This window comes from Clarias gariepinus, chromosome 4 (assembly GCF_024256425.1).
Source record: "Clarias gariepinus isolate MV-2021 ecotype Netherlands chromosome 4, CGAR_prim_01v2, whole genome shotgun sequence".
NCBI lineage: Eukaryota > Metazoa > Chordata > Actinopteri > Siluriformes > Clariidae > Clarias > Clarias gariepinus.
Genome location: NC_071103.1, coordinates 15,784,193 through 15,848,449, shown reverse-complemented (window position 1 = coordinate 15,848,449; position 64,257 = coordinate 15,784,193). Strand labels below are relative to the sequence as shown.

The 64,257-nt window shown below is 35.6% G+C and overlaps 5 protein-coding genes across 7 annotated transcripts; 2 read left to right on the top strand and 3 right to left on the bottom strand.

Moving 5' to 3' along the window:
- Positions 1 to 11,881: 11,881 nt before the first annotated feature.
- Positions 11,882 to 13,739, bottom strand: LOC128520064 (polyadenylate-binding protein 1-like 2). The gene is made up of 4 exons (XM_053494081.1): positions 13,709 to 13,739; positions 13,237 to 13,443; positions 12,102 to 12,295; positions 11,882 to 11,998 (listed from the first exon to the last, which is right to left on the bottom strand). The coding sequence occupies exons 2-4, from the start codon at positions 13,424 to 13,426 to the stop codon at positions 11,882 to 11,884; spliced, it is 501 nt and encodes a 166-aa protein (XP_053350056.1). The 5' UTR covers positions 13,427 to 13,443; positions 13,709 to 13,739.
- Positions 13,740 to 14,840: 1,101 nt separating this feature from the next.
- LOC128520266 (hemoglobin embryonic subunit alpha-like) lies at positions 14,841 to 15,612 on the bottom strand. Its single transcript, XM_053494431.1, has 3 exons — positions 15,480 to 15,612; positions 15,172 to 15,379; positions 14,841 to 15,085 (listed from the first exon to the last, which is right to left on the bottom strand). Exons 1-3 carry the CDS (start codon positions 15,572 to 15,574, stop codon positions 14,957 to 14,959), a joined length of 432 nt encoding a protein of 143 aa, XP_053350406.1. The 5' UTR covers positions 15,575 to 15,612; the 3' UTR covers positions 14,841 to 14,956.
- Positions 15,613 to 20,736: 5,124 nt separating this feature from the next.
- On the top strand, positions 20,737 to 21,526 carry LOC128520208 (hemoglobin subunit beta-like). The gene is made up of 3 exons (XM_053494328.1): positions 20,737 to 20,889; positions 20,994 to 21,216; positions 21,321 to 21,526. The coding sequence occupies exons 1-3, from the start codon at positions 20,798 to 20,800 to the stop codon at positions 21,447 to 21,449; spliced, it is 444 nt and encodes a 147-aa protein (XP_053350303.1). The 5' UTR covers positions 20,737 to 20,797; the 3' UTR covers positions 21,450 to 21,526.
- Positions 21,527 to 27,710: 6,184 nt separating this feature from the next.
- Positions 27,711 to 36,972, bottom strand: macc1 (MET transcriptional regulator MACC1). Its single transcript, XM_053494968.1, has 5 exons — positions 36,911 to 36,972; positions 32,467 to 32,597; positions 29,492 to 31,527; positions 29,191 to 29,379; positions 27,711 to 28,418 (listed from the first exon to the last, which is right to left on the bottom strand). Exons 2-5 carry the CDS (start codon positions 32,582 to 32,584, stop codon positions 28,215 to 28,217), a joined length of 2,547 nt encoding a protein of 848 aa, XP_053350943.1. The 5' UTR covers positions 32,585 to 32,597; positions 36,911 to 36,972; the 3' UTR covers positions 27,711 to 28,214.
- Positions 36,973 to 49,003: 12,031 nt separating this feature from the next.
- On the top strand, positions 49,004 to 64,063 carry abcb5 (ATP-binding cassette, sub-family B (MDR/TAP), member 5). 3 transcript variants are annotated; one of them, XM_053494132.1, is made up of 29 exons: positions 49,004 to 49,090; positions 51,881 to 51,948; positions 52,086 to 52,200; positions 52,290 to 52,350; positions 52,485 to 52,635; positions 53,113 to 53,188; positions 53,309 to 53,500; positions 53,634 to 53,805; positions 54,015 to 54,139; positions 54,244 to 54,421; positions 55,013 to 55,126; positions 55,257 to 55,367; positions 55,455 to 55,580; positions 55,681 to 55,884; positions 56,131 to 56,301; positions 56,432 to 56,593; positions 56,712 to 56,930; positions 57,137 to 57,286; positions 57,454 to 57,558; positions 57,681 to 57,758; positions 57,895 to 57,978; positions 58,967 to 59,170; positions 59,372 to 59,472; positions 60,099 to 60,239; positions 60,327 to 60,483; positions 60,638 to 60,835; positions 61,008 to 61,214; positions 62,308 to 62,454; positions 63,163 to 64,063. In XM_053494132.1, the coding sequence occupies exons 2-29, from the start codon at positions 51,906 to 51,908 to the stop codon at positions 63,358 to 63,360; spliced, it is 3,990 nt and encodes a 1,329-aa protein (XP_053350107.1). In that variant the 5' UTR covers positions 49,004 to 49,090; positions 51,881 to 51,905; the 3' UTR covers positions 63,361 to 64,063. The 3 variants fall into 3 exon arrangements, with proteins under 3 accessions (XP_053350107.1, XP_053350108.1, XP_053350109.1); XM_053494133.1 differs by having other exon boundaries at positions 49,049 to 49,090; positions 51,885 to 51,948; XM_053494134.1 differs by lacking the exons at positions 49,004 to 49,090; positions 51,881 to 51,948; positions 52,086 to 52,200; ... (5 more) ...; positions 54,015 to 54,139; positions 54,244 to 54,421 and adding an exon at positions 54,422 to 54,477.
- Positions 64,064 to 64,257: the final 194 nt, after the last annotated feature.

Genomic DNA, 64,257 nt, shown 5'->3' with positions numbered 1-64,257 from the left:
TGTGTGTGTGTTGGAGGGGGGAGCATAATGTGCAGGGGAGGAACTTCTAAGCCCAGGCCAAAAACAACAGAGAATAAGGACGGATGCTCCTGCTGTCTACTCAGCCGGCATTTGAGAAAACCTCAGTCGTGGCGTCCAACCCACTGACACTACCCAACACTTTTCTGCAGCTGGGAAAGAAAACAGAAGTATAGTATACCTCTGAATATTCCAACGCGCTTAGAGTAGTGAGTAGTGTGAAAAAAAGTTCCTTAAAGGTTTTTATGAGCAGATGATCTTGAGACTGTGTGGGAGTGACAACAGTATATTTCCTCTTGTCTGTAGCTGTGTGATTTTCCCCCCCACTCATACTGCTAAATTCCCTTTCAGAGTTCGTCCCTCCTCAGGAGCAACTCCTGTCTGTCAGTGTACGATCACGGGCTCCCCTCACCGTGTTCCTCCTGGAATGAAATGCAGACAGGCAGAGTTCCTTTATTTATGCATTAACAGACCTGCAAGGTAAAGAATACCAATTTGGGTTTACACTTTTGGGCTGGATAACTAACTGCACTAAGAATGGCCTATTTGTAAAATTTAACGAAGTGACTAAAGGTAAGACAGAGTATGTGTGTGTGGGAGGACACAGAGATACACAAAGTCTGGGGCAGTATGAGACAGGCTGAGTGTGCTATGTGCTGAGTAAGGATCTGCGAAGAGAAAAGTAAGAGCTCCACCATCCTCTAGCCCTTCCCTGCAGGACGCTGAAAGCTAAACCCTGACTGGACTAATCTCACAGCAACCGTTTTCCACAGTTCCTGGAAACGCCACTTTGAACTTATATAGGCCCGCAGCGTCTCTCTCATGTTGAAAGGAGATATTTAGGAGCCATCAATGTGGAGACGCGATAATGGTAGAGGCTGCTACTGTGAAGCGACATTGTGCTGCACAATAATAAATTTTAATTAGGAAATTATACTTTTTAAGCATGTTTAAAGCTTTTGCAAATGATTCTACCTGATTTGCTCATATCTCTATTTTTTCTTATTTTATCCATCTAAACCTCTCTTCAAAAGCATCATAACTCAAAATACTTGTATGTTTGTAGTGTGTCCATGTACAGTAGATACACAACTGATTTCAAAAACTTTCTGACTGCTACACTCATTCCATTTGTTCAGAGCGGATTTGGGTTTTTGGAGTATGAGCTTTCTCTGCCATCACTTCCAAAACATTTCTCAGTCCATTATGGTCCATTATAATCCTTAGAACCTTTCCAAGTCCATCAACCGGATGCATGTTAAGTCATAAAAAAAACAGCTTTATTTTTTTTTTTATTTACTAAATCATTCCAGAGAAAAGTCTGCTGTATTCATCATGGCTTTTCCAGACAGAAAGGTTTGTTTTGTGCAAGTGTGTGCACCTGCAGGCTATGCTTATCAGCACTCATCTGCTGGGCATTAAATGAGGTGACACCAGGTCAGAGTGTCTACTGAACATCAACACAGAAGCTGACATTCTTAAGACAGGCCATGAAAACTGTCTGTGCTCCACAGCAGCACAGTGTGAGGACAGTTCTGACGAGTTCATCATTGATCGTGTATATTTAATAATGTGTAAAACATTTAATATACACACATACACACGCAGTTTATCGGAACTGCCTGTGAGTAAAACCGGCCCTCTTAGCTATTCTGTGAATCATTAAAAAAAAAAAACACTCACCACACTACTCAGTGTGTTTCTCACCATTCTGCCCATGTGTTTTGTCCATTACAGTATGAACTGGCAGGGTGGGGGAGCTGCAGTGTTAGCAAGACATGCCGACATGGCTTTTTCTTCAGCCAGTTTCCATCACACACAGCACCACAACCTGATCACTTGCTCTGCCTGGAAATCAAAGCTGAAGTAAGACACTGACTCTGCAGCTAGCTTGATAAACATGATAAAAAGCTGCTTTATACAATAAAACAATACGGCAGTTAACAGTATGTTAATGAGCAAGCAACAGATTATTAATCACAGAGTATCAAGGTTTGCTGCAAGAAAATCGCTATAAATAAATTGTCTCAGTTCTTAACTCTGATTGGCTGAGCCACGTTTAAAGTTGTTGCAAAAATGTGAATATATGTGCCACATTACAGTTACTAAATATTGCAGTAATGTCTCAGGTTTTAAATAAACAAACAAACAAACAACAACTGTTATGCTTAGGTCACTGGTTTGTCCACTGGTCTGTCCACTGTTTTTTTTCCATGTTGTTGCTTAGGTTATTTTTTACAAACTTGCATGGCGAAAGATTTTTAATACCTTTTAAAGATGATTAAACACTGAATTGTATCACATCATTTTTGTGGTTGATTTATAAACAGTGAACTTATTGGGGATATCTATCATGATTTTATCACAGGTACAGGGGTTTTAGTCAAGCTGCCTGACAATGTGCCTAGGAATGCTTAAGCAAGAATAAATCAATGTAAATACCAAATACATTTAAGTGGTTTATTACTTTTACACCACAGAGCTGGTGACTCCTGGATTCTGATTAGACAGAAGGCATTGATCAGTTTTCTTTACCAGCATGACAGAAGTGCAGACTGCATTTCACATTTCACAAAGTTATATCAATGCACTCACTGTAGTAGTTAATAATAATTTCTATCATAACAGCTCATGACTTGCTAACATGCCACATAATCTAAAGTTAATAAAAAGACTCATTACAATGGCAGTTTATTTGCTTATTAATAAAATATAAATTGTGGTATAAGATGAATAAAACTCTTTGGGGAAAGTCAAATAGCTAGCAAATAATTAAATAAAAATGCTATTCATAAATTGCCAGTGTAAACACTTCCCATCCATTAAAAAAAAAATAATAATTAACAATAAAATTAAAGGATTATGGTACATATTGCCAATCAGTGAAAGAAACGTCTTTAAACCTTTCTTTGATTTGTTGTCTTTCTTTAAGTCTATAAGATATTAGATATTAGCCATTTCAAAAAGGAACGAGCAATGATGATGAGTTTGATGTTTGATTTGTAGTATAGGCCCTAGTTGTGGATTTGTGCATTTGCTGCTTGTATGCAAAACTGTCCAAGAGAAAGCTTTCCCCTTTAACATAGGTTTCCAGAAGTCCATGTATCTGGGAAGAAAAATGGCAAGACGATTTACACACATTATCCCACAGACACTGCCAAGAGTGAGTCACAAAGGTTTCTTTTAAATGATTCAGTAGAAAGGGGATTCTGCAATAACCCAGAAAAAACACGGGGAAAAAAATAGCTGGAAAGAGCAATATGTCATAAGTCATCAATATGGCTGGCTCCTTAAACATGTGTAAACATTTTGAAATAAAGTTCAAAATATAGTTTTACTGATATAACATGTATAACATCAATGCTAAGAAGTGTTTAGTATCAGTGACACGTTATAATTCATGCAGATATAATTGACTTTTCTAATGTGAAAGTGAAATCCTCAAAGTCACACCTCATTAACTGACTAAAATAAGGCTTGTTGTAAAGGGTCATAGTCTATAAAATGATTCTTAGGCAAGGGTAAAATAAAAGGAATCGTGCGTATTACCTCAGGAGAAAACTAAGTTACTTGATAGATGGGATCTAGCTAAGGAAATTGCAGTCCTCAGTTTGTTTTGATTTCTCTAATTGTTATACTTTCTCCTGGGTCACATCATCAGTCACACATTTATTAGAGTGTGTTGATAAAAAAGGTGAGATGTCCAAACACCAAAGAGCTTTTACAACGAATAAACTTGCTAGGTAAATGACTCCTTGCTCCAGGCATACATCATGCGAAGAAAATAAAGGACTTTCTATTCAGGAGGACGCAGGAATGCTTCTGTTCATGATTGTGATTTGTGGATGGCTCGCTGAGTGTCAGAGCTACCGAGTCCACATGAAGCACTGTAGTACACACAGTTGATAGGCATAAGCTGGAATTCAAACTTCCATGAAGGATGAAATGATTGCATTTTTGGCAGAGAATAAACATGTTAATGCATGGTATATAGATATGATAAGAGAACATTAAAATACATTAAAAAATACTGAAATATTACTAATACAAACTAAAACAAAAAAAAGCAAAAGTAAGAAACTTCAGCATCATAAAACCTAGTTCCAGCTGACCATGACGGAGATTCATTTGATAGAAAAGAATGATTTCTACCAGCATGTCACAAATAAAGTTTGTCCTAATATCTTCCTGCAGTATTTTTACGAAATAAATTTTCACAAGGCTAAGAGTACGAAAAGTTACTTGGATATTTTTTAGCACTTGTAGCCTTCACAGGACCATCTGTGTCTGTTGTGGGGATATTCTGCAAATACAGCAACTCATAGGGAAAGGGGTGGCACAGTGGCAGTTCGCACTGTTGCCATGCACCTTCAGAGTCCGGGTTGGATTCCCACCTTTGTGTGCATGGAGATGCATGTTCTTCAAATTTTTACATTCAAATTTTATTTGTCACGTACACAATCATACACGGTACGATATGCAGTAAAATGCTTTTTCGACTACCAGTGACCTTAAAATAAAAGCTTAAACATAAGAAATAAATATGAATAAAGGAAATACGGTACCTGTGCTTGATGGGTTTCCTCCTGGTACTCTGGTTTCCTCCCACAATCCAAAGGCATGCACATTAGATTGATAGATGCTTTATTGTAAATTTCAGACAGGGGCGTTAGACATAGACTAAATGGCGTTCCAAAATAGTCTGAAGTGTGTGTACTGAATGTGTAGTTTGTAGTCTACTCCGTGCACTGTAGCGACATCATGTGGCCGTTTGGTCACATAACCACAAATGTGTGGCAAACAACTAACACAAACCCAAATCATTAAACAGGTAAAAACAACGATGAAGAAAAATATTCTTCCTCATAAAAATATAAATAAACAACGTCAACATAAATAATCAACTTTTAAAATGAATGCAACTGGCGCGGTGGCCATGAACAGCAAGACATACAGGTTACTCACATACCGAAGGGTCTTTCGTTTCAGCGATGTCAGCGATGATGTGGTGTTATTATAATATTAATAATAATAATAAAGCTCACACTTACTGTCAGTCCAATTTATCCACATTGAGACATGCTGCTTTCCACTGCTTAAATAGTTATAGTTTTGAAAATCAGCTGTTTGATGTTAATTGCTTTAATGCTACAAAACAAACAACTTCAAAGCAAAGCAGAGCAGAGCGATGTAACTGAGCTGAACATGTGCCGGCTAAATCACCTTATTACATTAGAGACACTTTATTGTATATAGTGTGCGTTTCCTACAGAAATCTACATCGTAAAACTACAGTTACCTCCAAACTACGCAACACACACAAAATATGTTTTATGAGAAGAAAGTTATAATAATAAGCATCAGTATAATAAATAATTGTATAAACCATTGTTGCCCATTTCTACTGCATGTTTATTTGCAGCAGTTATTTGTTAGTCGTAAATCAACCACCACTTTCATAGCCAGCGAATTTTTGGACACAACCGAAGTATCGAGGGTAAATCAATCAATTAATCAATCAATCAATCAATCAATCTATCTATCTATCTATCTATCTATCTATCTATCTATCTATCTATCTATCTATCTATCTATCTAATAATGATCAATAAATGCATGTCCTTGGACTGTGGGAGAAAATCAAAGTACTCAAAGGAAACCCACTAACCAGTGGTAAATTGCTCACCCTATCATCCGGAGATCGCGAGTTTGATTCCCGGGTGCTCCCACATTAATCACGGCTCTACAGCCAATCAGGGGCGTCTGTGAGCTCATGCAAGCGGAAGGAGCGGATAGCACTGTCCTCCGAGTGTCTTACGCCGCCCCCAATGGTGCATGAGCGAGCAGTTTAAAAATATTTGGTCAGAGGAAACACGTGATAGTCTTCGGCCCTCCCGACTGAGTGGTAGTAGAAGCTTAATGTGGGAGCCTCCTAGTGACTGGGAGGAATTGGACAAAACTAAATTAAGGAGAAAATCGAGGGGAAAAAATTAATAATTGTTAATTTAGTATACCCTACATTTATGGCTGTGTATAGACATTTTAATGCACTAGTGCCTGAATTTACTGTGTTATTAGGCACATTCAGAGCATATGGCTGCATCCAGCATTTCAGAGAATTAGATTACTTAAAAACCACTGGGTGTAGAAATACAGTATAAAATATTATTATTCTCCATTTGAATGGCTGAAACATCCGTTGTGCACAAAAAAAATGTTTGGATAAATTCAGGAAAAACAGCCAGCTTCCTCATTTACAGTGCTTTGCAAAATAATTCATACCTCTTGAACTTTTCCACATTTTGTCATGTTACAACTCCAAACATAAATGTATTTTATTGGAATTTTATATGATAGACCAACATAAAGTGGCACATAATTGTAAAGTAAATGAAAGAAAATGATAAATAGTTTAAAAAATATATTACCAAAAATAAAAATGTGGCATGCATTTAAGCGATCACAGCTCAGGTGGGAGAATTTGTCCACAGGACAACTATTATTCATGCACTCCACAAATCTTATGGAAGAAGGGCAAGAAGAAAGCCATTGCTAAAATAAATCCATAAGTCGTCCAGTTTGCAGTTTGCGACAAGCCATGTGGAACTGCAAATTAGACTTCTTATGGCTTCCTTGAAGAGTAGCTGAAATGCATTTTGTCATGCTAAAATACAGTAATTCTGCATAATCAAAAGTTTAACAGGTTTGACTTGAATGCTCCATACAAAAACACACATAGGTAGATAAATATATACTGTATATATACACATGATTTATACATTCACTATGTATACATTCACTATATTTCCAAAATATTATTTGGCCTGCCTTCACATGCATATGAACTTGAATAACATCTCAAATCTAATGTCTGACCTCACAAATGTGTATATGGAAGAATGGTCAAAAATTCCCATCAATACACTGCTAAACCTTGTGGAAAGCCTTCACAGAAGAGTTAATGCTGCTATAGCAGCAAAGTGTAGGCCAACATCATATTAAAGTCTATGAATAAAGAATTGGATGATACTCAAGTTCATTTGCATGTGAAGGCAGGCAAGTGAATACTTTTGGCAATATAGTGAACATACATACATACATACATACATACATACATACATACATACATACATACATACAAACATACATATATACATACATACATACATACATACATACATACATACAGAAAAAATATTAGACAGGTATGCAAAAATTCTGTAAACTAAGAATACTTTTAAAAATAGAAGTGTTCATGATTTTTTTTATAATTAACTAAACTGAAGTAAATAAACAAAATAAATACAAATCAAAACAGTATTTGGTGTAACCACACATCTCCTGCAAGACCAAAATTACCACCAATTACACATTTGCTTACAGATTTTGAGGGATCTTGGCAGGAAGATTGTTCCAAACATCTTGGAGAACTAGCCACAGATCTTCTGGCTGCCTCAAATCCTCCTGTCTCTTCATGTAATCCCAGACAGTCTCTTTCATGTTAAAATAGGGGCACTGTAGGGGCCAAACCATCACTCCCACTCTTCTTCATGCTGATGATAGTTCTTAATGACCTTGGCTGTATGTTTGGGTTATTGTCCTGCTGCAAAATAAATTTGGGGACAATCAGATGCCTCCTGATGGTAACTATCAGCATGTATTTCTCGGATCAAATAGAGTCAAATGCAGGGAGCATTCTACATTATACACCTTTTTAAAGGGAACACTTAGCAGGCCATAAGAACTGTGCACTGCACACATGTATATAAGCACTATTTGTGTGTGCTTGCATAGGAATGTGACTCATATAGCATCCTGATTTGTGCATCAACATCAGCGGATCCCAACATGTGTCTCCTGATTATTATTATTAATATTATTAAGATTATTATTATTATTATAATACATTGAAATTAATTAAGCAATAACATTAACATTACAGTGTAACTTCATGTAATAATATCTTACAGTATTAAGCAAGAAATATGTGTCAGTGTGTCTGCATACATTCTGGTTTCACTAGTACTGGTGTATCAGACAGCTTGGTCACTTGTCCTTCCATTGTGTCCTTGGTCAGCTGTTCATCTCTCACAGGCAGTTAAGTTGTAGCTGGAACTTCACATGAACCTGCACCGAGAGCTGCATTTGAAACTGCAGTTGGTACTGCTTCTTTAACTATAGTGGGAACTTCATGGCTCCAGCCTTTTTAAATGCAATGGGAAGTGAAACAGGAACTGCTGCGTGTACAGCTTTGACTTCAGTGGAAATTTCAGTGGAAACTGCTTTTTCAACCTTATGTGGTATTGCATCTGGTGCCACTTTTTTATAAGTTATCTGGCACTTCAGGTGGTACAGCTTTTTTTTTTTTTTACTTTAGCAAAAACTTGAATTAGTCTTATAAGTATATTTGGAACTGCAAGTGCTAAATTCTTTCTACCAGCAGCTGGGAGTTAGAACTGGGAAGTAGAACTGCTTTTTTGGGCATAGTTGAGACTGCAGGTTATACCGTAATTTTAATGGCAGGAGCTGCAATTTGGACTGCAAAGGATACAGCTTTTTATCTGCAGCAGTGGGAACTGTTTTCTTAGGTAAACTGACAACTGCAGTTGTTAAAGCTTTTTGCTTTCCAGACAGACCTGCTCTTTTGGGTATAGTGGGAACTAAAGGTTGGACAACATTTTTAAGGGCCGGAGCTGCAGCAAAAACTGCTTTTTTAGGTATAATGGGAGCTGCAGGTGGTAGAACTTTTTGCTTTGCAGCTGGAGCTACTCTTTTGGGAATAGTTGGAACTGCAGATTGTACCACCTTTTTAATGGCAGGAATTTCAACAGGACGCACAAATGGTGAAGCCTTTTTGACTGCAGCAGGAGAAGCAGTGGGAACTGCTTTCTTAAGTCTACTGGGAACTGCAGGTGGTAGAGCTTCTTGCTCAACAGCTAGAACTGCTTTTTTAAGTATAGGGGGAACTGCAGGGATTAAAGTGTTCTTATTAGCAGCTGGGACACCAGTTGAAACTGTTTTTTTGAGAGTGGATGGAACTGCAGGTTGTACCATCTTTTTAATGGCAACAACTGGAACGGGACGTGCAAACAGTGCAGTTTTTTTAATTGAAACAGGAGAAGCAGTGGGAACTGCTTTCTTATGTATACTATGAACTACAGGTAATAGAGCGTCTTGCGTAGCAGCTGAAACTGCTCTTTTATGTGTAGTGGGAACTGCAGGTTGTACTACCTTTTTAATGTCAGGAGCTGCAATGGGACCCGCAAATGGCACAGGTTTTTTAAATGAAGCAGGAACTGCTTTAACTATACAGGGAGATGTGGGTGAAACTGCTTTATTAAGTATACTGAGAACTTCAGGTGACGGGGCTTCTTGCTCAGCATCTGGAACTGTTCTTTTAAGTATAGTGGGAACTGCAGGTGCTAAACTATTCTCATCAGCAGCTGGGACATCAGCTGGAACTGCATTTTTGGGAATAGAGGAAACTGCAGGTTGTGTCGCATTGGTAATGGCAAGAAGGGCAACAGGAACTGCAAAGGATACAGTTTTTTTAACTGCAGCAGGACTTCCCATTGGAACTGCTTTCTTAGGTATACTGCAAACTGCAGGGGGTTGAGCTTCTTGCTCAGCAGCTAGAGCTATGCTTTTGGTTATAGAGGGAACTGCAGGTTGTACCATATTTTTGATAGCAGGAGCTGCAACAGGAATTGCAAATGATACAGTTTTTTTAACTGTAACCGGAGCTGCACCGGAAACTGACTTCTTAAGTATACTGCGAACTACAGGGGCAACTGCAGGTTGAGAACCTTTCACATCAGTAGCTGGAACTACAGCATGATCGCCAGGCTGTTCAGACTGAACTGCACCTGAATTTGCAGCAGAGTAATTTATTTGAATGATAGTGGGAACAGCAGGTGATGCAGCGTTTTTATCTATAGATGGAACTTCAGCCAAAACTACTGTCCGTGAAGGGTCAGCAACATCCAGAATGTTTTGAAAACCTACAAACAGAAAATGTGATAAGACTAATGTGATAGCTCAAATCTACATTTGTTAGGAAAACTAGTTATAGTTTTATAGTAATAATTCAATTCAGTTCAATTCAATTTAATTTATATTGCACTTTTAAAAACTTATTATTGCAAAGCAGATTTATTTACAGAATAAAAAATGAAAAAAAAAATTGTGAGGAAATATTTGCACTGTAAGTTTTCAATTTGTACCTAATGAGGAGGCCAAGAGTGTCAGTAGCAAGGAAAAATCTCGAAGATGACAATAGGAAGAAACCTTAAGAGGAACAGGACTCATCAGGGAACCCATTCTTATTTGGGCTGATGTCAGAAATGCAGGGACTGATTTGTGGTTATAATGTGTGTTAGGAGGCTGGGAGTTCAGTATAACAAGAAAAGCGTCTAAGTTAATATGGAGTCCACTTTCATTATTGGAAGTAAAAATTGTTTGTGGAAATTTCAGTTCTAAAGACAGAAAAAAACTGCCTCCATTAGCTGAGTCCAAGGACATCTTCATCATCTAGTGAAACCATGCCCAGTCACCTTACGCATCCCAAGGAGATGACACAGGTCCAACCTCAGCAGCAGGCAGAGGCCTCCATAACTGCTTTAAAAACCTGCATTCCTGCAGACTCTAATATGGCATGCCAGCATAGGAATAGAACAGTTTTTAACAACCATGAGACATGGTTAGGTACATAAGTGGCAAACTAACTTTAATTGCTAAAAGAAATGTAGCAGATCTGTTTTGACAAATTTTTTTCAAAACTAGAAGTTTGCGGTGTAGCCAGAGTCAGGGTTCAATCATAGACTGCCAACCCCTAAACTATGCTAGCTAACAAAATCATTGGTAGAGTAGAGTGTGGATTGCGAAGCAGCTGTAAATTGTTCCGAGCACACACAGTGTAATCAATACTGACATGCAAACAGACAGTTGTGACTCACACTGTAGCTGGATGTCTTGCGTAGTTGAGTGAGGCTTATCCTGCCCGATACGTGTATAATTGTCGGTTGGGATCTGAGGATGTAACACACAAACATTTACATTTTTATTTCACAGTGTTTCTTTTTACAGTGCTGTTTAGCTGCACTATTGAGCTGGTACATTTAACTGTACAAGCCTAAGAGAATAATATTTGGTCTGTATGATAAGCTTATGATTCTGACACTAAAGACTTTATAAGCCTAATACATTATAGAATTATTTTAGTCTGTACCTAGGAACAGCAATCATAACATATCCAGCGAGTGTTGAAGGTTGCTGGTGGGTCAGTACATGGTTTTTGGTATGCTGGGTTCTATCATCAGAGAGGGAAGTTTCTCTTTCTCTCCCTCTTTCTCTCTCTCTCTCTCTGACAAGAAAGTGTGTTTGTGTGTGTTCGCCTGTGTATATATTTACCTGCTCAAATTGATGTTTGGGATGTCCCTTTTTCTTCTTCTGTGCGTGGCTATAATCCACCTGTTTGGTGTTTACATCTGTCATAATTATCTTGTTTTCATCCTCATGCTCCTGGTGGGACTTCAAGTGTGTGATAAACCTATAACACAGTTGATATTCTGGTGTCATAACCTTGGTTAGAACACGAAGGTTAGACTCTTTGTGCCCAGTTTATTGAGCTTTATTTATTTCAACACCGGAGTACCGGTAATTTATTATTATTAGTAGTAGTATTTTTAGTAGTGGTAGTAGTAGTATTAGTAGTGTTGTTATTATTGTTATACCCGAAATGAACCTGTGTATCAACCATTTAAAGATTTGAACAACTATTAAATACAGTAGATTTAGGTATACACATTTCAAAAACAAATTCAAATGATATCTCATAATGTTGGTTGTGGGATTCCCACATGACTTACAGATGTTGGCCATTTATCAGCATGCGAGTCAGCCTCTTGATGGCAGTCTTAGACTCAGACTTCTCCATGTAAACATAATCAAGTCCTCTGCATCCATTTTTATTGTACACCGGCTTTAAGAGAGGCACATCCATAAACACACAGAACTCAAATAGATATAATTTAGTACTTTAGTTTCAGGAAGTTATTGAGATTCACATAGCACAGAGCTCAGACCTTGCATGACATGACATTGCCAAAGGTGGACAAAGTGTTATAAAGGGGCATGCTGTCAATAGACTTCTCCAGGGTCTTGATAAAATCTTTTCCCATTTTGTTTTTTCTTAGAAACGAGTTCCCCTCGGACCAAGTGATACGTATAGGCTGACTCAAAAGGGTGTTAAAAACCAGCACCTCTAAGACTCTTTCACCTGAGGGAACAAAATAAATTATTTACAGATTATTAACATCAAAGTTACAATGGTCTATTACAGGATTGCAATTTGCAGCATACAGGTTAAATATATTGACTGGTACTGGTATTCTTGAGACCACACATAATGTGATTTTTCCTTCAAATTTCAGTAAACTGTGACAGACCCCTACATTACACCTGCTGCTGGAAATGTGTTAGAAAGACCTAATATTAGGAGGGAACCTTTTTCCCCCTGTAAGTGTTGACATCAGCTTACAGATTTACTTCCTTTATAATTTCAAATGTGTGGAAGCACATTTAACAGACCATGTTTTAAATAGAGGATTATCATCATCTATACTGTTTAGTCCTATATACAGGTTGGCGAGGATTGCCGATTAGCTTAACCTGCAGGACATGGGCTGTGGGAAGAAACCGGACTTCCCGGAGGTAACCCACCAAGCATGGGAAGAACATGCAATCTCACATGCACACTGGCAATTGAACCTGGCTGGGAATTGAACCAGAACGCTGGATGTGCAAGGCGACAGTGCTAACAACACCTTATTATATTAGATATTGATAAAAACCTAAAAAGTATTTAAATAAAAAAAAATATTTTACTAATTGCTGTCCCAGGTCTAGCATAACTTCAAATTGAGACAGTTTCATATTACGTATGTATTAGTTATTTCTAAAAAGTTATAAAATTGCAATGAGTGAAATTTATAATGCATTATAAAATGAGCTATGCTTTTGTCTTAAATTAGATGTGTTTAAAACAAAAAAGGATGTTATGAAAAAAAATGCTAAAGATTTTCTAAATTACGTTATTGTTTGTAATGCTGTAAAAATTGGGCAACTTTTGTATATATAGTCAATTTTATTTTACTGTTGTGTTCAGGAACTACAGAACAAGTGAGCTGTGTTAAGGTGTGTTTGATATGCTTGTATTACCATCGGCCTGCTCCTGCTGAAAGTTAACAACAGCATATTGGAGTGATGTACCGGTTCTCTTGTTCCTGCAGAGTTGGATGGAGTAAACTGGCCCTACAAAGGTGAATTTCTGCAGGAGCATGGACTCGGTCACATCAGGGTGAAGATCGCCAGACCAGAGTGTGGGCAGTTGGACACTATCATTGTTCATCTTATGTATTACTTAGACTAACAAAAAACAAACAAACAAGCAAACAAAAATCTCTTTAGGTGTCAGACAAGTACAACAACCCTCAGTGAACTGCATGCTGGGTATTTTATCCATCACATCTAGCTTACATTTTTGGTGCTTTATTGTTTGGTTACTTTTACTACTGTAAATATAAAATACGAATGTCCTATGCCTTTATTGCTTGAGCCTAGCAATGTGAAAACCACATTATGAGTTCGTGTAAAAGACAAGTGTTTAAAATGAAATCTTTTTTATACTTACTGATAAAACGCGGATGAGTAAACTACATGACGAATGTTCTTAAGCATATATGCATATACTGTAGCTATATGGGGTATTTTGCATCAATGTATTGTCGCTGGTGTTTGTAGCATAACTGCGGTGATGGTCATTATTACGTCATTGTGTTCTGGATTATATGTTCTAAGTTTGTACAATCTCAGCCTCAGGTAAGAAAAATCCAGATTAAATGCAATTACACAGATATTAGCGTTTGGATATTTTGCATGTTTTAATAAAGCATAAAGAAAACATTTAAAATCCAGACCATTGTGACAAAAGAATCAAAAATTAAATAGCAGCGGCAAAATAATAATAATAATAATAATAATCTTATAAACTATAGCTATAAAACCCAACTCCTCGCTCTGGGGCATTACTGCCTCTTGTTGTTCACACACCTGCATCGGTCGCCTGATCTGTTAAAGAGGTGGACAAGCTTAACTATACGCTTAATATTAAAGTTACATCATTTAGTGTTAAATGTATTTTTGTTTATCTGCAAAACTGACACGTTATTTCTATATTATTTTTATTGTTATTTTTATTGAGCTGCAGCAACTTAAGTACGTGGTATAAATTTAAATATTAGCATTTTCGACGTTTCCTTCTATTCCTTCAATCTAGCAGCCCATTTTTATAGAAAATATTTAAAAATATATACAAATTAATCTTAGTTCTTTAAAAATACTTTTACATTTTTTTAAATAAAATATTTAAAGCTGGAATATTTAACGCTTAAGATTTAATATTTTTGAACATTTATAATTTGGTTTATTATGCCGAGAGTGGAGTTAAATAAGGCATTCATTGGAGTCGGCACAAAACGTTTATACATTTTTGGTTATTTTACTGCATGTAAAAGCAATATTTATAATGAGTTATGGATTATACTAAAGAGCTACAGAATTTAATTAATTTACAGTAAAGCTTTCAACTCTTTTCATGTTATTGAATGTTATTTTCCTAAAATATATTTTTCTTAATTGACTGTCCCTGGGCAGAACATGATGCATTAAACGGGTGATTTTTTTTTAGTCTTTTTTTTTTTTTTTTAGGTCTAATGAGAACACACATTATTAGCAAAATAAGATGACAAGAGAAGACACAGTCGTATTTTCCATAATTGGCCATTTTTTTGGCTTTTATTTAGATTAATCTAGGACATTTACTGGATTACAGAAGGACAGATCATGCATATCGGCGTCCGTCTGTTTCCTGTAGAGCTTTTTATCGGTACTTCTCAGAGAGAGCCACGGCTACGGCAGCGAGGAACTTATCCATACACACATGCACCTCAGGAGTAAAGTCATTGGGGAACATGAGAGCCAGGACAACGAGTACGTTGTGGGACAGGATCTATAGGGAAAGAGGGAAAACAATGATATAAATTAAGAGAGAAAAAAAATATCTACAAAGCGAATAAAGAAATAGTGTAGGACTACCTTGAAGTTTGCTGGGTCAACACGCAGCTGGAAAGCATGCAGCTCACTAAGTTTAACCAGGCCGGCGGCGAGGTCATCGATGTGCTTGACAGCTTCTTCCACGCCAGACATAATAACCTTGCCGTGCTTCTTCACTTGGGCAGAGCCATGGCTGAGGTCATTCCAGTGGCTAAAATAGTTCTTGGTTTGCGGGTACACAGTCAGCATCCTGCATAGTGAAATAGAAAATAATTAGTCCGGAGTAGTTTAAAAAAAAATTAATTGATGTGGATGGCAAAAATTAGAAGGAGATGTACTCAGGCACTTACCTGTACAGAGATTCAGCACCGATTTCTCCAGCCTTAGGGGCAATCTTGTCCCAGAAGGCCTTGACTGTGCTTTTGTCTTTGGCAGAGAGACTCATGGTGTCAGAGAAGTTTGGAAGAAGACTTCTGTAAAACCCTCAAAAAATAAGCACGCTTTTATACAAGGAGCCAAACCTGGCACGCCCAGGACCCACCTCAGATACGTGACAAACTGGACTCATTTCAAGTACGACAGATTAGTCAGCACTGCTGCTTGTAAGAGATAACTTTCATGTCTGATAATCTGCCCCTGTGGCAAGTGTGACATTTGATCGATTATATATTTTTTGTTGTAAAACAATCAGCTCAGAAAAACAAATGACACAAAACGAAAATAAATTGCTCAATATTTGCCTGTTTTTTATATTATATAGTAGTATTAGATTATATTTCCCCCTGTATTTATATAAATAAATGTAATTTAAATGTATTTATTTTAAATAATATTATTTATTACCATAAATACAAGGCTAATGTTTTTAAAATCACCATAAAAATATGAAATCTGCACAGCTTGTTGCGCTTAAATCCGGGCAGTAAAAATTGAAAATCAATGATTTGCTTTTATCAGTTTATAGCAATACATTTTCTTGGCAATTAAAGGGGTGGGATTTTGCAATGACTGCCAAGAACATATTAGTATTCTGTGTTATGTTATCAGCAGAAGGTTTTTCAGGGGTGTGGTCTTTTAACAGAATCTTTCTCCTTTTCTGCAGCTGACTGTAATACCCAGTGAATAAAATATATTTAAACAAAATTAGTTATATAATACATCTAGACTAAATATTTAATTATCTTTCTTTCTAAATGGCTTATTAAATACGTAGGTATATATGTATAAATACATATTTATGTACGTATATTAAATTATTTTATAAATATAAATTGATGGCTTTACAAGGTTGACTGAATGTTATAATCATCCATATGACACAGAAGTAAAGATTTGTTTAGATTTGATCTGTGCACTCTCAATATTGAAATATGATTGTACAATTAAACTAATTTATCTAAGTTTACAGTTACCAAAGGACAATCCAAAACCATTTGAGGGAAAATATGGTTATTTGATGATTTATCATATATGTATATTGTTATAAATTTGGACACAAACCATTGTTCATCGTTTGGAACATCTCCACAAAATTTCTATCAAAACATAGTAATTTTGGGTCCATGGCCAGAAAACTCCCCAGACCTTAATCCCAACTTGTGGTCAATCCTCAAGAGGCAGGTGGAAAAATAAAAACCCACAAATTCTGACAAATTCCAAACATTGATCATGCAAGAATGGGCTGATATCAGTCAGGATGTCACCCACAAGTTGATTGATAGCATGGCAGGAAGAATTGCAGAGCTCTTGAAAAAGAAGGGTCGACACTGAAAATATTGATTCTTTCCATAAACCTATATTGTAATTGTCAATAAAAGCCTTTGACACTTATGAAATGCAATGTTTGTAATTCTTCAGTACTACACTATAGTAACATCTAACAAATAGATTTAAAAACAATGAAGCATAAAGCAGGAGACCTCATGAAAATTAATATTTGTGTTATTCTCAAAACTTTTGCCTATTTTGAACATTTTCCTTAAAAAATATATTGCACTTAGTGGTATTTAATACAAATAATAGGAATGGCTTGAGTCAGCCATTTCCCACTACAATTAAACCCTTATACTTATTGCATCTCCAAATAATCTGCACTGCCTGAGCGAAAAGGCTCAAACTAACTATTTATTGGACCACTCTTTTTTTATTGATTATGGCACACATTTACTGTGGCATCTTTTTGATATGGTTATACGTACAATCCCACAACATTGATTTACATCCAAAGTTGATTAAAGATCTTGTATTGATGATAGGAGACTCAAACCACTGTGTAAAGTATTTTCCAGCACATACCAAAGATATTGAATGGGGTTATGTCCTGAACTCTGTGGTGGCCAGTTTATGTGTGAAAATGACATCAAATGACAGAGAATGACTCTTTCACAATTTGAACCCAATGAATCTTAGCATTGTCATCTTAGAATATTTCTGTGCCATTGGGAAGAAAAAAATACATTGATGGAAAAAGCTGGTTATTGAGTATGTTCAGGTAGTCAGCTGACCTCATTTAGGCACATAATGTTGCTGAACCTAGACCTGACAAACAGAAGGAACCCCAGATCACAACAGGCTACAGGCTTGTACTGTTGGCCCTATAGGCATGATAAGGCAAAATTAATAACTGGATTAGGTGCATCACTTCATCCACTTATTAATTTTGAAACAAGGAACATCAGACCACAGGACTCATCAGACCACATTACCTTTTGCCAAAGCTTCACAGTCCCTATGATCCCTATTAAATTATTATTTTTTTATTACCCTTACTAATATGTGGTTTTCTTAAGGTTATACAATACAGCTGATTAGTCTGCATTCCTTACAGTAGGTGAACATGCTCCTACTTTCCCTTTTAAACACAGTAAGGTTTTTTTATGTTTTTATTTTTTTCTTACCACATTTTTTCCCGGAAGATGATGGTTCACCACTGTCTCTCCAAGTTGTCCATGCATTGGATAGTTCTTAACCCAGTTTTTACAGTTTTAGGGATCCTTAGTTGTTTCCTTTGCTTGAGGCAGGATGATAATTTGATTCTTTTGAAACAGAGTAACATCTTTTCTTCAACCACAGGAGATGTCTTCTGAGATGATTGTTTAAGAAATGAGCAGCTACACTCTGCATCAGTTTTGGCTCTGTGCAGACCACTTAAATACTTCCAAATACTGTAAATAGTGTAAACCATGACATTATGGACTTCAATTTAAAGTAAAAGAAGTACAGTAAAAAAAAGGAGAAGAAGAAGATTACAATGAAATAAGGATACATTCAGGACAAAACAGTAGAACCAGAACAAGTAGACAGACCTCACTTTGTGACGTCTCTTATGTGCTAACAAGTTTGGGCCCCTTAGTTCCATAAAATCAATCTAAAAATTAATTAATATGTTACAGTAGGTGGAAATTACTACTACACAATTATTGAATATGTTTTATGACATTTTTGTTATTATTCTTTACCAGGACATAATTTATATAGATTTATAATTTATTTTGCTCTGTTAATTTTTAGAAATGTTTTATCAATAGGATACAGTGAAAAAAATGAATGAACATGTTTAAATTCAGGGCAGAATATGTACGTTGAAAAGAATTATACATTTATAATAAATTTATAAAGTTTTTAATTTATGTTAAAACGTATATGTACCTAATTTATTGTAAAAACATAGATGATACATTAATATGTATAATCTGGATGAGGCATTATATACAGTATATTTTTTGAGTGTAGAAGGACAGAAAAAAGTTTAAGTACTTATTAATCCAACTTTAAATGATGTTTAAGCCTTCAATTTAGATAATGTTATGGATCTCTGACATAACTTTGTTGAATAATTTGTTGAATAATAATGTTGCCTATTATTACCACTTTTACTTGTCGTAATTATTTTATCTAATAATGATCTCTATTTTAACAATATAAACCGCGTCTACACGACTAGAATTTATTGCAAATGCATTATAGAACTGAGAACTGTCGTGAATTCTATTTTACTTTTTAAATGTATGTATTTCTATTTAATCAGTTTAACAAAAACCTGACATTTTTTTGATTATGTACAGTATTTACTTTCCGTCTGACTTAATATTTTATTAACAAAATTTACTTCTCTTGTTGTTGAATCTGTACACCAAGTTATTTGCAGTAATCTGTGGTAGAATTTGGTAGAAATATTTATTATAAATTATAATTATTATTACAATAATTGTATAAATAATATGACTGGTATGAAATAAAGCCTTAATAACTAATTAACTAGACAGCAATCTGTCATTGTGTGGCAAATAAAACAAATACCATTTGGAAACTATTAAATATACCATTAGGATTAATTCAGTTAACCAGGGACGAGAAATTGCCGAACATCGTTAGGACGTTACTTTGCCTGAAAAATGTATAGAATAGAACGCCAAAAGAAAAACGAGGTGGTATGGGACACAAACACGCGTACACACCCACGCACGTAGACACAGACACGCACACACTTACGCACGCACAGATTTGTGAACAAACATAGAACACAAAAGATAATGGCCTCTATGTAACGAGAACTTATTCAGACTAGATAAAGATATGTTGGTTATTAAGAGTAATTCGCTATCATAAAAAGTCCCAATAGGAGAAATGTTATATGCCTTAGCTAGTGACCCCCGTGTTCCTCATTTTACAGTATATTCTACATATTTTACATACATGTAATACTACAAAATATAAAAAAAGCAAAAAAAAAAAACCTTAGTTGAAGTTTGTACAGATTGAATTTTATTATTTTAAAAATGGCTTTAAAATACATATTTGGCATTATGAACAGATAAGTACAACAGATGCATGAATCGACGAACAAAACACCTTACAATTAATAGTTAATTTATGCATTTGGTAGATTTTATGTACAATAAATAAGGTTTATCTTATTATGAGGGAGAAATGAGACCAAACCAACAATACATAAATAAATAAATAGTCAAATTAATTAATTAACCAATTTATTAATTCGTTACATATGTTAGTACAGATTATTTAATAATTCTACAAGTTTGTTTAGTGCTATTTAAATGCTTTTTTTGTTTTTGTTTTGCGATTTATTTACAGTTATATTTCACCATTAAAGCCTGCCCACTGATTTTGATGGGCGACAGATTTAATTATTTCGTGGTGGATGTCAGACTAGCGAACAAATTAAATACCTTAGAAAATGAATAAATCATGCAATAAATACATCATGAAATAACTAGCTAATTACATAAACAATTGAATAATAATTGAAAAAGTTCATTTTAAATATGCAACTGTAAAAAATATGTAGTGATTAAATTCATTATAATTATTATTTAAACGATTTATTTAATGACGTACGCGTTTATAATATTGTCACATTCCCTCAACCAAATTTTATTTATACTTCTTAATAATTTATTCTTTACAATAAATTATAATGCTACTTTTGGGTACGACCTCTTATCACATACTATGACAACATTCTTTGAAAGATAAGTCTTCCTATCTAATCAAAATCATCCAGACTTCAAGAGCCACCCCTTAAAACGTTTATTGCCTTGTCTTGGGAGGAGCAGTCAACCACAGAGGGCTATATAAGCTGAGTAAATAGAGCTTCGGTACAGGAGTCTTAGTTCATCAGAACATATAGAAACCCCAAGTCAGCAACATGGTTGCGTGGACAGATTTCGAGCGCTCTACCATCCACGACATCTTTTCAAAGGTCGACGTCGCATCAGTCGGTCACCAGGCGTTAACAAGGTAGATTTTTGCAAAGGCATTTTTTTTCTTCTAATTTTTACCTTTTTATTATTAAATGTTTCGAGCAGCCTATGAAACCGCCTGCCTCTGAATTTGCTCCTCAGGTGTCTTGTCGTGTACCCATGGACCCAGAGGTACTTCAGTAAATTTGGAAACTTGTACAACGCCGCTGCCATCGCTGGAAACCCCAAGGTTGCTGCCCATGGCTTGGTCGTAGTCGGCGCTCTGGAGAAAGCCGTGAAGAACATGGACAACATCAAGGGCACTTTCACCGAACTGAGTGTGCTGCACTCCGAGAAACTACACGTGGATCCCGATAATTTCAGGGTAATTAGCAAAAATTACTACCGGCAATTGCCATTTTTATATTTAAGACTTGATATAATCGTTTGTTTTATATCTTAACCTGGGTTTCTGTTTTCCTCACGTAGCTGCTGGCTGACTGCATCACCGTTGTCATCGCCTCTGTCATGGGTGCCAGCTTCACAGCTGAAGTGCAGGCAGCTCTGCAGAAATTCCTGGCTGTCGTAGTCTCTGCACTCGGAAAGCAGTACCACTAAACGCTGAAATGACTTTCAGTTATTAAAACGACCATGTACTTGGCAAAACAAGTCTTTGAATAAAAAAAAAAACAGTACATATTTGTGAATCCTGTGATCATTCGTTGTGAATTTAGGGATACTACTACTACTATTATTAATAAAACTACTGAATGTTCTTTACAGTATTTATATTATATTTAGGGTATAGTAATCATGGTTATATTAATTATGCTTCTCAAGTATTTTCTTGTGATAATAAGGATGATGTATGCAAAAGATTGATTGGTTCAAATTATTTTAAGGTGTCGCTAAACTCACGACTAGTTCAGTCCAACATGGATAGCAGGGGCGGACTGGCCATCGGGAGCACCGGGACATTTCCCGATGGCCTGACGGTCGTTCTGGCCTGCCGGCTGCCGCTGTGCAGACGATCAGCCTGGCATGTGATAGGCTGGTGTATAACTACGAATTAATTAACGGATCTCTCAATCTACGAATCTGGCAATGGAAAGGGAGGGGAAGATTAGAAGATCAGGAGGGAAAATTACACTCCCACATCACATGACCCAACGTCAGCGACGCACTGCCTAATATCTGACTAAATCGTTCAAAAAATGGAGCGTAAACGCAAAGGAGGAGCAGAGAGTCAGCGTAAAAAAAAAAAAGGAAAAAAGCCCTGGTCGCAGACGCAGCAAGCTGCTGCAAAATCCCAGCCATGTTCGCCAGTAAGGGAACAGGTCGGTCAAGATTACATCTACATTATATTTATAATAATTTGGCAGACGAACACTTTCATCCAAATCACTTAGATCATCACAATCGATAAAACTAAACCAACAAACGAGCAACGATATGTAAGTGCTGCTGTGCTGTGTCAAGTCTCGTTTCGTCTGAAAAGGTGACGAAGGAAGCAGCAGTAGCACTAGTGCTGTAAATGCTCCTGCTGTTGAGCTAGAGGTGGTGGACAGTTCAGCGTGTGAGTCAGAGCAGGGACCTTCAGGTAAAGTTAAAGATAAGCAAAACTAAACATGCAGGCAGCAGGCTATACTTTTTAAACAACATGTGCTTTTTATGATTTATAAGATCAGTAGTAGGACTGTGATTTTGGGGACATACAACTGATGGCTGCACAATTATAAGTACAGATTATTGAACACGCTTATTTCATATTGCAGAGCAACTAGATGTGCAGAGTGAGAGAGAGAAGGATTCAGGGAAAGATTAAGGAGACAGTGAAAGCCTTTATATCTCTTTTGATTATTTTGCCTGTCCACAGTCTAAGGATTTAGATTTTTTTTTTAAGTATCAAGTTTTATTAAGTATCACCCAATTCAAACGCCTACTGGTGTACTAGTAGTGCTAATTACTTACTGTTTACTCTTACTGGTCTGTTTCACATAATGCCATAATTGAGTAAACATTGTTATCTGTTACTTACGCTGTCATAGGTTTTGTTAAGTTTATTTGTGTTTGTGTTTCTGATGCATTTGATATACTAGAGTTTTGAGCACTGAAAATACATAAAATGTAAATATTTCAAACATGTGTCTCTTATTATCTCTTTTAAAAAGCCAATTTTCTATTTGTCATTGGTTTGGTAGTATAAATGGTGTATTCCTAGTGAGTTGTTAAGGGCTATTTTTTATTCATTTATATTGCATCTGGTAGTCTACCTGTTACAATAATAGGGTTAGCCTACAAGTTTATCAGTCCAGTAGATTACATGAATAGGGTGGTGGTGACTGCAGCAGCAGAGGTGGCCTGGGAGTGGAGTCAAATTCCCGGCCTGAATTATTGTCCCAGTCCGCCACTGATGGATAGCATCAAAAGACGACTATAAAATAAACGAACAATGCATTATGTGATAAACATACAGTATAACATAAAGTGTAAAGTTAATTAATAATATAAAATTAAAATGTATGAAATAACTACTTAATAGCAAGACTGTAGTAACACTGTACGTGTTACAATTCAAACACAACTAAAATATTGCCAAATAAAATATAATTTTGTCTGTTGTTTGTTCATGCACAATGTAAAAACGACTGAATTAATTTTCATTGGGTTTTCACAGGTGTATTTGCTCCAACATGAGGTAACATACAGTAGGCTATAGGGTTTTTCTTTTCACCGAAATCGGCCCACGGGAAGAGAAGATATGTTCCTGGAAATTTAAATGGAAAACGCTTATATCGCCCTTATATCATAAAAATGTAAACCTTGAAAAATCATTAGTTCATCTCACAATCCAACAGATGACGCCGTTTCTGTACATTTTAATACGCGCTTATGAGTGTGCAATTAAAATCTACCTAATAAACACGATCTCACACCTTAATTTCACGCTTTCACTTCAATTCCAGAATACAACAGATAACGTCACACCAACTTACTCATCCTTTATACCGCTTTAATCCTGTATTCAGGGTCGCGGAGGGCCTGCAGTCTATCCCAGGAGACGTAGGGCACAAGGCGGAGCACACCCTTGAAACGGTGCCAACGCACTCTAACCATGCACTACACCACCGTGCCCCATGGCATTACAATGGATCAGAAATAATTACTTTCAGGACAAGTAAATATTATGTAGTTTTTTAAAAACATTTTTACAAGGATTTTTTTTATGTCACAAGGGGATGTTTTTTTCTTGTGTGAAATATTGTGAAATACAATACAGAAAAACGTTATTTAAAAAAAAAAAACTTTATTTACTTTCAACCTTTATTATTTATTATCTTTCAACCTTTTCCCCCCAGCCAATATCTGGTGTACATAAATGCATGGGATATAGCATTATACTCAATCACTACTGTGGATCATTTGAATAATGCTGTCTTCTACCACTGGCTGACGAACATAATCTCCAGAAACTCCAAGTCCACCCATTATGCTTACTGCTTGTTCTGTGTACTGATGCAAGTGCCCTTCAGCCTATCCTAAGGAACAGAATATCAAAATTGAAAATGGCAGTCAGCCAGCAGTGCCTGTTATTGGACTGCTGAAAGAAACCTGGAGAGAACCCACCATACAAATCCTGCACCCATGCAGTGGATTTTAACCACTAAAACTGGAGGTGCAAGTGGCCTCTAAGGCACTATACCACCAAGTCCTCCCTTATCAAAACTCTTGTGGTATTTTTGTGCAATCCACACTCATAAATTTCTTGCCTGTGTGGTAAATTCATGATTTCAATTGTTCTGCATGCCTCTTAAAGCAAGTTACACATGTTTTCCTTTTTTAAAAATAAATAAATTAAGTCTCTTTTTTACCCTTTACCCAGTGGCAAAAATAAATAAATAAATAAATAAATAAATAAATAAAACAATATCAAAGAATAATTCAGCTTAATTATGCAGTTATACCTCACTTAAAACAACACTGTCACTCAATAAATTGTACTTATACACAGAAATTACACTACTTGACAATGTTAACACAGAGAAAATAATGTCTAAGATTGTTTCAGTTTAAGAAAATATTCTCACCCATGCATTCCATTAAATTTTTTACATGGATAATAATTGTGTACATAACAGTGTATTGTATACTATAAATAAATTCTTTGGTAGTTCTGTACAGAGCTGAGTGGCTTTACCAAGGTTATTTCCTGTTTGTCATGCCAATGTTCATTACTCATTATCTCAATGATGAAGCACTACTAAAATGTTTTACATCATACACACAATTTAAAGTATTTATATAGAAAAGTAATGGTGACTATTAGCCAGGTATTTACATATCTTTTGCATTTGTCTTTGTGGTTTAGTTACAGCCAAATATGTCCTGACTAAAAGTGTAAACAACCACCCAACTAAACTGTAAAAAGGCAAAATACGTTTAGCTGTTTTATAGGTAAAAATACACATAGAAGTGCGGCTGCACTACATGTAGAAAGAAAATAATCATACTGCTACGTATACTGCAATATGGTCTGAACTTATAAACCTTATAGCTAGTAAATGTAATGACTGTTAGGTCACATAACTCTTTAACCATCTATTAGTTTGTTGTGGTCAGGCTCCATGTTGCTGCAATAAACTTTTATTTGATACTATATTATTACTCCTGCAACACATGATCAGAAAGTATGTCAAATAAGAAATATGATTCATGAAAAATGCCTGTGCGCCTAACACTGTGAGGCACAAACTTTCTGTTAAAGAGAATTATTTTGAAAAATTTGATTTTTTTGTAGCCCTTATTCACTGTTATGTAAACCGATTTTGCATGACTGTTGATTTAGCTGGTTGCAAGAATGCAGCAGCAAGAGAGGTCATATCCCATTAGTCTTAATATAATCTGCCTCAGTGCTTTTAAAAAAAAGTCTACTTTTTTGCTGCTCTGCTTTGCCCTCACTGGGCCTTAGTGGGTATAGCAAAATCTCAAGGCCCTGAAAACAAGTGGTTAGCCCTGTGCCTTTAGTAATGGCCTCCTGGTTCCAAGTATAATAAGGCTGATTACAAAGCAATTATATCATGGATAGAGGACAGCAATAGCACTACAAAAAAGCTCTTCCTTTCTGATTTGTAACCCATAATTTAAGGATTTACATGGAAAGTAAGACTTTCCCTTAAATTTTAATACACCTTAAATGTCAATAAAGTGCACCAGTGAAACATTTAGCAATATGTTTATAGTACTCAAATCTTGATGGAATTAAATATTTTAGTGAATCAAATATTACAGCTGTTGGTTTATTCTCCTCAATTTCCCGGGAACAGTGCAAGGAAAATCTTTAAAGCTCTCTATGTAGTACTAATAGAAGCTGGTCTATTCCTTTGACCTTGTTCAGACAGCCCAATTTTGGAATTGGATCGGATTTCAAACTATCCATTGTAACTCAATTCCATATGATCATGTATTGGATATGGATTAATGACCTATAAGTAAGCAGGAAACATAATAGACAAAATCATATATTTTTTAATAAAATTAAGTTGCTGTGCTGTAGGAGGTTGTGAAGGGTCTTTTTCCGCTTTTCATGCCAAATATGTAAAAGCTGTGCCGTTGAATTTTCAGTGCAGATAAAGCAATTATGTTAGAAAAGCGGCTGGCTTAACCATCGTATGGAAACAAAAAAAAGCAGTCTCTGGACAAAATGCACATATGCCAAATTTCCTGCCCAATATATACATTTGTTACTGTAGCTACTTGTGATTGATGAGATGGGTCAACGCAACTCCAAAACTGTAGCTCCTGTTGGATGTTCCTGGCCTGCAGTTGTCAGAAGCTACCACTTTTAAAGCTACCAATTTAATGCTGGTCCCCACAAAACGCTGTCAGAACACAAAGCGCATCACTGTTTTGGTGGCAAAAGTGGAGACTTAGTCAATTTTAGGTGGGTGGTCATAATGTTTTGGCTGGTCAGTGTATTCAAGTTTCTTTATTGATTGAATTTTTTTTAAAAATTGCACAATATTATTATTATTTTTTTTTAAAGAATTGTATATGGGTGGTGTCTGACTGATTTTGGATTGTAGTGGTAGGCCATCTATTTGGCCACCAAAGGTTTTGTCCAAGTCCAAGCCTGCCACCTATCAGAAGGGTAGAAAAGATATAAAGGAAGGATAATGACATGAGACTGTTTTTTAACCCCCATTTTAATGGCTATCTTCTTGAATGAGATGTTAAATTTGGTCATATTGGTATCATGGTCATGGGTCCAAAAGTAATTAAGATATAACTGAAACCCTGGTTAGAAAGTCTGAGAAAGCCAGGTTGTGTCCCTTTGTTCTATGATGGTGTCTGAGTTTGACAAAAATGTAGAAAAAAGGTTTTGTTTGCTGCTGGTTTTTAACATGTACCCTTTATAAAAAAGAAATCAAATTTTAAGAAGCTCACTAACTGTTGCAATACTGATGGTGAACTTATCCTATTTATTGCTTGTATGTATTGTATAGTATGCTACCATTTTCTGACAGTGCATGAATGTACTAATTAGGAATTATTAATTTCATGGAGAAATAAACATTCAGGACAAAACAGATTTAAATCACAGGTGAAACTTTGAATTTGTATTCATTAGTACACTGAAGAATTCCACAGTCCCTCTGCTGCAAATGAACCATTGTTATATTGAGGTCACTACACACTTCTGTACTCTATATATAGAATCAATTAAAAAAAATAATGAGGAAAAAGTGACAGGCCTGCCATGCAAATATGAAACACTGAACATGCAAGGGCACTTTCTTGATACAAGGACATTTAAGCCATGAAATGCTTTATAGCCAACGTAACTTAAACTAAAATAAAAAGTAGGTAAAATCAACCAACTGTACACAAAACAGCTAAAATGTGTTTTATTATTCCAATTTAGCAATAATAGTTACAAGATAAAATTGTACATTTAACAATAAATCTTTTAAGTGCAGCTGTAAAATAATTACATTGATTGTTACAGCAGGCTTTTCTTAAGTGGCAGGACACTGATACAGAGAACGTCAAGATCAAGATTCTCTCTATTTCGAAGATAAGGTATTTTAATGCATATTAACATAATAATGACTATGGATATGATGTTTAACAAATATTTAAACTTTACAGTGTATTCACTTTGAATAATAATAATAATAATAATAATAATAATAACTTGAATAACTGTGTTGGCCGAGGGAAGTTTCTATGTCAACAGTAGAAAAGAATACATTCCAACAGCATACATATTATGCCATTTTAAGTTACAATCAGTAGAGAAGGCATTTCACTGCTATACAAAAACAGAAATATACACAATGCATGATAGTCATCAACTCACCACAGCTTGCAACATAATGTTCACTATGCTGTTCTGAAGGCAGAGGCCCTCAAGATCTCCATGCAGTTTACTGTAATGAGTGCTCCAGTGATATGTCTCCAGTGTTTAGTCACTGGGCTCTTCATCTTGTCCAGGGCCAGATGTAGATCCTGAATCATGTCCCTATAGCCCTCTCCATACTGCATACTCCACGAGTATAGGAAGTCATATGCAGGTTTCCACATGGACTAAAAACAAATATAAAAACACTTTAAACTGAAGTGCCTGAAAAATTAATGCCTGTTTATACATAAATTACCTATAAATAAAAAACTATATAATGTTTGTCCTTGAACTTTTCACATTTTGTAATGCCACAACCTGGAACTGCAATAGACGTACTTCTGATTGCTAGCACTTCCTTAACATGTTATGCCTAATATTCAAAGGTGCAAACAATTACTGGAGTTTCTGGAATGCTTTTAGGATATGACAGTCACATAACAGCTTTTCTCATATGTGTAGCATATCTCTCCAGCTCTTTTAGAGTCAATTATTAGTTATAGGTTTAATAGTGCTCTTCTAAATTTTCAATAACAATAACAACACCCTGTTTGATCTCTTTCTAGAATTATGCTGTGAGCTTGTTTAAATTGCTCTTTGTGCCGCTTGTATAGATATCCTCCCCAAAAATCTTTGGGGTGTCCAAGGAACAGGGGCATTTAGAGTGAGACCATGTGATATTTTATGTGTAATTGTTCAGAGATGCACCACATTCAACTAATTTTGTGCCAATTGTCTCATCAAAACTAGTTTACAGTAGGGCATTCATAGCAATGCAGGTGTACATGTATGCAAACTCATTTTTTAACATTTTACTTATTGGTTATTGTGTGGAGTTGTATGGCATATATCCCCAGGTAATACCATCTTAGTTCCAGGTTGTAACAATATAAGATGGGAAAACATTCAAGGCTCTGAATACTTATATTAAAATACATTATTATTGTGTCTGTTTACCTGAGTACTGACTTCTCCACTTTTGCCTCTGTGTGGTGCCTCATAACCAGCAATCTGAGAATTTGACAGTTTTCCAATTTTTTCAGCCAATTCCCTCCACCGTACCCCAAGCTCAACAGCTGTGGACAGAATAACTGTGTTCTGGATTAAATGGGCAACAAGTCCCTGGGCATCCATTTTAAAAAGTCCCTGTAAAGAAAAAACAAAAACAAAATGCCATCTGAAAATGTTCAGGACATTCAATTCCCAAAATTAAATTAACTGAATACCAAAAGCTATTTATGTAACTAAAGATACTTACAATTATAAGTTCATGTTGAAATTTCCGCCTAGTTTTTTCTGTGTGGCAGTCTTCCTTAAGCTTCTCAAGTACGCATGCTACCTTATCTGCTTCTGTGTCAGCTTTCCGCCTAGAGAAACTGTCTATCGAGAGGTCTGAATAACCCAGAGCTGCAGCAAAAGTTCTCCAAGAGGTTATGTGATCTGTTACAAGGGTCTGAATGGCAGAGTACATGTACGTGAGCTTTTTAAACGGCAAAGTCATGTTGTCCAGCAGGGTTTGTGTTGTAAGTCTAACCCCAGAAAAGTCAATTACTTGGTCCTTGGATATGACCTTCACATTCTTGCAGTGTACCAAACCAACACTTCCCCTGAGAAAGCCAATATACCATTCTTTTACTTTTGATTGTCCAACAGACTTAACTGTTTCTCTGGAGAGCAGAGCAATTGTTTCACCCTTGAAGTACTCTAGAAGATATTCCACTCTTGGCTGCCTAAAAAGAGATTTCACCGCTACCCCATACCACTGAATGTTCACTGGCATATCTTGAAACTTTCTAAACTGTGGGACAGATTCTTCTGGAATAGCTTGAGAATGGGTTATTTCCCTGTGACGCTCCGCATGTTTAAATCCATGTTTGTCTGTCCTCAGAGGAGCAGCATCAGGAGAAATAACACAAAAATCTGCTAATGAAAGGAAATTTGAGCCCTTCACCTGGATGGCCAGCTGGAACGGACCCATTTCTCCCTTGCCTGTTCGTGATAGTTCCAATGGCAAATGGATTACTCTGCCTGTTTTCAGTTCCTCCATTTTTACCTCTTTGTTCTTGTCCTCATATTTTACTTCAAAATTTGATTCGGTCACAGTCGTTGTAAGGTGCAAATCACTCAGATCACGAGGCTTGAACTCATGCTTTCCCCAAAGTTGCAAAACAACAGGGGGCAAATTTCTTTTACCTTTTTGGATATCAGAGAAAGGAAGTCTTGGTGGAACACTATCATAACAAGAAAGTACTTGCACTACTTTGAAAGATGGATGAATATGCTTGGGACCATATACTGCAACTGTGAATGGTCGGTCTAAATAGTCCCATATTGAGGTTGCTGGTGGCTGGATGACTGTGGCCTCTGCAGCAGCAGTGATGTACATGTGAGGCTTTAGGTCCTGGATCTTCATTTGTAAAATGTCCTTATATATGTAACAGTCCTTAACCTTCTCATAAGGTCCATCTTTCCTATGGGCCACCAGACCTACAAATGTCGTCATGACTTGGCTCAAAGGGTCATTTTTTACCTCAGCTGCCATTTTAATGTCAAGCGTGATGCCTTTCAGAGTAATAGGACTGCTGAAACTGATTTCCAAAAGAGGACTCACAGATGTTACATAATTATTATTGATTCCACGTGGTGGATCAAGGCTAGCTTTAAGACCAATTTCCTGAATCTGACCTGGAGCAACATAACCTTGGGGAATGTGGGCACTGATATTAGAGTAGGGCAACTTCATTGTGCCTCCATTGTGATCGATCTTACAGACAATGTGTGTGTCTGCAGCTTGGGTTTGAGCCCAACCAGGACTTTGTTTTATCAGGGTAAGGTTCAAACAGGACCTGGTTAACTGCCTGTGACTCAACCAGGCCATTTTATAAGCCTCCATATCATTTTTAAGCCAGTCAAAATCAGGTTTCAAGAATGGTCCATTAGAGCTAAAGCTGTTCTCCTTTTTGGGTTCTTTTTTTACAATATTATCAAGAATGTCCGAGGCACTTCTCCACCGTCCTGATCGATTGATGCCGTTTCTCTCAGGCTCCAGAAAACGGCTAAAATTGTGTTCATCTGAGGATATGCTTGTACAGTCTTCGATACTGTTACCAAATAAAGCTGATGGTTCCTCCTTCATTGTGGGAACATTTGAGTCAGTGGTCTTTTTGCACACAATGTCATCTAAGAAAGGATTTGACTGGGACAATTTGTTCCAAAAGGGATTTGTTGTTTGTCCTGGGGGTTGCACATCAGGCTGTATAACAGGCCACTTCGAATGCGTTGACATGTAACTCCCTGGATGAAGAAAAGATTGTAGGTAAATTATTCTGGGTAAATAACAGGAAACCAATTATAAGTAAAACATTTACATTTAAATTTACATTTACATTTAAATGTTTACACAGCTCTTGCACACAATAACAATCAAAGCACTCTCCAAATAATATGACTGATATTTTGTATAATTTATTTGTTTAAATCTATGTGAGCAGTATCACAACAAAAAAATCAGTGTGTACATTAAAAATAAAATAGGAGTTCAAAAGGTTAGTAAATGTTTTGCACCTGCTGAGCACTTTTGAAAGCTGTTTAACAAAGCACGCAGAAATCTTTAAAAATCTTGGCAACGAGTCTTAAACTAAGATAACAAAACATTTGACTTACTGAATGCAAGGTGACAGAACTAAATACTACATTATGTCCTAAAGTATAACAAAGACTAACTGGCACTATATATATATATATATATATATATATATATATATATATATATATATATGTATATGTATATGATCAGACAATATCCAAGTTTATTTAGCACAGTTTTTAATACAGCAAATCAAGCCCCCATTCCTCCTATTCTAAAGGGTTGTCTTGGTTAAAAAAAATGCAAAATAAAATCCGAAGATGCTTAAGCCCATGCATTTACAGTAATTATCCTGGTCAAATTGTGGTGGATGTCAGTAGGTGACTTAAGATTTATTTTTATATAGCTAAAAATTTGGTCAAATAAATGTTATCAAGGGTTCGCAGGATGACTTGTGTGCATTTAATTTTTGTACTTTTCCTCAATAGTGGTCTAATGTCATGTCAATGTCTTCAACATTCTAAAAATAATTGTAAAAGGTGGCCACCAGCTTTTGTATACAGCAGACAAATATAAATAATAAACTGCAAGCAAGATAAATGCTTACACTGCATTACATGTTCTATTAACAAACTGTTTATGGTTACCATGTAAGCTATTGTTGTTGATGGTTATGTTGTCATCTAGATCAATCAGAGTTCCTTCTGAGCGACTTCGAAGCAGACCCCCAGTTTGTCGGATTGACTTTGCTCTTACAGCTGCCATCTTTTACATCTGACTGGATAAAAAAAAAAAAAATTGAAAATAATCATTAGGTTGAAGATAAATACATTTTTCATTCTTGGCATTTTGATTTGAATCCCTAAAATTTAAAATGTGCAGAAAAAATACTTTAAAATAAATGTTAGAATTGTACGGAATTGTTTCCTCTGGTGACATTAGGGGAAAAATATTTCATGGCCATGTCTTACTAAGGCAGAGAAACAAGATACTATTTTGTGACCACAATTACCTAAGGCAGGGAAAAATTGTATAAAGTATGGCCAAGAGACTTAAGAATGTGTGGTAATGATATCGTTCATGTCCCAGATGTGACAGGATGTTTATTGTTTTAGAGTTATGCTATGTTACAGTGAGTAAATAAAGATAATCATACTTCTTCTGTATACTAACATTAATAAAACCGGCTTAAATTTGTCCAAATGCTATGCGGTTATTAATGTTGTGGTCACAACACAGTATTCCCAGGACAAGTCTTACTTAAAGACATAATCCTTATTCTGATAATATAAAACTGATATTTTATTTTTCCCCGTTTTGGCTAGCTTTGGCCAGGTTATATGAAACATTGTCTTTCAATGTCACACATAGTTTATGGTAGCATGTAAATAACACTGTTAATCATGCTAACACACTGCCTTATGGAGCTTATCACAACCATGTTAGCTCACGGTGACTAAGATAATGCCTGATGTTGATAATACAGATGGTTGTGAGAATCAGTTGTGGTGAAAATGTTCTAATGTATTTCACCCAGTTTTAGATAGCTTTAGTTTACAGTAGTTGGTTTAGTTTTTGGTTAGCTTATGACACTGCTTACTATAATGTTACTTACAACAAACACTTTTGCTCCAGGTGGCTAAAATACTGAGTTATGTAGCTTACAAATGTTCGTGATATTCAGATGAAAAAAGTATCATTTGTTGTATGACATTATAAAAGCTTGTATTGTCCTAATGCATGGTCAATTGTGATTAATGATGATTATAATAATAGACATTTGTTTATTATATTGTGTTATCATGCTCATGTTGTTGCTTTTTTTCTAAACAGTTGTGATAGTGAAAATGATCAGCCACCTGTTTAAGAGAAAGCAAATGAAAGCAAACAGGAAAGATACAGACAGCCATCATTGCCATGAAAACACAGACTTATGATGGCTTGTGATTCCTGGACCACAACTAGGGTCTGGAGTGAGGATGGATCTCTCATATTTTTAAAGTGGATGAACACACAATGAATATCTGTCTGCACCCGTGACTGCGTACAACCAGCACATAGACTGACCTCGGGTGACTGAAATGTTGCCACTGGTGGTCATAGAGTCTGTGTGCATTGTAAAGCAGTGTATGGTAATACCAGGTATGCCATGTTCACTTGTGGCATCAGTTAAACAAGAACTGCTTTTCGAAAGTGGCAATAAGATGTATGACTGTGTATGGGGTGTAAGACTGGGTTCTTACCAACACCCTTTTTTCATCGTGGACTGTACCTGTTTGCACTTTTTTACCCTGAATGTGTGTTTCTGTAGGGCCATATTAATGCCATAAATATGTCTTCTGTGGATGAATCTTAGAAAGTGTAAATTAACATATTGTGTGTTATAAATGTTATGAATTACAAATATAACGTTATGTTACAACTGTTACGAATGCGGTTTGTGGCTTTATTCCAGTGACTTCATTTTTTGTTGTTTTACAATAATTTCAATAATTTTCTCCAAAATATAAACTTGTACATACATGCTGCTGACATATTACTGTAGCCCAATTTGTGCTGAATACAGTGTAATCAGACTTTAGTCATTTACAGTACATGTTTAAAAGTAACTAAAAAATTACAGGACAACTTTTTCAAGGCCTCAAAACACCTGCTGACCCCTATAATTTCATTATTTATTAAATGAGCTTATTTAGCTTTGCATCCAATTATGTAAGAAGCTTTGCATCCAATTATGTAAGACATTTGCACACCTTTAAAACAATTAACGGCCATTATACTAAGTATATTAAGCATGTAGCGTTGTCTATCTACTGCCTACAATAACTTTTAAATGGGGATACTGTAGCAATAGCTGTGATTTACGAAGTTGCTTCAGTCGTTTGAGAGTTTTCCAAATATGTATAGTCACCAGGTTTGTGCACTTATTACTTATTTGATGCTTTTTATTTTACTTCTGCTCTAAAAGAATGTTGGGTAAATGCAATGGTATTTTGTAAAAAGTGGGTAAAAATTCATTTAAAAGTTAACATTGTATTGTGAACAGTTTGTAAAACGTTATTTTGAACATGGAAACTTGTATTTTATATACTGTACCATTTTAGTGTGACTGTATTTTGTGAAAGGTTTTTCAGCTAATAAAAGGGTTTTATTTAGTTTAAATATTTGTTTATTATAAACCTAAAAGATGCATTTTTACAGAATATTTACTGTAATCTAAGGCAGTGTTCAAACATATTTCATATATGTTAATAATAAATTAATTGATTGTCTTATTCAATAGGAAAATTATTATTATTATTTTTTTTTTTTTATAGTTCCCAAAGGAACACATTAGACACCATCAACATACCAAATGGCTTGTCACTGTGGTGGAACCTTCAAGGACAAGATTTCTGTTTTGATTTTACAAATTAGTTTCTCTATATTAAGGTCCAATTCTTTTACCTTGAAAGGTACTGTACCTTTATTTACGAAAGTGTATGGGCTGGCACTGCATCCAGTGGCTGAGATTTGGCCACTGGGCAACCTATTGGCTTGGAATCGAACCCAGGCATGCAGCCAACTACTGAGCCACTAATGCCCCAGACATTAAATACACTATAAGGACAAAAGTATTTGGTTATCCAAATACATATACAGTCCAGTGGGACCTTGGATTACAAGCATAATTAATTCATTAACATAATTAAATAAATAAAAGCGGGCTCGCATTTCAAAACACTTGTAAATCAAAACAGATTTTTCCATAAGAAATAATGAAAACTCAAATTATTTGTTTCACAGCCCAAAAAATAAATACATAAAATAATTAATACAAAATATAAAGTAAAAATAAAACAAATTAACCTAATAAATATATATATAAAAATTAATAAATCCAGAGAAATAAGTGTTTCCGTTTATGTGCGTAGCGCTGTGTGTGCGTGCTCAATGCGGTTGAGTTCAGGGCTTTGTGCGGTTAATTTCTTTCACGCCGAGTCCTTTAAACTATGTTTTTATATTTCTTGTTTTGTGCACTGGGGCACAGTCATGTTGGAATAGAAAAGGGGCTTCCCCAAACTGGAGCCACAAAGTTGAAGGTATAGCATTGTCCAAGATGTCTTGGTATGCTAAAGCGTTAAGTTTGCCCTTCACTGGGGATAAGGGGCCTGATTGAAACACCTGAATTTAATATTTCTAATACTTTATTTAATGATTAACAGATTTGGTCAAATGTGTCCATATAGTGTAGTAATGGGAATTTGTTTATGATATACACTTGTATATCCCTAAGGTATCACATATGTAAACAGTCTATACTATTAATCGATTTTTTTGTAAAAAAAAAATAAATAAAATAAAAATAAAGTAAATCTACAAACATGGAGTGCCAGGGATAAACAGCTATAACCACAGCGTCAGCCGAGCAAAAACAGCTATAACCCCAGTGTGACCCAGTGCACTGTTTACAGCAATGCCACCGTGAAACCAGCTGGAAGGAGGAAGAGCATTCCTTGTTGTGTGGAATCGTCACTGTGGGGTTTAGTTTGTCACAACAAGTCAATCAGTAATTATGTGGCTTACTGTGCCACTGCACAAAAACAGGTTGGGCTTGTCTGGATCGCAAACACACAAACACTGCTTCCTCTCACCGGGCTCTTGTAGGAAAGAACTCATCTATTCAACTCGACACACGCACACACCAAACGAAATGACTTCCTTCCATACTTAAAGAGTTCTACCTAGGTTATGAAATAAACACTACGACGCTAACCCTAAGTATGCATTAACAGCATGTGGTAGTACTACTACTACTAGAACAATATAGACGTGTCCTTATGTGGCAAAGTACTCGTTAAAACACAGAACATGTGGTGCCCAATAAAACCCGCAATTTGTATATAAAATAACAGCTGTAAACTAATATGTTGCGTGTTGCTATAAAAACACACTGGAGCTGCTATGAGAAACGCGTTTTCACTGTCACGGTGATTTACCCATTAACTGTTTCAGCAGCACCTAAGCGAGAAAACGCATTTCAAACATTTTTTTTTATCACAGCACAACATTAATTTCGCCGTAAAACATTAAACATTAAATACAGCTCACCCAAAACGGAAGTTTCTGCTGCCACGTTCATGAGACGTTTAAATAAATAATATATTTTTTTTAAAACACTGGGAGTGTCAACAGCCATACACCTTGGTCGCTCAAAAGCGTCCTAAGCTTCGTTTGCATAGGACCCACATGTATTGTGGGAAATGTAGTCTTCAAAAAACAGTCAGCGTGCCTTAGCTGATGAGAACAGGCTCTGGTTATGACTCTGATACCCAGAATTCTCTGCTTTATGCGCTAGTAAAAGTGTTGCAACACCTGAAACTTAAGGTGGTTTCGGTATCCGTGTGAAAGCGTGCTACGTATATACTGGTATTCATTCAGGGATCACAACATCATGATAAGCCTTTTCAAGTCTAAAACAATAGGTAGCGTTTGCGTTTGATTAAGTTTTCTGTAAAGAGATTAGCAATTCCTTTGATGATTGCGTGTTTTACATATAAAAAGTTTCATGTTTTTGATAGGACAAGAGAACTTGTTCATATAATTAATATAGTACACTTGTATATATATATATATATATATATATATATATATATATAATTTATAAGCTTACTTATAAGGATCGAGATGAGATAGAAAGTAAAGATATATTGATCAGACAGTGTACATATAAATAGGGATCAAATAATCATCATCATTATCATCAAAAACACAATATCACATGGGAGGGAGTGATGTGGTCATAGGCATAAGGGCAACAGCACAACTTCAAGTGTGCTATTGCTTTTATGCAACAGTTTTACAAATGCTATTTGTTATCAACAGATTATTATTTTGTTAATCGGTTATTTTGCTTTGCTAACACATTTCCTTCCTTTACTGATGAAATGAACTGTCTGGTGGAGCTGGCGACTGGGGCAGGTGGACAACACTGTAAATCTCATATGCTTCATTGTATATTACAACTTATTTAGCTTTAGAATACCAGCTGTACTACCAGAATTAAATGCAAAGCTAGTACACTAGGATGTAGAATCAATTGTTTTAACACACCAAATAGTGCCCTTTATTAGGCCTTATAGAGGAACTCAGTTGTATGTAAGAAGCTAGTTAACTCGTCTTAGACATAAATAAAACATTATTGTAACTCGTCTTAGACATAAATAAAACATCATGGAGGCAATATGGAATGACTTATAAGCAAATTATTAGGTAGACAAAGTGTAGTTCAAGATAACCTAAAGTTGTCAGTGTGTTTCTTGCTAAAAATGCATCCGTGACTGATTTTGTGGGTTTTGGCAGGAAGCTTCTCTCCCCTCAGTATGGTGGACCATATTGGTCTACATTTAACCATGCTGGAACCGACAGTTTGTATAACTAATGATTGTAGAACACCTGGGGCAAAGATGAATGCATTTAAACCTAAATTAGACCCAAATGAACCAACAAATTACAGACGGATTTCAAATCTTTTGTTTATATAGACAATATTATAAAAGGTTGTGTCAGCTCAAGTATGGTCCTTCTTTCAGAAAAACAAAAATTTCAAAGAATTTTAGTCAGGTTTCAGGCCCCACCATAGTACAGAAACTGCACTCACAAACAAAATCACAATTGACTTATGTTTAGCTTCAGACCAAGGCTGCATTTTAATATTAGTCATGTTAGATCTTGGTGCTGTATTCAACACTATAGCTCATAATATTCTCGCAGATCACTTACAAACTCACACATATGTATTCAGGAAAAGGCATTAAAATAGTTTAGATCCTACCTGTCTGATCGATACCATTTTGTAGATCTAAAAGGTAAACTGTAATGCCAGTGAAATACAGGGTCCAAAAAGGGCCAGTTTTATTACCTCTGCTATTCTTGATGTACAAGCTTCCCGTGGCTAACATTATTATGCCATTGTTATGCCAACGATACATAGTTATTTATTTCATTAAAACCAGATAAAATATCAAAATTGTCCAGATTTACTGAGTGTGTCAAAGATATACAAGGTTGGAGGTTCTGATTATTTTCAATTACTAAATCCAGATAAGACAGAGATATTACTTATTGGTCCAAAAACCAGTACACAAAAGCTCTCACAATTCAGTTTGCATTTAGAAGGATGTATTATTACTACTAGCTCAATAGTGGAAGACCTGGGTGTAATTAGACAGCAACTTGTCCTTTGAAAATCATATTTCCAATATTTCAAAAACAGACTTATTTCACCATTGCTAAGCTTGGGAACATTTTAACTGTATTTGATGCAGAAAAATCTTTGCCACAGTCGCCTTAGAAAAAATATATACCCTCAATGTGTTTCAGTTTTCTGTGCCTTGGCCTCGTACCCTAAGTCTCCTAGGATAGGCTCCAGGCCCCCCGTGACCCTGAATACAGGATTAAGCAGTGTAGAAAATGAGTGAGTGAGTGTTTCAGTTTTCATGATGTTGGTGATGATTTAACATGGGTTTTTTTATACTGTATTTATCACTCTCATGAATGGGGCCACTTTAATCTTGGAAGAGACGTCTCCTGTTAGGAAATGATTAATGGGATATAGAACATTTTGGATTGGCAAATAGATACAAATCATGCAGGAAATTGGTTTCCAGAGCCTAAGAGAACCACCTTATCTCCCCTTTGACGCTATTTTCTTATACGAACAGTATTCTCTTGCAAAGAATGTAAACAAATGCTGTAAAGCCAATATGGTTTGAAAAAAATGGAATGAAATGTTTCTTGACTCCAAAAACATACAAAACAGTGTATTTTATTTCTTTTTATTAAAAAACTAATTTGTGCAGATCTACAAGTTGATTAGCTGGCATGTTCAATTGAACATCTTCCCCAGGTTCTCTAGAGACATTTACTGTTACTATTATTTTTTTAACTTCTTTTTATTTACATGCAAAACTCAACCACCTTCATGTGTTCATGTGAATCATCTGTTATGTGATTTAAAAAAAAAATTACATGCAAATTTTTGATGGCAAAGTATCATTTAGAAATATAAAATGTTTTTGTTTTGACTCAACAATGCAAAAATAGAGAAAAAAGGTAAAGTAAATAAACATTTAAAAAAATATTTGTCAAATTAGTCAAATGTTTGGACACACCTTTTAATTCCATAAGCTTTCCTGATTTATATTTCTTTCCACATTGTGGAACACAATGATAAAGGCATCCAAAATATTATTTGATATTGAGATGTGTCTGAGGCTGGTAACTCTAAATGAACTTTTTCTATGCAGCAGAGTTTTTCTTTTGCTTTCCTGGGATGGTTTTCATGAGGACCAATTTCATCATGGTACCAGATGGGTTTTGCAAATGCACTTGACAAGTTTTTAAAAGAAATATTCAAGAACAGCTGAACTTCATGTCATAAAATAACAACTGAAGTTTGTTGCTGTTGTTGTTAAATAAAATAAATAAAGCCAAATGTGTAATTATATATATAATTACACATTTGAAGAAGAATATTCAATTATTTGTCACATGAACTTTACAGCACAGTGAAAGACTTATTCGCATATCAATTAGGAAACTGGGGTCAGAGCGCAGGGTCAGCCAGCTTGCACCGCCCCTGGAGCAGATAGGCTTAAGGGCCTTGCTCAAGGGCTCAACAGTGGCAACTTGGCTATGCTGGGGCTTGAACCCCCGACCTTCCGATCAGTAACCACAGCCTTGACCAACTGAGCCACCACTGCCCCATTTATTTATACAGGCTTTATTTATTTGTTCTTGTGTTTGCAGTTCCTTGAAGCATGCTGAGTTAGTGACGTCAAATAATTTTAAATGCTCCTTTAAAATATTTAAAATAAACAAAGATAATAAAGAAAACTACATAATGCTCTAATTTAGGCAGATTATTTACTTATTTCTATAGTCTTACTAATCAGTTGCTGTTCAACCAAAAGAAAAGCATAAATATTAAAATCACATAAACAAATTTTGCTGGATGGTACAGTAATGAATGTGACAAATCAAGCATAATGTTTGGTATACTATTTACTACTATAACCATTTTTTTATTTCACAGTCAGGTCACAGTCAGGGTAATTTCAGAGAAGCAAGGAATATTCGGGTAGCATATATACCAAAAGGTAAAAAGTAATAGTCATTTTTATGTTTGCTAAAAAAAAAAAAACATCCTGGTAATGAATGACATCTACTGGCTAACCTTAGTCATGAGCCTGAAAACTATGAATTACTTCCTGAACAGTAGAATACAGGTATTAAATCTCTTCAAGGGTGAAAGATAAGAAAAAGACATGCAAACTTGCCCTGATGTGCATTGCATCAATAACTCAAAACATTTCATTAAACAAAACAAAAATGCATCTGACAAATAAAAAAAAGTAAGATTACCTTATATTGTGCAAAATGTTCACACAATTATCCAATAATATTTATTCTCATTAATTGTTTCAATGAACAGCAAAATGTTTATTTACTAATACTATCTTAGCGCAATAAAACATGCAGAAAGTTAACTTGAACAAGTCCCAGATCCTAATATTAGTATTGTTCTTTAAGAGAAATTTCAAAATATGAATCCGAACTGTGATCAAAATAATTTTCCTTGCTTATTAACAGTCCCAAATCTGACATATCATCATGTAGGCCAAATAAGGTTATCGCAACACTAGTGTAAAGAAATCTTGTGGGCAGTGGCATGCGGGTGTCATCAGTCTACATGCTTTCTAATAAGTCTTCATTCTTCAAACTAAGTAGGCATGGCTCTTTTTTTATAAACTGTGACTCATCAGATGTTCACAGCTGATTTCGAATTTAAAATGGCAATATTTGCATTCCTGGCAAGTTTAAATACCTGAGAATAGCTTAGAATAGAATGTGAAATAGTACTTTGGGTGCAAGGCAGAGTAAACGCTTGTGACTCAAAGAAAACATACGTAAAATATTCCTTATGAGTTTGCAATACTTTTTGATTAATAGACTGATTTATTTATTTGGAAACTTGTTAACCTCAAAACTTTCGCAGTTCTCATTTTGCTGTTTTATTTTTACTTTTTTTAAAACCCAAATTATGAAGGGGTTAGTTTAGAACAGGACAATTCCAATTTTGCCCCATTTCACAAATTAAATACTTTTTATAAATTCTCAGAGACTACCTTTTTCCACCCATTTAAGAACGCTTTGGTGATGAACAATGCCATAAGGCAAAAGTGATATCTAAGTGACTTGGGAACAAAATATTTAAACTTTGGGTCCATTCAGGAAACTCCCCAGTCCTTAAACCCTTTGAGAAATTGTGTTCAATCCTTAAGAAGCAGGTGGACAAATACAAATTCTGACAAACCCTTCCTTTTTTCCCCCGTGTTGTTCTGCCATCACGTGACTCAGCAGCGCTAAAGAGAGTTACAAATGGCAGAGAGAAAGTGGAGTGTCATGTGGAATTATTTTCAGAGACAGATGTCACAGTCATGATCATTTCAGAAAAGCAAAGAATATTCACGTAGCATTTAGAGTGGTAAAAAGTAATAGTCATGTTGGATCTTCAGCATGAGTTAATGTTAATTTTAAAAGTGTAATTGGTCATCGCAGTTGTAAAAAAACATGATTTAATATAGAGTACTGTACATTCAATTCAGTTCAATTTTATTTGTACAGTTTTAAAAAATATTGAAAAATGTGTATAAATGGAAATGTACAGATTGGCCCTGCTTAGCAAGCAGAGGGCAGTGGTGGCAAAGAAAACTCATTGAGATGGCAGTAGGAAGAAACCTTGAAAGGAACCAGACTCAACAGGGAACCCATCCTCATTTGGGTGATAACGGATAGCAGGGGTTGTTTTGCAGTCATACTGTGTGTTAGGCGGCTGGAAGTTCAATTCAACAGTTGATGTCTTTAAGTTAATGTGGAGTCCGGTTCATTATTGGAGGCTCAGGTAGACTGTATGAAACTCCAGTTTTATATTTTCTTACCCACCGCGCGAAACCACATCAGTGAGATAGGGGTATTTGTAGTTAACAGATTATGGGCCAAACTTCACTGAGTGATGATGGTATAATAATTATAAAGGTCTTAACTAAAGCAACATGCACAAGGAATTACAAATAAGTTTTCATTTTCTGCAATGCAAAAGTACTCTAGTTAATTTTATCAGACTGTAACTGATCACTCTTTAAAGACAGTAATTTTGTAATGCAGTTTCTTTAAAAAGTAACATCCCCCTACAGTGGTCACCACATGCATCCCAAGCAGACCATATCCATGTGACAAGATCTCCAACCAGAAGTAGGGCACCAGGAGTAGTAGGCAGGTCCAGAGAGGGTCTGAATCACTAGCAGCTCAGGGGCGACATGTAGTTCGACAGAGAGAAGAAAAGAGATATGGTCACAGTCACATAATGTATAAGGTGAATGTACATTTAGTACAGAGTGCAAGCAGGGACTTTGACAGGAAGAACCTATTGTATACTGTATCACTTAGCACATGCCTTAAAATAAAGGAAAGAATGTATGCGTGACGGGTTTTTTTCTCTCTATGTTGCGGTTCGAATCTCTCGACAAGGACACGGATCCAAAAAACAAAATAAAAAGCAAATTTCCAGAATCAGACTATTAATGTGACAGTTTAAAACAAATCACTCTAAAATAGCCCAGTTAAAGAAAACAACCAAAAAGAGATTGGAGCTGGGGGCTTAACCACAGAGAGGCAGGCTAGGTACAAGACTACACTCCTGCCAGGCAATAAATCAAATGGGAAAATAAACAAAATAATTAAAGATAGTAGTAAATAAAAGGGAATTTAGCTGCAAAGCGACCTCCAAACTTGGAGGACAAATAAAACTAGAACGTCAGCCCAGCAAAAGTTCATGTTAAAGCTGTAGCATCAAAAAACAATGGCCGTAAAACTATTTCGCGCCACACCTGGTTGGTCTCACAACACCCTTTTATTCTCCACCGAACTACAATTGATGATCAGTATTAGGCCTCACCGGAAATCTGGATGGAAGTGCACAACTCACTCTCACCACAATCGCTTTAAAATATACATTATTCTAAAGTAATGTTTCGGGCAATTTAATTTTGTGCAAACATCATGTCTGCCAATTCAGTTAATTACATTAATAAAATTATTTTTACTGTTATAAAACTGCTTAAAATCTACCCTGCACATCACTGAAATACTGCCCAGCCATAGTTTGTGGATGAGGGAGGTGACTTTACTAGGAAGGTCTCTCACTTAGAAGTACAGTGATATGAAGGGAGGCAGCTGGGTCACACCACTGAAAGCCCCACTGCTGGAGGAGAACTGGGAAAAAAGTGCACATTTTAATTTGTACAGCAGTGTAAAACCCCTAATGTGAAATGGTTTAGTCCTGACTCTTAATTGGGGGTGGGTAATGTCCTGATGCTCGTCGAATAAAAACAATACGTAAGAAAAGGTCAGAGCCATTAGGTGCACAGTTTAAAAAAGGGGGAAAGAGAGACAGAACTGTGAAGAAGATAAAGGTATGCAGTTATGTTATCTCTTCATAAATATAATATTGTGTAGATTGTATAATGCAGGTCATAATATAAATATAACAACAGTATAATGTAGACTGATTTGCCTGAAGGAGGCTGTATGGTTTCTATGGTTACAGTTTCATAATTTTTATTTTTTTATAAAGTTGAATGGCGAACGGTCCCAGGGCACAACCACCACTGGTAACATTCAGGTGCCACGGCACCAGTGCAAGAATCATACATGCTGTATACAACATTTACATATAGCTTACAAGTCCAAACAGTTCATATACAAAAATTATAGAATGAGAAAATAGTATATGATAAACTGTTTAAATGTTTGCTTGTTTTAATACACACTGTATGTTTAGGTTTTTTTTTGCACAATTAATCCCACACATTTTTAAATCATAATACTGTATGGATGTGTGCAATTATTACATTGCCGAAGGCTGCGGTTTCTTACAGGAAATATACACTCACTCACTTACTCACTCTCACTCACTCATCGTCATTACCACTTAATTCTGTATTCAGGGTCGCGGGGGGCCTGGAGCCTATCCCAGGAGACTAAGGGCACAAGGTGTGGTACACCGTGGACAGGGCACCAATCCATCGCAGAGCACACAGACATACACACACTCACACAGTTGTTCACAATCTACCGGCAATTTGAAAATTTTATCTTTGGACTGTGGGAGGTAACCGGAGTACCTGGAGGAAAGAAAATATACACATAGTTAGGAATGTATGTAGTGTTTGTCAATAATGTAAGTATTTGTTTATTTTATAAATACATTTAAGATGATGAATAAATATTGGCAAACATCATCTTAATTAGATTATGTGTGCCACCGTTTGATGCAATATGTGTTAAAATAAGGATTTAAAATAAGATTTTTATTATTATTTTTTTTTTATCAAATTGCTTATATTTACTTAATTACCAGCCCTATTTTTTCATGTAGAAGAGACAAATTGAGCTAGTTCCACCCCCCTAGTTCCAAGAGAAAACAACAACAACAACAACAACAAAACACACACCATCTCCACTATAACCATCTTATCTCCTTCGGTCCCTTAGTTCTGTTTCACGGAGTTGGCATCCTTGTCACTGTCTGTTCTATGTTGCCAGACTCACCCTTATTAACTTCTGACACTCCTCAGATTTTGTTACATTTTGTTCTTACACTGTGTGCTAATTTGATGTTAAAGTGAGATATGAACATTGAGAACTGATGATGGAATTTGTGGTAGGTGTGTAAGAGGTCAAGTAGGTACTTTACACATCTACAGGACTGCATGTAATGTAAAGTAGTATTAAAATCCGGGTTCTTTTTGTCCCCTTTTTTGTCATGCATGCCTGTGAATTAAATATCAATAATTAGCCCGAACATATTTGTCTGACCACAACTCAGTCATTATACTTTTGATCTAGCCTGTTTTGAAAGTAAGCTGTCATTGTGGATATTTAAAATACTGTAAGGTGTGGTTAAGTCAAACCAGGATTTTTAATTGTGCAGAATAACAGAACACAGTTATTAACCCTTCTTTTGAACACTTTTTCCACTACAATGGGATGCATCTTACAACATGGTTGAAGCTAATCACTACACCAGCTACAGTTAAAATAATTGGTGTCAGCTAAAACATATTAATCAATTCAGTAATTGTACAGTTAAAGGCTTTTAACTATTTGCTTATTTAAATTTAAATGGTAACTTTTTTCCAGGCCGTGTAGGTAATGTGGTGGCTCAAACAGGTAAGGATCTGGGGTACTGATCGAAAAGTCAGAGGTTCAAGCCACCAAGCTGCCATAATTGAGCCCTTAAGCAAGGCCAGATAACCCCATCTGCTCCAGGGGTCCTGCATCCCAGCTTCCTAACTGGGATATACAAAAAAAAAAATTCACTGTGATGAAAGGTACATAACTAAATTTTAATTCTTAATTACAAATCATCAATCAACAGTATTATCATCCATTTGATAGAAAAATATTAAGAGAACATAAATGTTTGCAATGTTTTTGGTAAAATATCAGGATTGCTCACAACATACAGTAACACTTGCAATATTTCATACGTAATTAATGATTCCCCTTCAAAGCAAATTTATTGGTGTATTTAAAGAAAACATTGCACACATGTGGACTCCAGTATTATGCAGGACATGTGTACCAGCAAGACCGTATTTTTTATTCATACTCACTGTATTCTAACTGTAGCTTAGGGAAAATTGTCTGTTTGACCATGAACTGTGTGGAGTTTCTCTGCACATTCACCATGTGTCTATGTGGGTGTTCTTTGGGTTCTTAAAAATCCACAGCAACCTACCTAGTGTAGAATTAACACCTAGAGTTTTAATATAACACATTCAGAGTTTATTAGTATTCAGCTGGTCATGAGGGGCCAGCAGGGTTATATTCCATAGGACACACAAGAACCGCATGCCAGATTATACGCTATCTTTATTTTCTTTGTGCAAAGCGCACACGTGACTCAATGAGTGAGCGAGTAAGAGCTCATAATAAAACCCTTGTATTTCAAAGGCTATTCAACAATCTTCACAATAGGTTGCTTTCTAATTTTTAAAAGCTTGAAATTAAATTGTTCAATTGTTTCCTTTTGCTGATTTGCCTCCTATCAAACAAGATGAATACTGGCTAAATCGGGCAACATTGTCAATACCATGATTAAGTGCTAGAAATGTGATTTGACTGTCAGACACCAGTGATATCAAAACTGACCAAAACTGTTCATACAGGATTACGACTGTTAACGTTCAGTTAACACTCAGGATTTTACTGCACATTTATATGGAATTGTGAGAGTTAATGTGTGTAATTGACTGATGTTCCTTCCAGGGTGTATTTTTGCTCTAAGTTTAGTGTTCCTGGGACAGGCTCCAGATATTTTGGAGAGAAAGTTTTGACATCAGTTTATTTATTTCATCTCTCTCTACCCAGTGTTCACATTTTGCCTACATTTTACCTTAGTTGCATTAATGCACAGCCTCTGCCACTGCTTATTTTTGGAACAATATAATTGCCATTATTTGTTAATTATACAGTAGACATTACACTGATTCTGCTGATCAGGGAGTTCAATCCAATTACTCAATTTAAATTACACATTTCAGTTTGACAGGTGATTCACTGGTAAGGTATAACATTACACATTCTATTCACTTTGAAGTAAATTAGATGTTAGTGAATTAGCTTATACAACCTCAGACCGGTTGTACAAGGTTCATCCGAGTTTATTTGTGACGCATTACTTCCAGTTAGATCTTGAAAGCTACACCTCCAACATGTGATAGGAATGGCTACACAGAGGTTACCCATAGGCTGAATGCTGATGCTCTTTTGTGTAAATTGCATGAGAAAATGTTTTATCTTTTTTGTCACATATGCACGAGAGTCCCTACATCACATGTGGGTACTGATGAACGAGATACAGTGCTCAAAGTGACTAGGGTAAAGGCAACAGCCAATTTTCCTCGAGGTAGGTTTCATTTTAATAGGTGCATTCAAGAAAGGAGCATTCCATACTTTAATCATCTCTATTCATGATAACTAAATGCAAATGCAAACTTTTTCTTCATTAACCAGGGTCTATATTAACATTTATGAATTGACTATGAGAAAATTTTCATTTTAAAAGCTATTTGTTATTTTCATTATCATGTGGCCAAACTGCACACATCTTTTATTGTACCTTTAGATTAAAATTGCCATTTTAGTCCTATTTAAAACTAAAGCTTACCTTTGTACTTACTCACATGTAAATAAGTAGAAGATTTTTGGTAATATGATGAAATGTTAGTGAAGTTCAGAGTCAAGAGAGAATCAGCATTCCGATCTGCTACACAGAACTGTGTAGATCACAACACTGCATTGTTTAATGGGAAACATGCCACTCATTTGCCTCAGGTGCTTAAGAGGTCATGTAAGTTTGTACAGATAGTACCTTTGTCCCATAGCTGACTGCCAAATTGCTATTTGTTTCTGTAATTAGAATACCCAAAGCAAACAGATACTGAATACTAAACTAACATACCCATACTGGCAACATACCTGATAATGTATTATAAATTTGATACATAAAATACATTAAAATCAACTATAAATATTCTATATAATGCACCACAGATGGGTTAATAACAATATTAATAACATAATATATGATCCCTGCTCCCCTGAATACAGGATAAAAATAATACGGTATAAAGTATGAATAAGTGAGTTACAGAGTAGCAGAACACAGTGAAGATTATCATCTATAAGTGAAGGAAATATGGCACTTTTTACATCCACTGTAATCTAATTGTGGACCATTAATAATTTCCTTTATATATATTTGCATATAATCATTTTCTAATAATGATCCTCTTTTCTATAGTTTTGCACATTATTTCTGTTTAAGAAAAAAAAATGTTAATTAAATATATGAGTAATAAGTACATAACAGTGATTAGTATGTTTATTATTTATGTAATTATACAATGTAGGCAAACCTGTTAGTCATTTACGTCCCTAATAGGTATTCCAAGCAGAATTAATAATAATAATAAAAAAAAAACTGTAGCAAAATTAAAAACTATTCTACTGCATTTTTCAACCCATGACATCTGACACAGTCCTGTGGGTGTGTCCCCAGGGTGGTGACGTACTGGATAATATAAATAATTTCTTCAAGGCGTCTCACAAAACATTCCTGACCAAAATAATGTTCATTGACTTGTGTGATCACACAGCAGGGTAAGTGTATTCACATTTTTGTTTCCTTTATGACAATATACATACAAAATTATTTCTATTACTACAACTTGGAGTACTAATAGTAATAAGTTAGCTGATAACTGTGATGGTCTTGTGTGCTGTGCTGAACCACATTTGCATATTTTTATTTTATTTTTGCAGCTCAGTTTGCTCTTTTATTTGTAGCTAATTACTAATAGATCTATTTAATATCTTTAGATTAAAAAGCAAATAAAGTTAAAATTTGAAGTGGAATGAGTATTGAACAATTAGTATACTGCTATTTATACTGTTATGTATACTGTTATGGCGTATACCGTTAACAATCATTGACCAGGTGGGGTGACGTTGCCCAAGATTATTTTCCGAGTTATTTGTTGTCATTCAACAGATTTGCCTAGGACTAGCATATACATTTTGTTATATTATATAGTCTGAACAGAATATATTTTAAACTGTAATCAGTTGTGTTGTAACATTTGCTGATGTCATTTTTAACCTTCCTTAAGAGAGACACTCTTTGTGTTGCTCCTTTAGGTTTGAAAATCTGGAATTTCCTGATTTTGTTGAACAAACATCCCCTTCTTAAAATTCCCTATTGCAAAATTCTAAGAATTTCAAATGACGATAAAATTTTTAATTCCGGTTTACTTGTCTAGTTTTTGTTCTGTCTGATGGTTTTACCATATAATTATTTTAGTATTTAATAATCCTAAACACTAAACACTAAATATGTTAATTATTCCACATAAATGTTTACTTGATTACGTCAAATGTCAGGGATGGGATTAACGTATTACAGTAGCAATGTAGTACTGTAAAATAGTACTTTTTTCAGTAACTAGTAATGCAAATCTCTTTTTATTACTATTTTCTGGTGTACTGAAGGGGGGTTTGCCCAGGGTGCCATACATGCTAGACTAAGTGGTAAGAGGACTCTTCAGGCAAGTGGAAGTGTTAGTGAGGCTTCTACTGGTTGTCTATACCTCCTGAGAGGAGTTTTAATGCCTTGAAGATGCTTAAATTATGGAATATGGGTTAAATTGTCAATTAGTTAAAGGCTGAAGAATGTGGTAAACACTGTTGTTTTTTTTATTAATTTATTTATTTATTACTACAAACTGTGTTATACTGTGCATGTCTATTCTCAGGCATGTTTATTTCATGACTATTCTATTTTTTATTAAGTTCTTCCCAAAATGATTTCTGAACAGCAAAACTCTGTAGACCAAGAAAGCAAAATATTATGTAATAGATAACTTTTCCGACAAAGAAAGCTTCTGGTTTTTGCTTATAGCATTTGCATTTGAAAAAAGAAACAGGTGCGACAACGTCCTCAAAAGGCATGTTTCTGGGTCTGCAGGATGTTCAGTAAAACATTGAAGTAAAATATTGAATTTGTTTCATTAATTACTGTTTACTGCTTTTATAATAATTTTTAATGTAACTTTTAAATTAGAAGACATCCCTTTTTTGCAGTATTTATTTGCATGTGCCTAAGTCTCTTGCACAGTACTGTATGTCATGTGCATCAGGAGAAACTGGACAGACTGGACCTTGCATCCAATTGAAGGCTCAAAAAGACCTTTGAAACCATTGTTTCTGATTTAGTCCCCCCCTATCCTGACTCCATGGCCATGCTCTGGTCAAATGTTTTGGTATCCCTCTAAAGTTGCTCTGCATCACTACTGCCTCCTTCCATGTACATTCTCGCGTATATCCAAACATGTTTTAAAAAAATAATGCATCTCTTCTTTTTTTTTTTTTTTTTTTACAAAGGGCAGAACATTTAAAAATAACTCAATAGTAACACAAACCCTAGCTAGTGACTAATAATATTACTTTTTCAAAAAAATAGTAATAAGTAATAGTATATTACTTTCCCTGAAATGGAGCTGGTAATAGTTACTTATTACTTTTAAACGTAACTAGTTGTACTTAAATACATCTCTGGATGCGCTGGGACACATAATCAGTAATGTTTCCTGAGATCATCGGGTGTTTCGGGTCTCACAACATCAAACACCCTCTCTCAGGTAACCCAGTCGGGGTTGATCAAGCCCCAACTTGTGCCCCAGCAGCGCTGGCCCACTTTGCAGACCTCATGATCCAAATCCACCTCGAGGCTTTTTCTGCGGCTTCTGTGATGGACTTGATGGCTCTTCTCTTTGCAGCTCCTATGATTCTATTCCATGGCAAAATCTTGTGCTCATTTGCCTCTTCCATGCGGCCCTCCTACAGGACTGTCAGTCTCAACAGAAGAACTTGCTTGGATGATGCAAATGTTAAAACTATATCGGGTCTCAATGAGGTTGATGTTATAAATTCCGGGAACTTGAGCTGCCTGCCCAGGTCAACCCGCAGCTCCCAGTCTGATGTCGATGAGAGTAGGCTGGATGATTTTTGCTGTGCTTGTACAGCAGTGCATTTATGAGCCGATTTTCATTAGTGTATAAGCTTGAATTAACATGTTGGACTTTCCGATCTCTACATTTTTTTCATTTATTTTTATATCTTGATGTTATACCATGTTGTACACTCTGTGCAACTACTGCAACTTTACCTAAACCAAAAATACCACAAAAGCCAGACAAGAGAGATAAATTATCAGATTATTCCAACTTGATTATAGATTATACTAAGCTTGAATAGCTAAGAGTGCTTTAAATATATTTCCTATCTTAATTGCTTCACAACAGATCAGGAATGAATATTAATGACTAAATACATCCGTTTAATATGAAAGATAGAAGTTTATACTTTTTGAACAATGCTGTTATCTTTTTCAAGGAAGGTATAAATACCACATGCAACTATGAGAGAAGAACAGAATGCCGAACCCCAACCAGACCAACCAGGTATGTTTGTTCCACTCCCAGTTTTCATAACCACTGCATGAATCACTATTTATGTAAAGTCAGCTTCTACAAATACATCAGATAAAGGTGCAATTAAACTAACTGGTAAACAACATATAAAAAAATGATCTTTTCAGAGGTGATTCCTGTTGGCCATCATAACTTGGCCTTCACACAAGATGAAAAACCCCAGAATGAGAACCCAGAGAATACTTCAGTGGAGGAACCCAAATCAAAATCAAAGACCAAGAAGTAAATAAAATAAAAAATTATGAAATAATAAAAAAAATATTTTATTATTTGATTTATAACTTTAATTTATTATTACCTTGATATTAAAGCAAGAAGAAAAAGTCTGATAAGCCAAAGGAACCAATAAAAACAGTTGGCCTTTTTCAGTTGGTAAGGAAATCTTAAGCTTATCTTCTTTTGGAATTGCAAACCACAAATACACAAATTACTGAATTCTATTAAATGTAACATTCTGCCTATATATTACTTACTGCCTATATGTGTGTGTTTTTGTTTCTCTTTAGTTTCGTTATGCCACCTGTGGAGATGTCTTCCTGATGCTGATTGCTCTTCTGTGTGCTGCTATTCATGGTGCTGCATTGCCCATAATGGTTATTGTGTTTGGAGAGATGACTGACAGCTTTGTAAAAAGCGGACAACAGGCCAACTTTACAGGTACATGTATATATGATGCACATCATACTCTGATTGGCAAGATGGATAATCATCAGGGCCATGTTAGTTTACATGTTAGTCTGAAAGCACTTAGAAATGAACAGTTATATGATGAAATTTATAGTCACCTGCTCTTAACCCATTTAAACATCAATTGGAGATTTTGGAATAGTATGTTATAAAGTGCTAGCTCTCTCCATCACTCTCATAAAAACATACAGTAAGCTGAAATAGTAATCTTTAAGCAAAGTCTCCAGAATAATTCCAGAGACTTCTATCTATGCCAAATACTGACAGTGATCTGGTATCTTATGGTGGCCCAATACATTACTAAAATACTTTATGTTGCCTTTGTTCTGTTGATTTTTTTTTTTGTCAGTTAAGAACTGTAAGATATCATACTCCTAAACTTATACCAGTACTCTACTTTATGCAGTCATCATGGGAGTTACTCATCCTGTTCATGACATTTTACAGGAAATTTAAACATTACAATGAATACTTCAGGCTGCATTCTTATACCAGGAGTTGACATTGAAGCATCAATGACAAGGTCAGTTGCATTATTCTTTTCTTGATAAAACATTAATTTCTTAAACCTGATTTCGGCCACAAATTTCTTTTTTCCTAAAGGTGTTAATGTACACAACTTTTCTTTGTAAATCACACACAGATATGCTTATTACTTTGTTGGGATTGGGGCCGCGGTTTTCCTTGTTGCAACATGCCAAGTCACACTATTCGTACTGACGGCCACTAGACAGACCAAGCGGATCAGAGACAAGTACTTCCATGCGATCCTCCATCAGCAGATGGCATGGTTCGACACACATCCTATTGGAGAACTCAACACTCGACTCACAGAGTAAGCTATCTGGTTGGATCAACCATTACAATTTTTTCTTCTTTTTTTTTTACAATTTACATTTATTGTTTGTCACAGCTGAATGCAATATAACTCTCTCTCATCAATATTCTCTTTTTGACTGTAAAAACAGTGACATAAGCACAATCAATGATGGCCTGGGAGACAAGATCTGTATATTTGTGCAGTTCTTCTGCAGATTTATTGCAGGCATAATTATTGGATTTATTTACGGTTGGAAGTTGACCCTGGTAATTTTGGCAGTGAGTCCACTTCTGGCAGGATCAGCTGGTGTATGGTCTAAAGTACGTATAGAATCATAGAACATTTGTCTTAAAAAAAAATCGATATAATTCAATTTCTTTAAAAATTGGAGTGCTAATATTATATTATAATATTAATATAAAATTATAGTAAGTTCTATGTTTTAATAATCATGGGAATGTGTTCCAGTTTCATGAAAATAATGGCAGTATATAATTAATATATATCATTACAATTTCTGTCCACAAAGATTCTTGCAAACCTAACAAGTAAAGAGCTGACAGCCTATGCTAAAGCAGGAGCTGTGGCTGAGGAGATACTTGTGGCCATTAGGACAGTTGTTGCATTTAATGGCCAAAAGAAAGCTCTACAAAAGTAAGAACGTCTTTTCTTCAGTGTTCAAATGACAGTGTAGTTTAAATCTGAAAAAAAAAAAAACATTTTTATAATATAAATTAAACATGTTTTATTTATTTTAGGTACGAAACTAACTTAATAGATGCAAAAAACTTTGGAGTGAAGAAATCTATTACCACAAATCTGTCACTAGGGATAACACAGTTCTTCATATTAGGAACATATGCTCTCGCCTTTTGGTATGGCACAAAGCTGGCAGTGGATGAACCAGACAACTATACAATTGGAAGAGTCCTCACTGTGAGTCATGTCACTGAGAACATATGACAGCATGTACCAGCTGTTTCTGATTTAAAGTAATTGCTTTTAATAACTTTAAAAAATATATATTTAAATGTATGTTTAATATTTCATTTGGCCACCGTTGGTTATTGTGCACATTGTGGTAACCAGTTCATAAGTGAAAATGATTCCACATGGTCCTAGGACCACTCTTCCTTAATGGAATATACAGTATGGGTGCCATGAGAGGAATTAAAAAAATACATTCATGGGATAACACTGCCTTCAGAGGCTTGTAAAGTGGGCATTATACTGTGCATGGTGGTTAAATCGCTTCATATGCTTCATACGTCTCATATGTGTTCTTCTTAATAAACTTTCACTAGTAACATAGCTAGTATTTCTATGACAAAAATTGTATATAATACTTAACTTACAGTTCAGTTTAACCCTATTTCAGTAATTATAAATATAGTCTTTTCTTTTTACTTTATTAGGCCAATAATTTGACCCTTATAAAGCAACACATTGCTTTGGCCAGGCAATGTTGTAATATTTATGTTGCTGGCATGTTATTGGCGGTTTTAAAAACCTTTTTTTTTTCTGTAGGTATTCTTTTCAGTGATGATTGGGGCATTCTCTCTGGGTCAGGGTGCTCCCAACTTGGAGAGTGTTGCTAAAGCCCGTGGTGCTGCATACGCCATCTACAATACGATTGATATGGTAAGTACTTGTAGTTTTTTCCTTGAAACATTTTATTAATTAGTTTGAATATTATTGTAAGCATAAATAATGATTGTGTATCAGCATTCAACAATATGATACTTGCTTAATTCTTACTATGCCATCATAGCCTCGTCCCATTGACAGCAGTTCAAAGGAAGGCTACAAACCCGACAGTGTGAAAGGGGACATTGAATTCAAAAACATTCATTTCAGTTACCCATCCAGAAAGGATGTCAAGGTAATTAATGTTCAAATTTAATAGCTTTCTTATTTGAAGAAGGAGTACTTATATTGTCCCTTACATTTATATTCTGTCCTGACATAGATCCTTCAGGGTATGAGCCTAAAAGTAACACATGGAAAGACAGTTGCTCTGGTCGGGGCCAGCGGTTGTGGGAAGAGCACCACAATTCAACTGCTGCAACGGTTTTATGATCCAGATCAAGGAGAGGTGAGTATGCTAAATTTAGGGTGCTACTGACAAAAGAAAATATTTGGGAAATTGGTCTGTAGTCGGTTGTTTGTTTGATTACTTGCTCTGATGTTTGCAGGTGACCCTAGATGGTCGAGATATCCGTTCTCTAAATGTGCGATGGCTGAGAGAAAACATGGGCATTGTGAGCCAGGAGCCTATACTCTTTGGCACAACTATTGCCGAGAACATTCGCTTTGGCCGTGAGGATGCCACTGATGAAGACATAGAACGGGCTGTAAAAGAGGCCAATGCATATGAATTCATCTCCAAACTACCCGAGGTAAAAGTTTATTACGACCTCTAAATAAATTACAAAAGGTGTTTTATAAGAAGTAAAACCGTGGTACTTATGTGTTATGTACTACCAATTAAATATTATTTGCGAGACCTTTAGGTTGTATTTTATGTCTTAGAAACAGAACAGGTAGCTACAATGTATAATACTACTAAGGCCACAAGATAACAAATAATTTTTCACATTTCATTTGAAGACCACATAAATGTTTGACTTGCTTTTCTGAGGCAGAAGTTAAACACAATGGTGGGAGAGCGTGGGGCTCAGCTGAGTGGTGGGCAGAAGCAAAGGATCGCCATTGCTCGTGCTTTAGTCAAAAACCCCAAAATCCTCTTGTTGGATGAAGCAACATCAGCCCTGGACACACAAAGTGAAGCTATTGTTCAGGCTGCTTTAGATAAGGTAAGCAAGACACATAACCTCCCAAAGCACCACACACCATTTAGATAAAGATTTATGCCATTCCTTATTGATAGGTCATTGCAATTTTTGATTCCTGGTGTACAATTTAGCAGCTTTTGTTGCTTCCCAGGCAAGAGCTGGCCGAACCACCATAGTGATTGCTCACCGGCTATCAACGATCCGTACTGCTGATATAATTGCTGGCTTCAAAGATGGTCAGGTGGTGGAGCATGGGACTCATAAGGAGCTCATGAGCAAGAAGGGAGTCTATTACTCTCTTGTCACACAACAGGTACTCTTGCAGCTACCCATCAGTAGTCTAATTAGACAGTTGCAGATGTGGAATCAGTTAAAATAAAAACAAAATGTGTTCTATATTCTAACATTTCGCATTTATCTATGGTATATAGTCACAGGGAAGTCCAGATGATGATGATGATTATGATGATGATGATGAAGAAAATGATGAGGGAGAAACATTTGAGTTCTCTGACAGTTCTGATGACCTGACGGAAGTCACAATTGAAACAGGTGAACTTGAGAGAAATTCAATAAGACGAAGCATGACTCTTCAAAGGAGATCATCAAAAAGGAATTCAAAGAAGTCCAAATCTAAGAAAGAAAAGAAGGTACAATGTATGCAACAATAGTCTCAATAAATCACAATAGGAATGAGCATTTAAATGGTACAACAAAGAGATATCTCTTAAGTATTAATGTTAAGTATTGTTATTCAAATATCCATTAATGAATAAATGAATACACGTAATGACTTTACATACAAGATAACTGTCAACTGCTGTTTTATTGTTAAATCTATTCATCTCTTCATCAGGAAAAAGAAAAGGTTACAGATGTCCCTTTCAGCAGGATTCTGGCTCTGAACAAACCTGAGTGGGCCTACCTGACAGTGGGTGTACTGGCCAGCTTTGTGGGAGGAGCTGTCTACCCTTGTGTCGCTATCCTCTTTGCCAAAATCATTGGTGTGAGTAGCTGTCTTTCCTTGTGTTTGCTACTTGTCAAACAGGTTTGTTCTTTGTGTGCATGTGACTTATGCATAGTGAGTAGACTGGTCCAAGGACACATTTTTCACTTATTATAGCTTTGGTTGCAAGGATTTTATTAATTTATTATGGATTTTTAAATGTGTAGGTATTTGCTGAAACTGACCCTGAAGTAAAGCGACAGAAGACTCTGATGTTCTCTCTTTTGTTCCTCCTCCTTGGAGGCGTGTCATTTGTCACTTATTTACTTCAGGTACACTTGAATAAATACAATCACTCTTGTAAGCAATTTATTATTTGAATTGCTATTATTTAATCGCTATATATTTTATTGTTCTGCATTTTAAATACTGAGTTACTGGGATATAATTTCAGGGCATAATGTATGGCAAGTCTGGGGAAATTTTAACTATGAGGCTGAGGAGTCAGTTATTTAAAGCCGTATTGAGACAGGTAAGACAACACTTCAGTGCATATAGTATTACTAAAAGACCAAATAATATGATTGATCTTTGCAATACTCTAATTTAATGAGGAGGCTACATCCTGTACCTTGCTAACATTTTGATACTACCTGCCTTTTTTGTAGGAGATTGGTTGGTTTGATGACCACAACAATGCAGTGGGAGTGCTAACCACTAAATTAGCAACAGATGCATCAATGGTTAAAGGGGTAAGTGACTTACCACCTTAAGGACTCATGATAAAGTTTTTAGAACCCTTTAGTCCTCACATATTGTTCAGTTATAATAGCACTTATACACCAGTTAGTCCTGACTGAGTAATCTGATAGGATGAGAGGTATTCCACGAGTGGTGATAATAGTGGTGATAACAGGACCGAGATGTTTAACTATATGCATCACTGTGCAACACAGGTGATCTAACAATTGTTAATTACACTAACTGTAGGTCGCCAGTATAGGTCAGTACGGTCTGCAGTACTCACATTTAAAACCAGTCACGGAAGCACTTTTAACAGGAAAACATATCTGGTGTCTTTATGTTGTTGTAAAAAACATTTGTCATCTGAGTTATTCTCTACTCTCTAACTCCTTATTAAGGGCAATACTTGGTGTGGAACAAGTGATTTAACACCCTACCTCACTAGCTTTCCATTTAAGACTATTTGGCATTCAAGCCAGGTAGTTAGCTGATATTCTGAAATGGAATAAGTGGAAATCTAAACTAAATCTTATGTTTATTCTCCTCCTGGCTACATAGTACCAGTAAGAATTTAAAACTACTTTCACCCCTGTTAACTGCACTAATCACAGTAAGTTAGTTCTGCCGGTCATATAAGAATATTTGTTGGTGGGGCAAAATAACCTGCAAACTAATAAATTATAAACTGTTCATAATAAATGGTGTATGTAGAACTATAGTATAAAAGCAATATTGTGTAATTAACACAATACTATGAATAAATGAGTAACTGGACAATCTTGGCAGATGGGTAACAATGTTATGAAGTGACGATTATAAGGAGGTTCTGGAATTTTAGCAGCTAAACATTGGTACAGTTTTACAAGCATTTATTTTCTGTACTAGAAAATTGTAATATAATTCATCAAGGGCAGCTAATAAGTTTTATTATATCATATCAGTGTTAAAGGTCAAAATGTGCACACTCTCACTCTCCTTCTCTCCCATTTGTTTTAGGCATCGGGATCTAGACTGGGCTTGATTGCCAATAGTATCTGTTCCCTAACCATTGCTGTGATCATAGCCTTTATTTTCTGCTGGCAACTTACCCTTCTCATTCTTGCCTGTGTGCCATTCCTCATTGGATCCAATTTCATCCAGATGAGAGCTCTGGGAGGTCATGCGTCCAAAGATCAGCATGCACTTGAGATGTCTGGCAAGGTATTATTATTACTTTCTATGTATTTTGTATTATCTTTATTTGGACATCATATCATGAATGCAAGCATTTTTACTTACAAACACATGCAATTAATCATAAAATAAAGGATAATGTTTTGATTAGGGAGGTTTTTTTATTGGTCTGTAAAATATGACCCTGTAATTTAACTACCATTTTAACCTTATGCTTATGTTTCACAGATATCCACAGAAGCTGTAGAAAACTTCAAGACTGTGGTTGCATTGACAAAAGAAGATGTCTTCCTCCACAAGTTTACTGAAAGCCTCAGTAAACCATATCGGTACATCTTAGATACAGTATAGTACATTTCTTGCATTTATTTATGGATCAAATGAATAAAATACATTTCATTTCTTTTATATATACTGTACAATCAGATGACAAGTTAAAGAAAAAACAAGTAAAAATTCTCTTAAAAGGTATAGCTGTTTGCCCACCACAAGCTACCAGAACAGCTTAATTGAGCATTTACAAGGACACAAATCTATATAACTGTACTACAGGGTTTAACACAATGCTTCTCAATTATGTTGATGATGAGAAGAACCAAAATAGGCCAACATGCTTGTCCAAAATCTGTCATGGGTTTTGTTATTAGTTTGAAATCCAATGTCTGTAAACATCATAGTATATGTGTTGAATACTTTTTAAACACCATCAATCAATTCAGTGAGCCTTTATGCACAGTGGTTTTGGGACATCCTGAAGAAGATTGTCCAAAAAAGAAAACAGTCTGAACCATTACAGTACTTCCCTCTTGGGGAACCAATGGACCCAAACCATGCCAGCAAAATGTCACTTCTTCCAAAACACAGACCTCCAAGCCACATAGGTTTAAGCTGTCAATTCTGTATTTGATAAACATTTATTCAATGTCTAATTTCACAAATTAACATTTTTTTTTAGGTCTGCTCTATGTAAAGCCCCCACCTATGGACTCACCTTTGCTATTTCTCAAGCAATTCCTTACTTGGTTAATGCTGCAATTTTCCGTTTTGGAGCCTGGTTGATTGCACATTGCTACACTGAATTTGAGAATGTTTTCCTGTAAGTAATTCTGAAAAATGTATCATGCTAGCTAGACTTTGGGTACTTCAGTCCTCACTAGAACACTAATTTTCTTTTTTTTATCAGGGTTTTTTCTGTTATTGTATTTGCCGCCATGAGTGTCGGCCAGTCCTCGTCATTCGCCCCAGATTTTGCCAAAGCTAAAGCTGCAACTGGGAGAATCTTAGACTTACTTGCAAAGGTACCTGAGATTGACATCTACAACGAGGCAGGGGAAAGACCAGTAAGTGATATATCTTCACCTTGGCTTTTGAACCTACAACTGGAAGCCAAACCCTATCGTACCCCATACTATATTACTTATTTGGAGCATTCACAGCCCAAAGCTGCTCCTGTATATTCTTAATATATATCATGATTTCCCGCTCTCCTTTCAGGCAAGCTTTAAGGGAGACATAGAGTTCTGTGATGTGCACTTTTCATACCCAACACGTCCAAACATGAAGATTCTGCAAGGCCTAAACGTATCAGTGGCTCAAGGACAGACACTGGCACTGGTGGGAGGCAGTGGCTGTGGGAAAAGTACCTCAGTTCAACTGCTGGAGCGCTTCTACAGCACTTCCAGTGGGCATGTGGTACGTTAGGATTATAGAACTACTTTTGTTATTTTTGTCACAGAATTACTTTGTGATATCAGCTATGCATACGTCTGCTTTATGTAATACATATGACAATTTTTGCCAAAAAGAAAAACAATGCTTTAAACTAATTGCTACATTGATTACTTTTTTTTTTATTATTGCACAGCTAATGGATGGGGTGGATACGAAGAAATTGAATCTTGCTTGGCTGCGCTCTCAGCTGGGTCTGGTCTCTCAGGAACCTACCCTGTTTGATTGCACTATAACTGAAAACATCCAGTATGGAGACAACAGCCGTGTTGTCAGCCAGGAAGAAGTTGAGGAGGCTGCTAAGAATGCTAATATCCATAACTTTATTCTTGACCTGCCAGAGGTAAATTTTGATTTAAAGTGCATGATTTATTTACATTTTGTTTTTACAAAAATCCTTAACTCATAAAAATGTAACTGTAGATCTAACTTGAAAAAAATGCATTAAAGATTTAATTGCCACCATATTAATCTAATTAGCATGCAGTATAAATTGCATAGAAAAAAGATGTTAAACTGGGCCAAACATGGACTGCTATCAAATTTCATTCTGCTTGTATAAATTTTCAAAAACTATTATTACTATACTTTACAATAATAACAAAGAATCGCCTTAAAGGACAAATAGATTTCTATAACATTATTATAATAACAGCATTACATGTACACATTGTACACTGTTTATCTAGTTAAAAGTCAAGTTGGAAAATCTTTAGAATGTATTCTTCTAATATATCCCAAGAGTGAAGATTCTAGTCAAGTGAGGGAAAAAAAGTCAGCATTGCATTATTTCTCTTTGTAGACACACAAACCATCATAATCTAGCCCATAGTTGCCCACTGTTATGTAGCTTTGTTAGTGAAATGTTTGATATTGCTACTTTCTGCCATTGCAGTTAATTCACTGAAAGGTCACCATTTTTTAAGCACTCAGTATTAATTACAACCAGAGATAAGGTGAAGATCAAAAGAAACATTCCAAGCATCATAAAACGGCTTTCATAATTATAATAGGCAATGGCATGCGTAGTTTGACATTATGGCTAAAAAAAAAGAAGATTATTTTAATGTTTAACACCTAAACAATCAAACCTATATGTGCTTGTTGAACATGCCACAGATTTAGTTAGGATTTAGTCCCCACTTGATAGCATAATAACCTCCAATCTTAGAGCTTTTTTACTAGATTTTGGAAAATAGTTATGGGGAATTGACATAGGGACGTTGTCATGCTTGAGCAGGTTCCATCGTACGGAGATCTTAATGTTATAACATACAAAGACATTGTAGACAATTATGTGCTTTTAACTTTGTAGGAAAAAAATGTTTGTGGTAGTATGGTACTCATTAACTTTTGGCAGTTTATTTTTCGGTTTTACTTTTAGACAGTTTTATATTTGATTATATTCATGACCTGCATATTGCACATCATTTTAGAAATACAACACACGGGTGGGAGATAAAGGCACTCAGTTGTCTGGCGGCCAGAAACAGAGGATAGCAATTGCTCGGGCTTTGGTCCGACGACCTAAAGTGCTGCTACTGGATGAAGCCACTTCAGCCTTGGACACAGAGAGTGAAAAGGTTAGTAAGAGGCTCCTTGCTGTCTTTGCCATACTGTCTATTCGATGGTTTAAACATAAAGCAAAGTTTGAATAGAAAACTAAGACCAACCAAACAAGATGGCATTTGGTGAGACGGAAGCCTAATCAAGAACCATAAAACAACTACACATGCATATTACACAGAACAAACAAAAGTCAAAAGTGTATTACATAAGTGCTACATAACTGGTCCAGTGAAAGCTGATTGAGGTGACAAAACCATCCAGGCTTCCAAAGGATAGCAAACACAAATAAACATACCACATACAGTAATGGATAAATGTTAGTACCCCCATTTTAATTCTGTGTTTTTGTGTCAAAACATACAGTAATAAAGATTGTCATGATAGCAGTTCTGACTATTTATGACCTCAAATGAACGACCTCAGTAGAACTTATAGAATCACTATGCTATTTTTATTTAATTAAAATGCTAACGCAACCCCCAAAAAACAAAACAACAAACAAAAAAATAATATTTTTAAAGTTCAAGTATTCAAATGCTATTTAAAAATTTTCATTTTGAACATTCTGCCCCAACAGCCTAATATTTTTGTAGCTATTCCTTCATTATACTGTTGTTCTCCATAATGGTATTGTAGATAATTTGAAAGGTTTTATTGGTGTCTACAGCTTCTGGATGAGAACTGTTTTCTTTAAACTATTTTGTCTCTTTGCTGTGGTTTAGATTGTGCAGAAAGCTCTAGATGATGCTCGTCAGGGTCGCACGTGCATCGTCATCGCTCACCGATTAACCACTATCCAGAATGCTGACATCATAGCAGTCATTCAGAATGGCAAGGTGGTTGAGCAAGGCACACACAGCCAGCTACTTGCCACACAAGGAGCATACCATGCCCTTGTAAATGCCCAAGTCTCCCACTAACTGTTCTTGTATTTTTTAAGAATCTGCGTGACATGCAACATCATATTTAGCAAAATCATATGTGCACGCCTATGTCTAGAGTATTACTTATTACTGCTATAATAAAATGTAATTATTTCCTATGCCTGACAAAAAATCAGTACAGTACTGAGGGTATATGACTTAAGATTACAAATATAACATTTTTGTAGAACTATATATGTGTACAGAAATTATAGCTCAGGGTATGGTCCTGATGTAATCAGTATAAACAAAATATATTTGGTTTACAAGTATTTGTTTTTATATATATTGATTGAAAATTTGAAGAATGTTACATAAATTAAGGTGCTTATAGTACCTTATTTCCAACATACATTAATCACACTAAACTACATAAACTACATAGCTGATAGTTTGTGGACACCTTACCATTATATACAGTATATACATCTCCTCCATCTCCTGTTGCCACAATGTTGAAGGCACACATTAGTCTATGCTGTGGTATTAAGATTTCCATTTACTGAATCTTAGGAGTCTATCTTAAACAAGTTCCTGTGCACAAAACATGCTTTGCTATACTGTACTGTTCATGATAACTATTTATTCTGTACCCATCTATGTATATGAGGTTGTTTGTAAATTAATTGGGACTTTTTATGAAAATTTGTAAATGTTTTGTAAGTATGATTGTACCAAACATAAATAATATTTTATAGCAGATCAGAGGTTTGCTGGCTTTTTACTAATTTTTCCTGAACTAAAAAGTAAAAAACAACATTTTCCAAAAGCACAACCTCATTTCCCAAAACGCAAACACATTTCGCAAATAAACAAAAAATAAACATTTCCCATACTTGTGTAAGATTGGACAGAACCCAATTTGAGTTAGACATAGACTGAACAACATAATTG

Bases quoted from the DNA above. Each gene is read 5' to 3' on its own strand.
- LOC128520266 (XM_053494431.1), bottom strand. From the start codon at position 15,574: ATGAGTCTCTCTGCCAAAGACAAAAGCACAGTCAAGGCCTTCTGGGAC. The intron at 15,380-15,479 runs GTAAGTGCCTGA...TTCACTATGCAG, and splicing joins GGTGCTGAATCTCTGTACAG to GATGCTGACTGTGTACCCGC. The intron at 15,086-15,171 runs GTAGTCCTACAC...CTTTCCCTATAG, and splicing joins TTGACCCAGCAAACTTCAAG to ATCCTGTCCCACAACGTACT.
- LOC128520208 (XM_053494328.1), top strand. From the start codon at position 20,798: ATGGTTGCGTGGACAGATTTCGAGCGCTCTACCATCCACGACATCTTT. The intron at 20,890-20,993 runs GTAGATTTTTGC...TTTGCTCCTCAG, and splicing joins GGTCACCAGGCGTTAACAAG to GTGTCTTGTCGTGTACCCAT. The intron at 21,217-21,320 runs GTAATTAGCAAA...TTCCTCACGTAG, and splicing joins TGGATCCCGATAATTTCAGG to CTGCTGGCTGACTGCATCAC.
- LOC128520064 (XM_053494081.1), bottom strand. From the start codon at position 13,426: ATGAACAATGATAGTGTCCAACTGCCCACACTCTGGTCTGGCGATCTT. The intron at 12,296-13,236 runs GTAATACAAGCA...TTGTTCCCTCAG, and splicing joins TCAGCAGGAGCAGGCCGATG to GTGAAAGAGTCTTAGAGGTG. The intron at 11,999-12,101 runs GTCTGAGCTCTG...CCTCTCTTAAAG, and splicing joins GCAATGTCATGTCATGCAAG to CCGGTGTACAATAAAAATGG.
- macc1 (XM_053494968.1), bottom strand. From the start codon at position 32,584: ATGGCAGCTGTAAGAGCAAAGTCAATCCGACAAACTGGGGGTCTGCTT. The intron at 29,380-29,491 runs GTAAGTATCTTT...TTTTCTTTACAG, and splicing joins TTCAACATGAACTTATAATT to GGACTTTTTAAAATGGATGC. The intron at 28,419-29,190 runs GTAAACAGACAC...ATTTGTTTTTAG, and splicing joins GTGGAGAAGTCAGTACTCAG to TCCATGTGGAAACCTGCATA.
- abcb5 (XM_053494132.1), top strand. From the start codon at position 51,906: ATGAGAGAAGAACAGAATGCCGAACCCCAACCAGACCAACCAG. The intron at 55,581-55,680 runs GTGAGTATGCTA...TGATGTTTGCAG, and splicing joins ATGATCCAGATCAAGGAGAG to GTGACCCTAGATGGTCGAGA. The intron at 56,594-56,711 runs GTACTCTTGCAG...TATGGTATATAG, and splicing joins ACTCTCTTGTCACACAACAG to TCACAGGGAAGTCCAGATGA.